We start from the raw sequence: 72,089 nt of genomic DNA, 5'->3' as shown, positions 1-72,089 counted from the left end.
TTATGCCAGTTGTGCTTTAGTTGACATGCTTAAAAAGTTAGACAACAACGTAGGAGTTCGTTTGTCTTCAAGAAACGTGATTTCGACGTGATATAATGTTGACTTTCTTTTTCATCACAGACGCGCTTCCTTTTCATCATACACTAAGAATAGTAGTTAATTTTACTGTAAAAATAAATCCACATATTATTAGATTTTAATCAAATAATACTGTCTCGGCACATAACATTAAAAAAAAAAAATCTTAGTAATATTTTTACAACTTTATAATGTTTTGTACTTTTTTTTTGCAGTGGGAGACTTTGGTGGCTAACATTGGTGGCAACTTAGGATTCTTCATGGGACTTACACTCATCACATTCTTTGAAATTTTTGAATTCTTTTGTGACATTATTTTAGCTTTCATTAAATATAGATAGTTTGTTTCATATTTATTTAAGGCCTTCTTTGGTACTTATTTGTTTATAATATATTTTATATTTATTGAAAAGTGAAGGGAACAAGGAAGAAAGACATTTCGATTTTGCCAGCGTTTGAGAAAATCGCATGAGGAAATTTAAAACCCTACTGTCCAACCACGGATTGCATGGAATTTTCAAACGTCCAGATAAGACGAATCTGTGTGAATGAAGGGGAAAAAGTAAAAATTTGATGCGCGTATTCCACTCATTTGAATGAGGCTCGGATTTTCAAAAATTGACATCGGTAAAAAATAGCAGATTCGTCCATTTCCGGCTGTAAAACGAATGTTTGTCTTTCCATACAATCCGTGGTCAGACAGTATCGTACTGTAAACAATGGGGTGGTATTTTGCCTTGATCTGTCTAATTTCATGCTGTGATTTTGAACTCAACACGAACAAAAAAAAAAGAAGATATTTTGCCTTTCTTCCATGTACTATTCAAATAGTATTTATGACAATGGCAATCTAAGCACAGAATAAAATTAATATTCTCAAACTGCAATTTTTGCTACTAGATTTGACTAGAACTGTATCTGGATTAAATATCAGAGTCAGAGTAATAGATTGAGGTAGAAGTAGGTGGTCAATAGATGCAGGTAACCAGTGGCGTAGCTCCAGTGTTTGCCGTCCGGGGCGGTTCCTCAATTTGCCGCCCTTTCGTTGTGAAATAGCTTTTACATAAAACTGTCAAAGTTTTAAACTAGAAAATTTAATTGAAGAAAAAATAAAACTTAATTATTTTCTATATACAGTGAAACCTGTGTAAGTTGACCACTCGCGGTGCAGCACTTTGGCGGTCAACTTAGACAGGTGGTCAACTTATAAAGGGAGGTGTTTTTTTTTTTTTTCTCATTTCTTGCACCATGTATTAATTTTTGACGAATTCACCCTTACTCTTTCTGTTCAACTCACTTTCAGTGTTTAACATTATTGAAAGTGAAACAATAATTAAAAATACTATTCAAATAATTTTGTTAGTTTTTCCTTGTTTTTAACTATATTAGACATTGTAGGTTTAGAAATTCCATATATGCCAGCTAATTTTCTCCAGCTTTTTCCATTTTCAATTAATTTTAATACTTCATACTTTTTATTAAGTTCAACTAACTTTTTTCTTGAAGCCTTTTTATGTATAGCACAAAGAGTAACAAGCTCGACTCTCCCAGTTCATAAAGACAAAATTAAAATATCCTATCTCTTAATCCCTTGCACCAGAAACATGTAACTTTACTCATTAGTAGGCCCAGATCTGTGTACCCGCAGTGCGAGGGGCCCGCGTCCTTACAGGGGCTAGCGGCCCTAGAAATTGAAGAAAAAATAGAAAAAAAAACTAGCACTAAGACTTATGAACTTTACAAATAGACACTGCTGGCCACTAGGGAGGAGCCCTACATATTTTGTTGCAGAAGGGCCCAAAATATATAGATCTGGGGCAGCTCTTTTTGCACAATTCCTGTGTTGCCACAACATATTGCAACTGAAAGAAAAGATTTTAAACTTTTCTACTGACACCTATTTCCATTGAACAGAGTACAAAAAGCTATCTCAAATAGAACAACAAATGAAAAACAAGTTTGGAGAATAAAGAGCAGCATAAGCTTTATGCTGCTGTTTAGTTAGTAAAATGCTAGTCTGTCATCAAAGCATTAAAAACATTCTTAGAAAGCTATCAAATAATAATAATAATAATAATAATGAATAATTAAGTAAATAAATAATAAAATAAAATAATTTGTTGAAGAAAGTTTAAAAAAATAAACCATGTGGTCAACTTACAAAGGGTTTTTTACAATACTTCAAACCAAATTTGGCATACATTAGTGGTCAAGATAGACAGGTGGTCAAGATAGAGAAATGGTCAAGTTACAGAGGTTTTCCTCCATTATATGAGATAGGACAAATTCCGTTCCTGACAAAAGTGGTCAACATAGACAGGTGGTCAACTTACAAGGGTGGTCAACTTTACAGGTTTTACTGTAATTTCAAATGAAAAAAAGGGGGGGGGAGAGATTAGGGCTCACACTTGGAGAAAATTGCTAAATTTAAGTCAAAAACCGTTATTTGAGTGAAGTTGTTAGAAAGGACGCGTCGGGCTTGCTCCCGATTTTTTACAAAATTAGTATCTTTTAATGTTTTTTTTTTTTTTTTTTTTTTTTTTTTTTTTTTTTTTTTTGACGTTAGGGGATCGGTGGGTAATGAAAGAAAATTTTACGATTTTAAAACGCAGCTTAGTCTACTTAAGAGAAGTCATGGAAATCGGGATTGGTCATTCTCAATGCGAAAATTTTAAGCTCGGGGAGACAGGGGCGCTGAGGTTTCTTACTGAAATGTTTTAAAATTGAAATCAATTTTAAGGAAATCTTCGGTGGTTTGGTTGAAAGGGGAAGGTTCGGGTTCTTTCTTTAGAAATTTTTTGTCACTGAAGTCTCAAAAATGAAATTCTAGGCTGTCTTTGGTAACGTTGAGGGGTTCCCCCTAATGGCATAAAAAATGTTGTGAAGCCAGGCGTTTCTTTCCTGAAAATTTCCGTAATTGACATCCGACTTTGGGTTTTAGTTTATAATGTTAGGAGGAAGAGGGGACAGAGGGAGATTTCCCTCTAAAAATCATTTATAAAGCTGGAGTTCATTTTAGACTATCCGTCAGAAGGAAGGGTTGGCGAGCTCTCCTACTCACGCAAATTTCTCAGAGAAAATTTTGGGCTATTTTTGCGGACGTTAGAAAAAGGGGTAAAGAGTTCTACCCTCGGAAACTTTTCAAAATTGAAGTTTTCAAAACGCAATTTTAAACTTTGGAGACGTTAGGTAAAAGAGGGAGGGCGGTTAAGGTGTCTCTCTCGGAAAATTTCCAAAACTGAAGTCCTAAAAACGTATTTTAGGTTATATTTGATCACGTCAGAAGATCAAGGACAGTCAGGGTTCAAATGCTGTTTTCACAAATTGATATTGAAGTATCGTAGCTTTGAAAACGTAATTTTAAGCTAGACTAATTTTAAGCTGAGACTTTAGAAGAGAGGGTGGGAGTTTTCGTCAGGAAAGTTTTCAGAATTAAAGGCCTAAATATATATTTTTTGGCTGTGTTTGCAACGTTAGGGGAAACGGCAGGGTAAGGGGATCTGGCCAGAAATTTTTCAACATTGAGGTCTAAAAACGTTTTTCTGAACTATCTTCATTGATGTCAGAAACAGGGATGAGATATTAAAGCGCTCTCCCGCTTAAAAACATTTTCGCACTATTAGAATACAGAGTGGGGGTGGGACAGGCTTCCAATAGGACTCGACCGATGCATCGGCGCCAAACCATTCAGGTACCAAACAAGTTAATTTTTGCGTTGTTTCTTGCAGCTGGATGTACGTATGTCTCTTATAAGTCATAACTCAAAAAATGGTAAGCTGTAGAAGGATAAATTTTTGCATGTGGGGTGTGCGTACGTTCCAGTTGTGCACTTCGCTTTTTGTTTTCGATCGGGTGTTCTGAAAAGCCTGTTTACTCATTTTTTGTGGCTATTAATTACTTATTTCAATGCAAAACTAATATAGCGTTTCAGACTGACGATCATGGGGTATATATTGCCGAATTGGAGATCATAGAAACAAATATGAGATGGCAAAACCGGTTTTTGTGTCATTTTATTTAGATTCTCGTTGAACCGACGGTAATTTTTAATTTTTCGATATTTGTAATATAAATCACAGTAATGCAATCTTTTCTGTATCGCCTCGGCGGAGTTTGAGGCCCGTCGAAATACATATAGGGTCCTTTGTACATTTAGGGTAACTTGTAAAACATTTATCATAAGCATTTTTGTAACTCCTACGGTGACCCTATGGTTATGGGACCTCTCGCGCAATTGTAACATTTGATAAATTTTAAATCTGACACTGCACGTCAAAACAAACTCGGGTGCAAGTTTTGAAAGGGTTTTTCTGTTCAATGTTGATGATTATTTTAAATTTTATTTTTTACGACTATTTTTTGAATTTCCGAGAACACTTGCGTGCCCCTCCTCCCACTCCCTCAATTTCTGAAATTAAACTCTAGTTGTACTTCTGAGTTATATAAAACTAACACCATTCATAAAATTAGACATTATTTTTTTTTTCAAACTTTATCTATTGTTTAGAAAGAATTTAGAGCATTACTGTAAGAAATTGATTAAAGATGTTTTGAATGGTGACGTAATTCGGAAATCAAAGCGACTTTTGAATTTTTTCTTCGGAAGTGCTGAAGTAGATTTAGAAACTCTTCCGAGGCGTTGGTGGTAGCGGTTCTGTACTAAAAAAGTGAGGCCGAGGTTGGGGCCGAAGTGTGAGTTACTCCAAAATCAGAGGTGACCTCCCTAACCCTACCTCGTCGTTTCAAGCATTTCTTAAATATTTAGCGATTATTAATTTTGATCAAGAAATGTCATTTTGCGTATTTCTCATACTTGTTTCACCTATATTTCGTAATGCGCCATCTTTTTTGCATCATTAATAGCGATCGATTTTTTCTGTTGTAAGTAACTATTTTTATGTATTATATAAAATCAATGAATAATTTATTTTCGTTTTTTTTTTTTTTTTTTTTTTTTTTTTTGTTGTTGAAAATTGTTGTTAAATTGAAAAATTTAATTTGAACTTGTTTGTAAAGCTTCATAAAAGATTAAACAATCATATTGTTCAATATTATGTTTGCAAACATCAGATCAAGTAGTATGTTTTGTCATTAACTTGGTGTAAATATTGAGTTTGTTTATTGTAGCTGCATTTTAAGAACCTCGCTCTTTTCATGGCTATTTCTTTTTTCAGCAAAATTTATGTCACTCTTATAGCTTTTATGAAAAATGCAAACTTTTCTATTCATAAATTTTAAATAAGTATAAAAGTATTCCTATTTTGATTTAATATTGTAATTTATCTCTTACCTTTTTTGTTCGATTTGATGACTAAAAAATGTCTACGTTCAATCTTTCCACTTTAATTGCGTAATTTATTGACGGTTTCATAGTTTTTTTTTTTTTTTTTTTGAATGATTAAACAACAGAATTTAATGTTTTTGAACTATATTTACTGTACTTATAAATCCATACATTATTATAATATTACTTAAATCTTAGTTATATGTCCAATTTGAAAAAACAAACCAATTGGTTATTAAACAGTCTCATTGTTTTTCTTCTTCTTTTTTTTGAGCAATCACGATTGCTTATTGCTTTCATTTGACTGTTTTGATGTCCTATCATTTTATTTTCCCGCCAGCACCCTCTGCCCAGCACCACCGCCCGTCGGCCGGCCTCACGATGCTGCTCCTATAGCGAAAACCGTCTCCAGGTTGAGTAAATATTCTACATTTACACGCACGTACACACACACACATACACACACATACACACACACGCACACACACATACACAAACACACTCAAACACATACAGACACCTACACCTACACACAACTACCCACACAATCATGCTTGCACACAGACACAAACACATATGCCTACACACACATACACATACCCCCCTTCAAAATTCAAATTAATTTTTTTTGGCAGTGTTCTTTCTTTTTCATCATACAGCAGTCAAAAAAGAAGAAGCATAACTATACCCTATACAGATTGTACGTAGTACGATCCAAAAATTCGGGAACAAGCTGTATAAAACCTTACCCAGAATAGTTCACATTACCGAAGCACATCCACCTTCAAAAGGTCACCTTGAGGGCCTATGTACTTCTGCCAGTGTTCATACAACTTTTGGAAACTTTTCTGGAAGCCATTTTTCGCTATCTTCTATGATGCAGCTTTATCTTCTCCTGACGGAAAAAAGCGGCGTCCATTCAAATGTTTTTTTGCTGGGAACAGGTAAAAGTCACACGGAGCTAAGTCCGACGAAATGTTATGCTATTTGTTTGTCATATCAGAGTATTGATCAATCGAACCGTGCATCCTCAACATGAAAGTCGCCTTCTTCCCCACGATGAAGTTAAAGCAGCAGCGCAAGAGGCCTTACAGGAGGTTGCAAAAAATGTCTTCCAGGAGTGCTTCTAAAAGCTATACGAACGTTGTCAGAAGTGCATAGTCGTTCAAAGAGACTATTTTGTAGATAAATGTGCTTCGGTAATGTGAACTATTCAGGGTGAGGTTTTATACAACTTGTCCTCGAACTTTTACATCATACTACGTACGTATGAGTTTTCAACTTACTATTTCATAGCGTTTTTGAATGACGCAAGTTTACACACATGAAGACATCACAAGAAAATTTGCGATTATTAACTGAGGAGGCGTTCAAAATGGATATTTCGGTCATCTATATGTTCTTAGGTACATATGTACAGATGTGCCGAAAAAACTTGTGAAGTGTAAATGGGTGATCGTAAAATAGAAATTTAGGTCGAAATCGGATTTTTTTTTGTGATTACAATTCCTTATTCGTCCACTGGAAGTAGAGTGAAATGAATCAATGATCTTTTAATCCCTGACAATCTTATCAATTTATTTCTGTTTGATTTTCTTTTTTTTTTTTTTTTTTTTTTTTTTTGCCATCGGCCAATGGCATCGGCCATCGGCAATCGGCGATTTGGAGGAAAACAATCGGTTATCAGCCATCTTTGAACAATCGGCCAACAATCGCCATCGCTCAAAAAATGCCATCGGTCGAGCCCTAGTTTCTAATCGAAATTATTTGAAACTGAATACTTTAAAACGCATTTTATGCTATGTTTGGATAAGTTGAGGGTCTAAACCAGTGGTGGAAAAATGAAATTTGCTTACCTTTTATAAGGAATAGACTAACAAGTGATCCAAAATTGTCGGATAGATTATCTGCTCTCAAAGTGAGAAAACGGGAATCCTTTATACTTCGTTTAAAGAAGAAAACTCTTGTAAAGAGTGGGAAATCAAAGCAAACTCTCTGACACACATAAAGTGTGATGAGCAATAAAATGTTTCGTATAACATTTTATACCTCCCCCTCTTTTTCTTACTCTTGTCACCATTTTCCTGATGTAAAAAAGGGGGGAAGTTTCTGTTTCACTAGCAGGCTTTCAAGAAACTCTTTTAAAATCCTGTGTTAGCTTTTTCTTATAACAAAAATTGGAAAAGGTCATTATTTTCGTCTTTCTGAAGTTAACCTCTACAGTTTAATAACAAATTAAAAAAAAAAAAATACTATGCACTTTTCATAATGCACTCAAAATGACAAAATAACTTTTCTGGGTCAGAATGGAATATTTAAGTATTCCTTTAGTTTTTAATTATTCCAACAAAATGACACCACAAACAAAGAAAAGTGCGGCTCAAATCAGGTAGAGAATTTTTTTATTATTATCGAGCTTTCAATCATAAATTTCAGTGTTGAAACACGCATATTTTTCCTGGAAAGTTTGGCTTGAAATGACTTGAGCCACACAAATCTTCGTTTGTGGAGTCACTTTCTTGGAACAGTTGAAAATTACAGAAATGCTTAATTTGGCCATTATGTCCCAGAAAAGTTATTTTGAACTTTGCATTGAAATGCATTTTTTTCCACATCAAAAGGGACAATTTGCCGCCCCTAGAAAAGTGCCGCCCGGGGCGGACCGCCCTCTTCGCCCCCCCCCCTTATCTACGCCACTGCAGGTAACACATGACTTCCTTTTACTCCAATTTAATGTCATTTTCCCGTTACTGGCAATTTTAATGTGATTCAATAGTTTACTCTCTAAATATCTCCAACAGTGGCCAAATTAAAACCAGATTTAAAAAATTAAAAAATATAAAAAAAAAAATCTCCAAATTTGTCGCCAAGTTGGCGACCAAAAGACTTGAGATATATCGTCAAGTGCCCGCAAAATTATAACACTTGAATTTGCATCGAAATTAACAATGATTTTCCCCCAAAAAGGAGCAAAAGACCCCCTTAGAAACATCCGAATGCAACTAAAGGGGGAAGTGCACAACTAGACTCCACTAGGAGTCTACGTACCAAATTTCATCTTTCTAGGACGAACCGTTCTTGAGTTATGCTGTAATTAACTCGGGGATTGTCAAAATGGATATTTCGGGTGTCTATATGTTCTTAGGCACTTGTCCACGTGCGGTCGAGTTGAAAAAAAAAAACTCAACATTCATTCGGGGTGAGCGAAATGGAAACAAGGGCCGATTTTTGAGTGAAAATTTTTTCGCGGATACAATTCTTCCTTTTTACTTCCTTTTACAAAAAGGGAAGTATTGTATTCGCGAAAAAATTTTCACTCAAAAATCGGCCTTAATTTCCAATTTGCTCACCCCCGAATGAATGAGTTTATTTTTCAACCCGACCACACATGGATATATGCCTAGGAACGTACAGACACCCGAAATATCCATTTTGACGATCTCCGAGTTAATTAGAACGAGTTTTCTCGTGACGTCCGTATGTACGTATCATAGGCGGATTTACGGGGGTGCCAGGGGGTGCGCCGCACCCCCAAAATTTTTGGTTCGGTTTTGAAAAAAATTAGTTTAGTATATTTCACTCAGAAACGCAGTTGAGGGAAAAAATCATAGCTGCTATACTAGTATATTTACTTGAATCCAGTATATCACCACACGTCGCTAGTACAAGAAAAACATAACTGTACTCATATTAAGAATTAAAGTAATTTTATCCATTTGGAAAAAAAACTTAAATAATTTTATGCAAATAAAGACACTTCTCAAACAATTTATTCTTCAATGCTGTGTTATTGTATAGAATAATTGCATGTTCTGTAATTGGGTATTTATTCGTATATCAATACCGATTCTTCTATTTTGAAACAACAATGGCTAATAAAGTCCAAAAAAAAACATGGCTATTGCGAGAAACTTCAAAAATTTTTGAAGGAGGACTCCCGGACATTTTGCATCAGTGGTGCATCCAGGGGGGAGGAGGCACAAGACTGGTGATCCTCCCCATTGGCGTCGTCAGCTGAAATTTATTGGGGGGGGGGGACCATTCTGACTCTCATTTTCAAGTTGCATTAAGAAAAATTCGTGTATATATATATATATATATATATATATATATATATATATATATATATATATATATATATATAGATAGATAGATAGATAGATAGATAGATAGATATAATGGGTTTACATTTAATACGATACTTTTAAACGGGTACATCTTTATTTACATTATTACATACTAAGAAAAATAATTAAATACTAACAAATACATTTTTTCTAGACTGCACATGGGATACGAATATCCGTGCTATTTTTTTGTGATCAATTTCGTCCAAGATGTTTTTGTGAACTTAGCATAAAGCAACATGATTCAACCGCTTTTGTGTCATAGTCGACCTTAGATACAATTTCAGCTTTCTCAGCGCACTGAAGCTTCTTTCAACTTTACACGACGAAGGGCGGCACACCAAGAGTAGCCGCACCGAATTTCTAACATTTTGAAACAGTGGACAATTGAATTAACCGTTCTTAATGAATGAAATCATCAAAAACGAAATCCAGCTTTATTGAATCAGTTGCTTTATGGAATCAAAGCTGTTTAGAACAAAATGTGACTCATATAAGCCGCGACAACTGTATAATTAAATTTTTATATTACATAGTGATAAACCCTACAGCTCTAAGCTCTTGGCACAAGTTGGATTCGAAGGAGTTTAATTTGATGTTTTTTAATTAAAATATTAAAATATATAATTCACCGTTATGACATTCACGAACCTACGAAAAACACAACTACAAAAATAAAATAAGACACAAATAATTAAGCTTTCATAATATCATATTTTAATAATGATACCTTTTAAAGTTTTTTCTTAATTTTTTTCAGATTTTTTTGCAACAAATGCACCAAAATTTTGCTTTTTTGTTGAATCATCCATACACTCAATGCATATGAAACCAAAAACAGCAAAAACCATGCCCATGTAAATACATTAATTTCTGATTTCTCAAAGTCAGCAGGGAAAGTGCCCCTCCTGATCCTCTTTAAGTGACAGGCCTACCTTAAGAGGCACGCCTCACAGATTAAGCACTGGCCTACACAGAGAACAAACAGCATTTGGTGTATAGGGGAGACCGGGGCAGATTTTCGCGCTTTTTTAAAAATTATTATTTTTATTTTTCATTTATTTACCTAAGTTTGAAACACTGTACTACACCATTCAGAGAAACCTTAGCTACAACGTGGAATTACTTACATCAATTAATTAAGCTTTGTTTTACGGAAAAATAGTTTTAAGTGTCGTTATGTCACGTGCGAAAATGTGCCCCGTGACCGGGGCAAGTTTTCGCATACCTTATTAATAGACGGGCAAGTTTTCGCATGCACTTATATCAATATAATTTAGGAAATCAAACAAAATATTTTCAAGGTAGGTTATTTATTGATTTTCAGTAAATATACATTGAAAAAAACTCATCACCAACTTGGCTACTTAATAATTTTAATACATGTAGAACTGTTAAAAACACTAATCGTCATTGTCACTGTCACAATTAATGCAACATAGGGTTAAGAACATAGGGTTTTCTTTGATGCAAGACTCGTGGGCCCATCTTTTGCAACGAGTGCACTTTACCCATATCTATTTACTGTACAATTATATGCATAAATGCAAGCACAGTCTTCATCATCTTCATCACTTGATTCTTCATTTTCTTCGGCCTTGTTAGGTTTTCCAATTTGTCTCTTAAATAAACTCTTTTTTACATTTTTCTTATCTTTCTTTTCATTCTCATTTTTCATTTGTTTTCTCTGCTTAGCTTGTTGCTGCTCTAGTCCAAGCTGCTCTTTGACCGGAGTGTCGGTCAAAATGGCTGACCTTTCTCTTTTTTCTTCCTTTGCCAGTCTGTTTTTTCGGACCCCGCTTTTTCCAGAGGTCTCACTTCTTCTGGGGTACTACACTTTTAGTACACTGCTACACTTTTCATACTTCTTCCTTCTTTTACTTTGTTGACAGCTTCTACCATAGTCTCTATGGTGTACTTGCCTCTTTCAGATTTCTTTTTGTAGTGTCGTACCACGACAAATCTGAAAACCCAACACACAGATCAATATCAAGTCATAAAATAATCAAATCATTCTGTGAACATATCAGTTTAATGCTATTTTTGTAAACATTTAGGCCTATTTTGTTTTAACATGAATCTTTCATGAATGATTAAGATTGTGATTTATTTTTTGTCTGTATTTTGTTTAAAAATATAAATTGTCAAATAAGAAGCTTACCTTTTCATGTGCATTTAACTATTTATGCTTCATTTAAGAGTAAATAATATAATAAATATCGATAAATAGTAGCGATCGAAGGGGGCGGGGCATATTTTCGATGCGATGGGGCACGTTTTCGATGCGAAAATGTGCTCCGCTTGGTGTTCGAAAACGTGCCCCGTCCCCATGTTTTTCCTTAAACTTCACGCAGACGGTCAAAAAAAGAATTTTATGGACAAACTATCACATCACAGGTAGCTCCTAAAAATGCTCTTTCGAAATATTACAACAGACAAAAACTTAACTTAAGACGTATATGTTTGTTTTTAGTTTAAATGAGGTCATCAAAATTTACTAACCTGTATAAAAACAAGTGAAACTGACGTTACGCAGCGATGTGAACAGCCATCCAACTGAAACTCTCGTAGTTGTCGTCTAGTGGCGCAGCCTTTCAAATAGTCTGGTCGGTGCTTCGCTCTACTGGCTCGTTAACGAGTTTAAAGTCGAATTGAAAACGTGCCCCGCGCAAAAACCTGCCCCGGTCTCCCCTAATTGAATTCTGATCAGCGGACGATGGGAAAGAGATAGAGAAATGAACTGCTTTTTTCTGACACGTAACTATAAGTTTTAAAATGGGTTATTTCAATAAAATTTGTTCAGTAAAGCAGGATTATTAATGAATAATTTTCTGTTAAGCTTTAATAACTAAAAGGAGTATTATTTATTCCATTAAAATTTATAAAAGTCGAAACATTTCAAAAAAAAAATAAAAGAGAAAATTGAACGCAATAGCTCCGATAGGACTCATAATGTCAAAATATTGACTGTAAAGCATACCTGATTAGCAGGCATTCAGGGGCTACTCGATAAGAGGTCACTGTGAACTTTCATAAACTTTCCTTTCCCAGAAAATTTTGTCTGACGAGTCTTCAAATTTCGAGTAGTTTTTTGCGAAATATTGCATTAAAAAGATATTCTCATAGATGTAGTGATGTGGGCAATTAGGAATTTTATTCGGAAAATCGAGAAGTAACCCCATCTGAATAGTATAAAATCTTGGAGCCTCTGTATGTATTACACTAAACAGAATGATACTTACCTGTCACGGTCTTTTGATATTTTGAAGATGGTTCCGTGGATGTTGATGATGATTCAGTTGTTAAAAATTGCTCAGGTTCATTTGATGTAGAAGGTTTGCTACATTTTCCCGTTTCAAGCCACCTCTCCATAGCCGCAATCGAATATGTAAAAAAAAGTTTTTTTACCAAAATAGGAGCGCTCTTCAGGTCACCTCCTCTCAAGAAGACCAAAAGAACACATGAAATTATCTTTATTTTTGTCGGAACGTCCTTTTATTTTTGTCTTTTTTTTTCTGGTCATCTTGCGCTTCTTTTTTTGTTGGTCTAACGGAAGTGACATCACAGGATCCAACGTTATGCTGGCTTACGATTTGCTTTTGAAATTGTACGTTAATTTTTAGATTCCTCCTCTTTTTTTTTCTGTAACGTAACGCTTTTTTGGACAAATTTGAGATGCCGCAAACACATTTGAGAAACCGCGCTTCGGTAAGTTACTTTGAAGCCACGTGTTGAATAATGTCAAACACATGACACGTCTCCTTTCCCTTTCTACCCCAAACTTAACCTTTGACCAGCTAAGTGGTCTTCTAAATTTTTGTGCATCCTTTGGCCAGGGTGTTATTGCCAGCTGCGAAAAACCGCCAAAGAGATCTGGTGTCTCATTTTGTTTGGGTAACATCGGGGTCGCTATAAATTGAATCGAAGCGGCGAAACAAACACTGCAAAATTCGAAACAGAAACCTGGAAGCGCCGAGAAAAGAGATAAGAAAGAAAGAGGGAGGGGGGGGGACTCAGATCCCCGTATGACTTCTGTTGACTTATTAGCACGGGAGTCGTAAAAAAAGAGGGGGGGCGTGTCCATATACGCTGGAGACTCGACTATGGATGGTTGACATTGCACTCGGGAGAAAGTGTCCCCTTTCTAGCATCCTCCACTGAAGCTAGTGTGCGCAGAGAGCAGAGCAATGGTTTGTCAATGGAGTTCACTTTCCGACTTTCCGTTCACTATACACATCACCTATTTTGTTTTTTTTTTTTTAGTTTATTTTTTTTTTTCGATGTTCATTTCGTTTTATTTGATATGAATTAAACATGGTAAATTATGTATTATGCAACTGTTTAAAGTCTTCAAAGCAAAAATAATTTCCCCAAAATAATAAATTTCATCTTGACAATTATCGAGGGGGTCCGATTTTCAAATATTGAGGGGGTCCGGTCCTCAAATATTGGGGGGGGTCCGGACCCCTTGGACCCCCCCGGCCACGACGCCCATGATCCTCCCCACAAAATGCTGAGTGGATGTTTTTAAAAATATATTCTTTGTTATTGAAGAGAAGAAAAGATCTCATTTTGAGAAAACGCAGTTATTTTACAAAAAAAAAAAAAGAATGTTGAGAACAAATCTTAATTTCTTTCAAAAAGAAATATTGACATTTAAATTTTTCAACAGCTTCAGATTATAGGCAGCGAATTGTGTGCTTCCTCCCCCCTCCTTGCATAATCCTCTTTCTTTCATATCTCCCCCTCCCATTTTTTTTTTCATTTTTTCTTTTTCGTTTTCATTTTTTCTATTAGTCCTCAAAATTTTTCTTCTCCAAAACCCTTTCTCCAGCCAAAGTTATTACAGAGTACCTCAAATTTCGTTTCTTGGGCTTCACTTTCGCAAAAATTCCAAGGAAGATCTTCTAATCACCTAAATACATAGAAAATTGTTTAAAATTGCGTTTTTGGAGCTTCAGTTTTGAAAAACTGCAGAGTCCCTAACGTTACCAAATATGGTCTTACACTCATGTGTTTAAGACTTTAATTTTGAAAAATATTCGAACAAGGGCCTCCGACCCCTTTACTCTAATATCATCAAAAAGTGTTAATATTTTGGTTTTCAAAACTATTTCGAAATATTTAAGTGGGAGAATCCTTTTTTTTTTAATACCATGGAGTATTGCAGAAGAACTTCATTTTTAGGACTTCAATTTCGAAAATTTTCCAGGGGAGAGCTCCAGAACACCCGGTCTAGCATCAAAAATTGTCCTCCGTAACATTTTTGGAACTTCAATTATGAAAAGTAAAAGAGGTGGCGTGGGGGGAGGGGAGGGGATATGTATTTCTATCTGCTTTTCAAAAAATCGATTGGAGACAGTCGAGTCTCATTCCTTTCTCAAACTATAAATATGGACTAAAATCACATTTATAAGACTAAAATTTCTAAAAATAGCCTTGGAGCCACACATACCTTTCTTGCCCCTAAAATATCATCAAGAACTGTAAAACTGTGTTTTCAAAACTACTATTTCAAATTTTTTCTGGGGCGTGAATCCTATTCCAAAACAGTAGCTGGATTCACCCATTGCTTCTAATATCGACTTTCGTTTAAGACTTTTTCTGCAGTTTGAAATGTTAAGAATTGCTCATCCCCTAATCTTACTAAATACCGTTTACATCGCGTTTTTTAGACTTAAAAGTGTGTCCCGCCCTAAAATTATTTTCTGATTTCGCCACTGCCTTGTTATTCCGGGAATCCCCCCCCCCCCAGTTTCCTGTTATTCTTGCACCCCCAAATATTTTGGCCTAAATCCGCCTATGGTACGTATGTACATGCGTATGTGTGTATGTATGTCGCATAACTCAAGAACGGAATGTCCTAGAAAGTTGAAATTTGGTACGTAGACTCCTAGTGGGGTCTAGTTGTGCACCTCCCTTTTTGGTTGCATTCGGATGCTCCAAAGGGGGTCTTGTGCCCTTTTTTGGGGAAAATCATTGTTAATTTCGATGTAAACTCAAGTGGTGTTATATTTTCGCGGACACTTGGCGATATACCGACAATTTTTGGTCGCCAAGTTTTGTCGCCAACTTGTCGACATATTTGGCGATTTTAATTTTTTTTTTTATTTTTATTTTTATTTTTTTTTTTTTAAATCTGGTTTCGATTTGGCCACTGTTGGTGATATATAGAGAGTAAACTATTGAATCACATTAAAATTGCCAGTAATGGGGAAATGACATTAAATTGGAGTAAAAGGAAGTCATGTGCTGCACACATCAGCTCGTTTGTAAAATGAAGTAATACAAGACGTATATGGGGCTTTGTATAAATAATCAAAGAAGTAATTTACTGCGATAGTTCAGACATTATTAATTACAAATAACCAAGAATAAATTCTCACAAATAAATTTCCTCATATTCATAGCTATCTACTACTATAAATCTACTATAAATAACTATACTATAAATATACTCATCTACTATAAATAAAAAAAATTAAAGTAAAATTAAAATCACGCATTCTCAAACATGAAAAGTATTTCAACAAATGAAATGTCTGATGTACATTATACAACTTTAAAAATCAGAGGATCAATGCATATTTTGTTCAAAGATTTTTTTTTTTTTTTTTTTTTTTCAAAGTTACAAATTTGTAATTTATTTGCCTAATGTATCACGGAAAATAATTATAGAAACAGGACAAGTAGGTTTTAAGAAAGTCATTATGTTATCCATTGTAGACATTTCTTCTGATTTAATGCATTTAGGAATACAATTTTGTTTTGCAAAGAAAAAAAAATCATTTTAATTAAAAGCCTCAGTAAAAACTCAAATGAAAATACCCTTTTAACTTATTTTGAAAATGAAAACTGTCATAAAAACTAATGTTTATTGATTGTTCCACCATTCATACATGAGACTTTTTTTTAATTATATTGGGATCAAAACAGTTCTTTGAAAGGTAAAAAAATTGGCATTAAATTTTTTTTATAAGAGCACAGAGTTACACATGAATATTTTCTGTTTTCATAATTTTATATATTTTCTTTTCTTGCTCCGACTGCATCGTCTATCTGGGATGCAAAAACCCTATTGTTACTGGCAACGAAATTTAGATCATCTTTTACCAAACTACATTCCTGCCGAGTTGGTTGGTCGCAGCTCAATTTATTCACGATGCATACATATTTTTGTGAGTGTATTTCAACCTCTGAAAACAGCTCAGTTTTCGCCACTTAATCATTCCCAACAATTCAGATTTTGAGCTCAGAAGTTAAGTTTACGTCCAAGCATTAGAAAACATATAGTGAGAGTCAAAAATATCGGTAAAAAATAGTTGTTCGTTCCCAGGTAGCATTAACTCATCGGATTTTGCTCGGCCGATCATCGACTTCTCCTAAACTCATCGCGTAATGCACGCTGATATCGTTGCGATCAGAATCCGAGAACGGTTTTCGATGAGCTGTTTTTTATCGGAAAACTATATCGTTACGATCAAATTTTCCGATGAAAATTTGCCGAGCTGCATTTCATCGGAAAAAGAGATCGTAACGATCAAATTTTCCGATGAAAATTTGCCGAGCTACATTTCATCGGAAAAAGAGATCGTAACGATCAAATTTTCCGATGAAAATTGGTCGAGCTGCATTTCATCGGAAAAAGAGATCGTAACGATCAAATTTTCCGATGAAAATTTGCCGAGCTGCATTTCATCGGAAAAAGAGATCGTAACGATCAAATTTTCCGATGAAAATTTTCCGAGCGAAATTTCATCGAAAAACGAAATCGTAACGATCAAGTTTTCCGATGAAAATTTGCTGAGCTACATTTCACCGGAAAAAGAGATCTTAACGATCAAATTTTCCGATGAAAATTTGCCGAGTTACATTTCATCTTAAAAAAAGTAGGTCGTTTAAATTTTCCGATAAAAATTTTCCCAATCTAAAATTTTTGGAAATCTCCCAACTGTTAAAATAGGATAAATTTTATTATTCGAATATCCGACTATTGATCAAACATAAGGCTATACGGATCAACATTCAAGTTTGAGAATCGGAGGAAAAATGACTGAGACTTTGACTCCGAATCCGACTCCTGGATTTTGGAAGGGTTTACTCCAATTTGCTGCAAAATCAATCCAACTTTAACTCCACGATTCCAACGCCGATTACCTCACTGGAATTGCGAACAAAATGAGACTCCGGCTCTTGAATGATTTCTCTCTATCTCCAAAACAATTCCACTCCGTTCAATTTGACTCCCAAAATTACCGACTCCGACTCTTCACTAGCTGGCGCCATAAGTATATTCACTGAATAAAATTCTCACTTTCCGTTCAGAAATCTGTCATGGCCTTGCCACCCGATAGATGGCGCCACAAATGATTTTCCATTTAATACATTATTTTCCGCCATGGAGCGAGCATAACTTGTCCAGTGGTTAGCATATGAATCTCGTATTCCAGAGGACTAGGGTTCGATTCCCGGCTAGAGCGACTATGATTGAACTCATGAATCACGCTCATCAAAAGTTGTTAAATTAGAAGTTAATTAAACAAGTTATTAAAAAAAAATAATATATATTAAGTAATTCCCAAATGACGTCATCCGAAAATACCCCTCCTGCAAGTTTTCTTCCCACTGTTATTTTTTTTTCCTCCTTGCTTGTCCTATATCGTAGTTGTTACTACTTCTCATCGTATTTTCATCCTAAATTCATCGCCTCGGAACGACAGCACTGCTCATATATTGCTCCAAATTTCATCGTATTTTCATCCAAAATTCATCGCCTCGGAACAGCACTGCTCGTATATTGCTCCAAATCTCATCGTATTTTTATCCAAAATTCATTGCCACGGAACAGCACTGCTCGTTTATTGCTCCAAATCTCATCGGTATAGGGAGCAAAATTCATCGGATTCCGATGATCGGATTCTACTATTGCCGATGAGACATATTGGAGCAATTTCCGATGAAAACTCATCGGAATCCGATCATCGGCCGATCATCGACCGATCAAAGTTTGATCGGATTTCGATGAACGGCCGATCATCTCTATCGGCATTTTTTAAACCACATCTTCATAATTTATTTTCAAGAAAATACTGGTAAAAAGAATAATTTTAGCGAAAACCGCAAACGAATCGACCAATTTTCCATTTTTTATGATCATTTGAAATTTTGGGCTCTAAACTTTAATGGCGCCTATCTGCTTCGGAAGACGTTTGGGACCCTTTTTTATTAAGCACTTTTCTTATACTTGGCCTGATTGTCACGAATAAATCTGAGGCGTGCTTTTGCTTATATCTCTGTAATTAGACCACTTACTGTCCGACATTTTAACGCGAAACCCTACCTCTTCTGATTTTATCAAAACAGGGGTGATAGCAAGAAGGAAGTAACGAGCAAGCAAAAACTGAATGCATCGAGAAAGTACGCTTCCTTAAACCATCACCCCTTTTTCAATTGGAACCATTCGCAGACCGGTTTGTAAGCTCCGCAGAGAAAATAAATTACTAACGAAAACATGTTTTGGGACAAAAGCCGACATTTAGGAACAAATTCGTCGCCAACGGTGAACTGAATTGGCGGAGGGTTGCCATTTCCTCGCGAGAGTCGGGGAGACACACCCCCCATGGAGATTCTAAAGCCTTTTGTATCTGAAGATTTGAAGAGTTCCAGATGTTCAATCGTTCTTCTCTTTTAACTAATGTACTCATTTGCTACTGTTGAAAAACCGCAACTGATACCGCGATTTTTCTCTTTGAGTGGGCCTGGAAGAAGTGTCATCGCGTCGTTCGACCCCTGAGCGTTGTGCGAACTAATGCATCTACTAATCAGAATGAATTCGCCCTAAATTTCCCCTAAATTAAAAGGAAGTCATGTGATTCACACATCAGCACGTTTTTTCTTTATTATTGTGCTTATTACTTTAAAATGGCTGGTATTCGTAAAAAATCACAAACACCATTCGAAATGTGTCTCTAAATTATTTAATTTATTCCATTCTACAGTCAAGTGCTTGATAAAATGCTTTAAAGAAAAGAATCTGACCGAAAAGAAGGCAAGAAAAAGTCAACCGGCAAAATTGACAAAGCATGATCCGAGATCTACAGTTAAAAAATTTATGAAAAATACACATTTGAATGCTGTAACACTTTCTGCAGAATTTTATGAAAAAAACTTACATTTAATTTTCACCTAAAATTGTTCGCCAAGTTCTCTGATTACATGGATTAAGTGGGAACTCTTCCCGCAGAAATTTCTTGTTTGTGCGAACATCGGAAAGCTTGCGCTTTTTGTCGCAAAATAAATGAAAAATAATCTCCAAAGCGTTTTGAAATAACGTCTTACAGATGAAATCAAATTCAACATTTTTGGTTAAACTTGATCTTCAAATTAGTTGGATCAGTTTAGCAGGACGGTGAAGGGGTTCTTGTGTGAGAGTGTATATCAGTATCAGGACTTGGTAGTTTGGAATTTTTTGATGAAATAATAAATAATACAGTTCATTTAAATATTTTAAAAACCAATTTTAAACTCTTAGACAAAAATTTGGTTATCGGAAACAACTTTGTTTTTTATCAAGAAAACGATTAAGAAGCACGCGGCTTTAAACGTTTGCGTCTAGCGTGCCTCAAAAATTGCCCTAAAGTTTAGAAAATACCCCTTCAATCTCCAGATTTGAACTTAATGTAACATATTTAGACATATCTGGAGGGTAGATTACAAAAATACGGCTTTGAAAGGAAAATAGAGTTAGAAACAGTAAGACTTAAAGTGTGGTTCAACACTTACTCAGAAATTACGCAAAAAAAAAGAGAAAAGAATGAAATCTATTCCCAGACGTTTAAAAGGTGTTGTTGATACTGCATGATATTCTACTAAATAATTACTTAATAACAAGAAGTTCCGTCTAAAACTAAAAAACTCTAAAACTTCTCAAAAATAGCTATTATCACATTGTTTCAAACATATTTTTTAAATATTTTAAGCTATTTCTAGGAATAAAATATTTTTTACTCATCTAAAAAAAAAAAAAATAAAATAAAATAGCAGCACCTTTTAAACAAAGCTGCTAATACACTTTTTTCAATTAAAAAAAAAAAATCTTTAACAGTTTTCAAAACGAAAAAAAATAATTGAAATTAATAAGATCATTAAAATAAATAGGGTCTGGTGGGGTAAAGTGGTCATAAAATCGTAGGTTTTCAGCTTATGTGAATAATAGATACAATAAATTCTTTAAACATTTAAACTTTTTATGTTTTATTTTACATTGCATTATTAAAGAACACAGTACATTGAGTTTTAGGAAAATAAATATTGATTTAAGTAGTTTTATAACACTTTCTTTTCCCTTTGTATTTATGACCACTTTACCCCATGGGGTGGGGGAAAGTGGTCATAGCAAGGGGTAAAGTGGTCATAGTTCAAAATAGATGCAAAACCATTATAAAAACCCTAATATTTGTATATTTCGGTTATTTTTATAGTTACAAGTATATGCAGAAGCATATATGTATACACGAGTATATACGTGTCGTGTAAACATTAGTAAACACGTTCATATATGAGTACATACATGTGTGCATCAGATACATGCATGCACGTGCCTACTCAAGTATATACGTGTATACACGAGTATATAAGCATGTATGCGTGATTACCTACAGGAGTGTATACGTGTCTACACGGGTATATACGTATCACGCGTATATACGTGTCACGTGTACGTACGGGTATATACGCGTGTAAACAAATATCATATGCATGTATGCACTTGTATATCAAGTACATACGTGCATACTTGAGTATATACGTGTACAGTAGACGTATACACGCATATATAAGTGTATATACACACATATACGGGTATAAACGAGTTAATTCGTGGATACATCTAGTGCGTGTTTGGGGGGGGGGGGGTACGTGTCTAGTCACATATAAATATTGTGAAGCACGAGTACATACGTATGTACGTGCAAACACGATTATGTCCTGCATAGACGTATATAAGTACATTTACGTGTATACACCAGTAAATGTATGTATACACGAGTATATAAGCTTATATACATGTGTGTCTGCAGAATGAGCAAAAGCTCTTGGACAAAAATGTAATGAGTGTGAAAGGGGAGGATAAGATGCAAAGAATTATAAGGAACTTACGTTCGCTGACGCGCTACGTGCACACAAAGCCAGAAACTGATGGATGCAAACAAATCGCAATTTTGTAACACAAAGATGACTTTAACCAGCATTTTAATTTTTAAGGAATATTTAGAGCAGTTGGTAAAAGTTACGGCCTGTAGTAGCTCTAATACAAGCATCGCAACGAAGGCGCAGCGACAGATGAAACTTTTTCAAAAGTCTCGTTATTGCAAGAGAGTGCTTTGTGATTGCGACGCATATGTATTACAGCAGCAGGCCGCAAATTTCATCAATCGCTTTAAAACTTTCTTGAGACCTACAATGTTGTGTTAAATTTTCTTTGTGTAATGTATAAATTTGTGACTTGTTTTGCATCAATTAGTTTCTGGCTTTGCGTGCATGTAGTGCGTCAGCATTGTGTTTGTGATCATATGTTCCTTATGATTCTTGATTCTTATCCTCCCCTCTAACACATTTTAATAATTTGCCTAAATGTTTAAACTCACCCTGTTTACTTGTATATCATATGCTTGTATGTAAGTGTATACTCGAGTACGTATGCGTATATTCGTGTCTACCTGAGTATATAAGTGTTTATACATATACGAGTATAAGCGAGTATGTACGTGTATAGTCGAATGTATATCTGTATAGATTAAAAATACTTGCAGATACTCATATACGTATTTATTGGTGCATTTATGTGAATACGTCTATATACGTCCCTACACGAGTATATGCGTATGCATATGCATATACTCGTAAATTTAACCTCGTTTACTGTAAAAACAATACATATTAAGTAAAATTACTATTTTAATTTATATCTACCTTATACTTAACGATTAAGTGGCATTAGAAGAACAATATTTGTTAAGCCTAGTATTATGACCACTTTACCCCATCTTACTTAAATTGTTCTAAAAAATTATCTAAAAGAGATTCAGCTAACTGCTGATGAGTAAGAGTTCTTGAGACAAGTAGGAAGCTTCCTGTGCAGTCAATCTGTTCATAATTCTAACAAACAAAATTTCCCAAGGAAGCTAAAAGAGGTGTTTAGATTTTAAAACTTTTCATATTCACACAAAATATTTTTTTTCACCAAATAAAATTTTACCAGTTGTAAAATTTTGTATTCAAAATGTAGTTTCTAACTTCCCTCCTCTATAATAAAATTTTCACATTCATTCAAACATTTATTTCCAAGCTATAGTCATTTATTTCACGAATGACCACTTTACCCCATTGACCACTTTCCCCCACCAGACCCAACATCATATCAAAAAAAAATCGTTTCTTTTCCCCCTGTTGCCAAAAATAATTTTTTGAATGAATTAATGCACTTACCAAAATAAATAAAAACACTAAAATGTCAACTTAAAGAAATAATTTTCATTGTCAAAAAAAAAAAAAAAAAAATCGTCTGCGCATATCTTTATGTAGAAACATAAATGACTTCGAGTTCATACGCCGAAAACTGAATACCTAAAATACAACTTTACCGTGAAAATAAAAAAAAAAGTCATATCAACAATAATTATTTCACAGTTAAAACCATAGCTGCGGAATCGGAGTCGGAGTCAATCTCATTTTGGGATAAAGTAGTCGGAGTCAAATATCCAATGATCGGAGTCAGTCATTTGTCCTCCGTGTAAAAATTTTTGCCAAAGCTACGAAGTCAGAGTCGAGTCGTTGAGTCGGATTCCGATTAACTGTCGGGAACAGGAGTAGGAGTCGGAGTCATGTACCCCTAAATTCTCGGAGTCGGAGTCTGGAGTTTGGCGTCAAGAGCTATTTCCAACAAAATTTGTTTGAAGTAAATCCACCTACAAGTACGGAATCTACATTGACTTTCAGTTTCCCCAAAGGCGCTAATGTTAAGGGATTTGCACTGTTCAAAATTGAACGGAAAATTGTTCAAATCAAAAAGATATTTTATACACAAGTTTTCCATCAAAAGCTTTTCCCTACGAAGTTTGAAGCAAATTCGCCTCACAGTTCGGAATTTCCTTAAATTTCCCCGTAGGCGCTAATGTTAATTTTTTTTGAATTCTTCAAAATTGAACAAAAAATAGTTCAAATCGAAAAGTGAAGTATGGGAATGAGGTGTCCTTGCCGAGATCTTTCGAACAAAAAAAAAGTTTGTTCGAATCGAACTATTCTTTCAAAAGTTATTAGCGGGGGGGGGGGGGGGGGGACAGACCGATAGACATTTTTCCCATCTCAATACCCTACTTTCCAATTTTTAATTTTTCGATGTTTATTTAATTATTTTATTTATTTTTTACTTTTTTTTTTTTTTTGTTTTTCGGGATATTTTTAAGTTGCATTAAGCCTTCTTTCATGCTTTTTTCGTCTTTTTCTGATTTTTACTGAGGAAGCAGGCTGAAACGTTAGATTATTCAATAATATATAGACATTTTTTAAAGTGTACGAAGACTTTTGTCAGATAAAATTTCCGGCACTTTTTGGTTTTTGATTTTTATAAATTAAGTTTAAATGATTAAAAAAAAAAAAATTTCATGTAGTTTTGTTGAAAATTGATCATAGATCTTATAATTAAATACCTATTCCGAAATATTAATTCTAACCAGTGGATAGGGTCATATTTCATTGAAAGTCGTAGGTGTATGAACACTTTTGGGAGCCACTGTAATTATGCATCTCAGAATACCATAGATTGCAATGTTCTGTGTCAGAGCTGCTTGTTCTGCGATCTTACTAGTTAGTCGGCTCATTCTGACCTGTAGCTCATTCTGCTATTTGCCCCAATGCAATGTTTTAAAATGAAATCTTTATTAGGAAATACTGTAGCAATGCGTATTTTCACAAATTATGACGTTTCTTTTTCATTAAATTCCGCATACATAGTAAAAAAGCTTTGACCAAGCTTCCAAGCAGCAACGCTTTAACTTAAGAATTATTCCACGTAAACATTATCAGCCGGTTCGATGGATGTCAACAGCTATGAAACGATTGTTAAAAACGTATTTTCATTACGTTAAAAATATGAAAATAAAAAATTTAGAAAGAAAACCATGACTTTCTTTTCTACTCAACTTCGAATCAAGATATTTTAGTATTTTAACCATGGAATATTTTCTTGTTGATTCCATTGTCGTAGAATGAAACAATATGGTTGACTGTCCCACGGACTATCTGTTTTAGGAATTGCTCAGAATGTGTTAGATATCGTAAAAGTATCCTAAACCATAAATTGAACAAACAATATGAATCAAATTTTATTTTGGCGTCTAGGTCCTTAGTATCTGCAAATATACCTTATACAGCGCAACCTCTCTGAGCAGCCACCCCTTCGTTCCGCAAAATTTCGGCCGTTCAAAATGGGTGGCCGCTTTAAAGGGTTTTCGTTACAGTTGCAATGTTATTCTATATTACGCAATATAAGTTAGTGTAATACATAGAATGAAATTTGAGACTGTTCTAAAATGGAAATAGTATATTATTTAATTATTGTTTACATTTTTTCGAAGAAAGGATACAATTTGGGAATTGAGTTTTCAATTTTCTCCTACAATTGTTCACAAAATCGAATTCAAAATGTTGCTTGTTGCAATTCAAATGTTTTTCAGTTCAAAATGACAAAAAAATTGCTCTAACTAATTTATTTGTCATTGCATCTGAGCAGATTTCTAGTGAAATGTAGTGTTGTAATTAATTTGTTAACCTAACAACAATAAGAAATGTAGTGATATGGAAGCAAACTAATGAACTAATCATGTAAATATTCTTATTTTATGTAATAAAGTGTTTCAGTGTATTATGAATTTTATTGACTCAAATTTTTAATGCAATCTTTATTTTTGATGCAAACAATACAATTGGGAAAATGAGAATACATACCAAACTGATTGAAGTCAAGGTAAATTTAATATAAAAGGAAATAACTAATGAAATTGCCTATTGATCATTAGAATATTAGCTCTATACAGGCTGTAGTACACATTACGTAGCATAAAAAACATTGTTTTACGAAAAACATTGAATCATTTCACCAGAAATGAATTGAATTTGTGGGATCAAAGCTATTTTTTAAATTAGACATCTTTCATTACTTTTCATCATTGAAAGATTATCACTCATTATCATGTTACCGACCTTTGTAAAAATTATTATTATTATTATTATTATTATTAATTTTTTTTTTTTTTTTTTTTTTTTTTTTTTTTTTTTTTTTTTTGCACAATCTAAAACATTTTCACTTTTATTAGAACCTGTTGAATTTGTCAAAGTGAAGTTTCAGTACGAGTTCTCTCGAGTACATTTCTGGACGAAAATAGTTTTAAACATGAGTTTTTAATTGTTTCCATCCATGTATAACTATTTCGAATAGTTTCGTACGGCGAAATGGATCAAGCTTATTCTCTTCCTACTTAATCATGGAAAATTATCGAACTTTATCGAATATCGGAGCAACTTGCACGCTTAATAAGGGGACCCACTAATGATTTTTGGAAAACTGCTGAATGATCCTAGTCGTTGATACTTTTTAGGAAACTCTGTAAAGATACATTTACCGGGCTTTCCCCCTTCCCCATCTCTCTTATTAGTTCTGTCTTCTCTTCCTTTCCTCCGAAAACACCAATCACTACCCTAGAGGCACGGAAGAAAAAGCTATGTCCGTAAGGTTAGTTCCCCCCCTCCCCCCCGGAGATCATCAGTGAAATTGTTAATGAGGTCTAAGGATATCAATGGTGCAATACTGTACTGCCGTGTGCAGGGGAAAAGCAGTAACTGCAAATTTTTCATTTTTGATTTTTTTTTGCATTTTTGTCATCTATTGTGCGTTATCTTTACTGTACAAGCTTGCTTATTTGGTTTCCGCTGAAAATAACGCGCGAAAAAGACGTCTAATTCCAACACTTTCCTATTGTTAGCATTAAATCCAAAACGCGTTTCTTCAAATATCTTGAAAAATCATTTCTGCAGTTACTGCTGTTTACCTGCACAGGGCAGTATAATAAGGTTTAAGGCGAGCTGAACGATGGTTTTTCTTGATCGTAGGAGGTCAGTGATGAATTTCCCTACTGAATGGAAAACTGGTAGTCGGCCCCGCTTAAACGAATACCGTGAGTTCCAAGAAATATTATTCGATTCAGCGGGGAAATTTTATTTATTTTTCCTGATTGACAACGTTTGTCTTAAAACGTTATAATAAATCAATATCTAAGTAATAGAAGAAACATGTTTTTTATTAAAAAGCGTTTTAAATAAGCTAAGTAAATAAAAGTACGTATGAAAATTATATGTCACTTACAACTATGGGTAGTGAATCTTTGTTCCGACACCTTTTTTCAGTTAATATTTTTTGGAGACAGTCCATAATAGTGAATTCCTTGCTCAAGGTATTTTGGGAGCACCTTTCAAACTTCAATTACCGTGTTTTACGCAATTAATATCTATCAATTTCTTATCTTCTGCAATGTTTATATTTCGTTGTGTTTTTTAATTTAATTATCAACTGTCTGTTGGTAATGGCAACGATAAAAGAAAATTAAAATACTTTTGGTCTCTTTGACGCTTTTATTTATAAATGACAACTTACAACAAGGACTGACGTGAGGTCATGTCAGCTTAGTTGGAGAATAGGGGCCTGGCTCGGAATTGAACTTGTTCAGAGGGTAAAATATCTTAATGGTGAAAGGTGTAGAAGGGGGCCTGTGAAAAAATTGACCTATGTCATTTTTTTTCCCTGATCCGCTTTTGCTCTCAGCGACCCTGTTTGTAACAATTGGAATAAAAGTGATTAAATATTTTTTTCCGTAAAATTATTTAAAAAATGCAATCTTAAAATACTATTGAGGAGTATGAAAGACTAGATTATTAAGATTATCAAATCAAAAGCCAAAGGCCGCCGAAATGTGAATTTCAAACATTTTGTGACGAAACATAAAAGTATTTTGTATGCTGTACAAACTCACGGTTTCGGACCCCTCAGTTTAAAAAGAAAATAAGTTGATAAAAATCAATGTCGAAAGAATTCCGTAGTCCCCAGAACCCCCCCCCCTCCCCCGCCCTCCTAATATCATCGAAGATCGTGTAAAATTAAAATTTTCGGGCTTCAATTTCGAAAATTTTCCGGGGTGAATCTCCTGAAAACTCCTTCTCCTAACATCACTGAAGATCAGCAAAAATTTCGTTTTTGGAACTTAACTTTCGAGTAACTGCCAGTGCATTAGTCTTTACCAAAAAAGGCTTTTAAAACTTCAATTTAAAAATTTTCTGATGGATGGCCTCGGAATCTATCTGGACTTAAAATCACCAAAGATCTTCTAAAACTGCGTTTTCAGAGCTAATACTTTTTTAAAAATTTCAGAGGAGAGCCCCCGGAACCGCTCTTCATACCATATACTCGAATATAATTTAAAATTCTGTTTTTGGATTTCCACTTCCGAAAAATTGCAGCAGGAGAAACCCTGAACCTACGCTCCCCAAACATCACCAAATATTGTCTAAAGATGAGTTATTAAGACTACAATTTTGAACATTTTCCGGGGGAGAGGCCCCCGGACCCCCTATTTCAAACTCAATGTTAATCTTTCCATTAAGTTTATATTGCTAGTACTTTAATGACTCCCAGAAGTCAGAAAGCAAAGTCCTCATATTTAAGGGATATCCCAATCGTTAAGTAAAATTTAATATCTATAAGACCTTTGGGGCCGCTACATCTCGTAATGCCAGGGCCGATTTTTTCAACCAATCCGCCACTGTGTACTTGAATAATTGCAATTGCTTATCTCTACTATATCAGTGATATAATTGATTCACGTGCTTTAAGAAGTACTGCGGAACTTAGAATTGGATATGGAGAATGTCCATCCGTCTCAATTTTTCAGGCTGGCCAAATTGATTGAGAAGGTAATTCAATAAATGATGAATTATTTTTTTTCGAAGATCTTCTAACAATTGTTTTACAACAACATGAGGGGTATTTAGCACGTTTGGGAACAAATAACAGACGTGTTTAGCGTTTATCAAAAGTCTAGAACATTTTGACTGCAAAAATCCACAGTGAAAAACACACGAACACAATGAAAAAGTATGTTTTAGTTTTTCCAGTAACTAAAATAAAATATTTAGATTTCGGATGTTTAGTTCTGATGTAAATTAGTATGCTAATTAATTAATATGTTGAAGTTTGCTGATCGTTTATTTAGTACTTTTGATATAAAGTTATCTTACCAACCCACTAGTACTCTCATTTTAGAATTAAGAGAGGGGGGGGGGATATGTAAGAGGTAAAAATGTCGCGTAAAAATGAATAAGTGAAAGGGAGGGGGGGGTTCACAAGCGGTTTCTTTATAATATCTGATACCAGGGTCCACCGACTGATGACAGGCCCTGGTGTTAAGCAAATTGTGATTTAAAAAAAGGACAAAAAGAAAAAAAAAATTCGAAGTGAAAAACAACGCATGTTTTCTTTTTTCCGGCAAAATTAATTTATTTTAAGGATTCAAAATTTTTACTCGTTTCATACTTTTGCGCCATTCTAATTTCGCCCCAATTCTTTTAAATCACGTGTCGCTAACGTAATAACTTACGCTTGACGATTCAACAATGACTTTTTTACTACCCTTTAGCAATGAACCATCGTACAAATGAGGCTTAATTACCTCCCTTTCAGCAAGACCCTGCCTTTCAGCGCTTCCGCAGAGGGGAGAGAAGAGAGAAAACATCTTCACCTCCGGATTCGGATTGCAAATGCAGCGACATCAGCATTGGCGATTTAGTGCCTTTTCGATCATTCAAGCACGCTTTTTCCCAAACTTGTCTCGCCAACCTGTTCCTTAATGTCGGCTTTTTGGTCGAACCACTTTTTCGTCAGGGGTCGAAAGGAAGGTTACATACGTTTCTACCGGAGTGGAACATCTTTGCGTGTGAACTATCTTTGCCACTAGTTCCAAAATAAAATTATTTCAGTTAGGATGGAAAACAGCAAATTTCATGAAATTTCCCTATTAAATGTTTAAATCTAACACCCATTGTTAAATTTTGTTGCCTTGGAGTAGTAATGTTAAAAGCAATCATAATGAAAATTTTGAATCAAGGCTTCTCTGAAGCAAGCATGAAATTAACAAGCATAAATCCTAGAGAGGGATAAAGATTAAATTTTAGTGCCAACTGCTTAAAGTTTTAGACATGTAAATAGGTTTTTTTCCCTTTTAGTACCGAGCATTTATATGAAAAAATAAGGTGAAGTTTCCTGATCAGAAATACCCTTACAAAAATATAACTACTTCTGAAATACATTTACACTAAAAAGAATAAAATAACAGAATTTTTTTTAAAATACCAAGCACTTTTCATAAAGCACTCAAAAGGACAAAATAACTTTTCTGGGTCAGAAAGGACAATTTAAGAATTCCTGTAGTTTTCGAAAATTCTAAGAAAATGACATTACACACGTAGAAGAGTGCGGTTCCAAACTTTCCAATATTTGAAACCAAACTTTCCCAATAAGAAAAATATGTATGTTTCAACACTCAAAGTTTAATATTGAAAGCTAGATAATGGTAAAGAGAGAGAAATTCTCTTCATGACTTCACTCAAGTGCATTATGAAAATGCTTGGTTTTTTAAAAAAATTCTGTTATCTGCCATTATATTAATTGTCTAGATGTGTACTATCCTCCCTTAAAGGTTTGCCCAAGAGTTCAAAAACACCCTGTATGTGTATGTATGTATATGTGTGTGTGTGGAGTAAATAAAAAAAAATATGAAAGTATGCTAAATTTTCTCTGAAATTAACCAGCTATAGAAATTAAACAAAATCCATTAAGGGAAGTAATACTAAGGTCATTTCAACGCCAAGGTGTTAAGGTATTCCCCCTCCCACCTTCTTTAAAAAAAAATTTAAAAAAAAGCACTTAATAGATACAGCATCACCTCACCGTTATATTTTAATCTTTTTTTTTTTTATTCGAAACATTAATATTAAGCCAAGGATTATTAGAGAATTTCAAGATAAAAGACCTAAGATAAAACTTGACAGAAAAAAGAAGAGATAACAGAGAAATAAAAGTAAGGCAATTAACACTTTGATCAGAGGGGTATTAAGAATAACTTTGTTGAAGTTTTCACCATATTGAATGAGAGGAAACATATGGGTTTAAATAAACAGGGCTCATAGCAAGTGGAAAAAAATATATAGGAATTTAGAAGGAAAAATATAGGAGTTTGATAGCAAAATATATAGGAGTTCGATAGCCAGAATATATAGGAGTTTAAAAGGGAAAATATATAGCAATTTCCGAAAAGTATAGGATCTAGTAGGTATGTTTGATCACTGTACAAAAAAGAAAAAAAGAACAAAATTAGCAATACAATTCTGTATCATATCTAAAAATTGCAAAATGAAAGAAATTACATGATATCTAGTTTCTTGGCAAAGCCATAATATTAATGAAAACCGCATGCCGTATCAAAATTAGGGTTGCCAATCCCGAATCCAGCATTATATTTATCAGGACTAAGAGCATAATCTCGCAAGATTTCCAATCCTGCAAATATTTTCCATGCAAACATTTTAAAAACTTTGGCAGCTTATAAAATGAATATTTTCAAAAGCATCATCGAAAGTTTGAATCACCTTCCTCATCAGTGGCGCCGACTCCATGGGGCCTGAGGGGGCCCGAGCCCCCTCAAAAATATTTTTGAGGGGGCAGAGCCCCCCCAATAATCAAGAAAATTATTATTCATATTATGCTTTCTAAACTCATAAATTTATCTTTTATTTTTCTTGTTTGAAGATAGTTTACCTTGTAAAATACATTCAGTAATGAGTTAAAACAAGTAATTATTATGGTAGTAAGCAGGTTAACTGAAAACGAGTGGTGTGAATAATGATGGTGTTACGGTGCTGCAAGCACACTAAGAATTTGTCCCAGTGTGCGAACTTACGGGTCAAGTCTGTTGCTAGTGGGCAGCGCTGCGGCGCACTCTTCTAAGTGTTGCTGATCTGGAAAAAATATATGAGGGTTTGATTTGTATATGAAATGGGAGGCGTGATAGTTTTGAATGCTTTTGGGAATTGTGTTTAAAAGGAAAACCTTCACTAAATGATGATCCTTTCACTTCCTCGGAATCGACGTATACCAAAGAAGTATGAAAACAACAAAGCCAGCTCACTGCACACTTTCAAAATCCCAAAGTACTACAAGGCAATGCATTGAAGTTTGTGAAATGGTACAATCTTGCATTATTGGGCGGTTTACATCAACTGAACTCACATAGGTCATTGCAGTGGAACAAGAGTGTTTGAGTGTTTGCTTTTATTAACCGACGAAAAAACGGAGGAGGTTCTCAATTCGACACGTATATTTTTTTTTTTAATGTATGACCACGCATAACTTTTTACAGAACAGTCTGATTTTGATAATTCTTTTTTTATTGGAAAGGGTATACCCCGAAGGTGGTCCCATAAAAATTTTGAAAAAAAAAAATCCTACCCTAAGGGTGGGAAAAGGGGGTTGATTTGTTGTTCACTCACAGATTTTTAATGTATGACCACACATAACTTTTTACAAAATAGTCCGATTTTGATAATTCTTTTTTTATTGGAAAGGTTATACCCTGAAGTTGGTCTCATATAAATTTGAAGAAAAAATTCCTACCCTAAGGGTGGGAAAAGGGGGAGATTTGTTGTTCACTCACAAATTTTTTTATATATGACCACACATAACTTTTTACAGAATAGTCCGATTTAGAATATTCTTTTTTTTATTGGAAAGGGTATAGCCTGAAGTTGTTCCTATATAAATTTGAGGGAAAAAATCCTACCCTAAGGGTGGGGAAAGGCGGGTGATTAGTAGTTCACTCTAAGATTTTTTGATGCTGAATTGGGTATAACAAAAAAAAAAAAAAAAAAAAACTCACGATGAATGAGATGCAGACTTGTATGTCTCTAGTGTGTATTGTCTTGAGCAGGTAAACGACAGTATCTGCAAAAATGAGTTTTCGAGATATTTGAAGAATTGTGCGCTGGATTCAGTACTATCAACTGGGAAATGTTGGAATTATATTTCTTTTAGCGGAAACCAAGTAAGTTAGTTTATACAACAAAGCTAACGTACAAACAATGATGACAAAATGCAAAAAAAAAAAAAAAAAAAAAAAGATAAAATTGCAGTTATAGCCCTTTACCTGCACACGGCAGTGTAGACCTCTCAATCTCTGGTACTTGTGATTAGGGTTAGTTTTTAGTGCCAGTCGTCAAACATTTTTTATATTCAGGATTTGTATGAAAAAATAGGGCGAAGTTTAGTGATGGTGACATACTATTTTTAACCGACGAAAAAACGGAGGAGGTTCTCAAGTCGACACGTATATATATATTTTTTTTAATGTATGACCACACATAACTTTTTACAGAATAGTCCGATTTTGGATATTCTTTTTTTATTAGAAAGGGGGCCTGAAGTAATTCCCCTATAAGTTTGAGGGAAAAATTCCTACCCTAAGGGGGGGGGAGAGGGGGTGATTAGTTGTTCACTCCAAGATTTTTTGATTCTGAGTTGGGTATTACAAAAAAAAAAAAAAAGCTCACAATGAATGAGCTTCAGACCTGTATGTCTCTCGTGTGTATTGCCGTGGGCAGGTAAGCGGCAGTATCTGCAGAAATGAGTTTTCGAGATATTTGAAGAAATGTGTGTTGGATTCAGTAGTATTAACAATAAGAAAATGTTGGAGTTATATATTTTTTTCAGCGGAAACCAAATAAGTTAGTTTGTACAACAAAGCTAATGTACAATAGATGACAAAATGCAAAAAAAAAAAAAGAAATGAAAAAAAAGTTCTTTTTTTTCATGTATGACCAGGCATTACTTTTCACAGGTTCGTCCGATTTTGATAGTTCTTTTTTCATTGGAAAGAATTTTCCCAGAAGTTGTTCCCATATAAATTTGGAAAAAAATTTCCTATCCTAAAGGATGGAAAACAGGGGTGAGTTATTGTTCACTCAAAGGTTTTTTACTTTTTTTCGTGTAAGACGACGTATAACTTTTACAGAACAGTCTGATTTCGATAGTTGTTTTTTTTATTGGAAAGAGTATACCTAGAATTTGGTCCCATGTAAATTTGGAAAAATTCCTTATCTAAAGGTGAGATATTAGGAGTGATTTATTGTTCGCTCACAGATTTTTTATTACTGAGTTGTGTATTACAAAAAAAAAAAAAAAAAACAACTCACGATGAATGAGCTTTAGATTTGTCAGTCTCTTGATTTAGAGCTCTCAGTCTCTGCATTTCTGCTAAAGCTCGTTCATCGTGAGGTTTGTGTAGTAACTTATTTGGCTGTAGATCAGATAAAGCAATACCCTCAAGTGTTTTTACTCTACTCAGTGCCACATATGCCTGTCCTTTAGCAAACACTTTCTTTCCGAGGTCTATTACAGCTTTATCAAGGGTCGTACCTTACAATTTGTGTACCGTGACGGCCCAGCATAGAATTATTGGCAACATCCTGCGCTCAATGTCACCATAACCTTTCGTTCCTTGAAAAGTTGCAACCACTGGAGGTATGGCGACACAACCATCGCTATCTTTTAGTCTGCTTCCTATGCTTTCATCGTCAAACTTAACTAATATGCAGTCCGGTAATTCTCCTTCCTCTAGTTGATCCCTACGTATTGATGGCCATTTAATTTTTTTTTAAATACCCATTGCACCATTGACGAGGCCGTCAGATACTGATATGTTACTTCTCAACATCACACGAGATTCGGCAGCAAGTTTTACTTCTGATAAAAGTCCAACACAATTGTTCACATCTTTCGGGACAACATTATCTGGAGGTTTCTTTCCATAGGTAGCAATTTCACGAGACTCATCTATGGAACGGATTGTATAGACACGACGTTCTCAATTTCATTTGAAACTCGCTCTCTTATCAGATCTAAACGATGAGCGCGTTGCTCTTCACTCTCATTTGAAAGTCGCTCTCTTATCAGATCTAAACGATGAGCGTGTTGCTCTTCACTCTCATTTGAAAGTCGCTCTCTTATATCTAAACGACGAGCGCGCTGCTTATCACCTTCTTGCAATAAACTATCGTTATTGTAGCTTCTCATTCTCGACAGTCTTTCCTCGCGCTGACCTAAACTCTCTTGTGAACGTGTTAATGTAATTCTCTTTCTGTTTGCTTCCAACCTTTTTTCTTTCTCATTAATAGATTCTTCTAATCATCTTTTCCTCATCCGAGCAGCATTTTTTGTAGGCCTACCCATGTTAGTATATAAAGCCTGCTTTTTTAAAATTATTTATGTTAATAGCTAAAGTAAGGTAGGTAGCTATTTTAAAAGTAATCAAAAATATAAGCATACAGATTATAGCCACATTAGTAGCTTATAGCCACAAAAAATTATAAAATAAAAACTTTTTAACAAAAAAATTGAACCGCCGAAAAAACTGAAAAGCAAAAAATAATAAACCATTTTAATTAAACCTTAATAACTAAGTTCTTAAACTGATGTAAGTATACCTAAGTATATATTTTTGTAATAATTTAGAGTTTTTAATTAACCTTAATAACTCAGTTCTTAAATTAATGTAAGTATACCTAAGTAGTTTTGAGTCGGTGCCAAACAATAAATAAACAAAGATCCCTAAATTGCCTAAATTTAAAGAAATAACCAAATAAAATTAGCAATGTAATGTGAAATGTCCGGCGATAAACATAAATGTTTCAAAAAATGCTCCCTCCACACGCCATCATTAAATCATGAATACTAGTAGATCGTATACAACGAAAAGTACCTCTCGTTGGAGCTTTGAAACCTTTGGGACCTCGCACGAGAGAGGCAAACAACCAGTGAGAAAAATCTTCAGGATCATGTATGCAATTAACGGCTACAGTTGTTATGCCATACTTACGCTGAATAATACTATGACCCACAAAAACATTTATTTGAGCTTTTAACAAGATGAGAAATCCTCAGAAAAGCTCAGTAGCAGCCAAATACTCGACACGTGCTTCTTCGAGACCACTCGACGACGTTCGGGTTTAACTTCGTGAACGCTCGGCATTTTCCGGCGAAGGGGCGTGTCGCCATACGCCACCGCTGCGCCTCACGCTTTACAAAAATAATTAATTTGCTTGTTTGGCACCGACTCAAAACTACTTAGGTATACTTACATTAATTTAAGAACTGAGTTATTAAGGTTAATTAAAAACTCTAAATTATTACAAAAATATATACTTAGGTATACTTACATCAGTTTAAGAACTTAGTTATTAAGGTTTAATTAAAATGGTTTATTATTTTTTGCTTTTCAGTTTTTTCGGCGGTTCAATTTTTTTTGTTAAAAAGTTTTTTTAAACAAAAGTGAAACAAATTTTGAAAAATCAAGTGAGTTTTTCAAAAATGACCTAGACATTGAGAAACTGCGTTTACGCTTGATTATGTCAGCCGATATCACTTATGAAAAGACATCTGGTCTTAAAAAACATGCGTTAATTAAATTACCTTTTTACAAAAATACTGTGCGTGTTTGTATTTATTATTTCCTTTTTTCAAAGCCAAAAAATATGTGTCAGGCTTGTCGAGTTTTTGGGGTTCTAATGTTGATTAAATGACTTTAAAATGCTTTAAAAAAACTTTGAAGCTCACTATTTTGAATCTCAAATTTAGAAAATTTCCCGCGGAAAGACACCCCCCTCCCCTTCACAATATATATATATTTTTTTAAGTGGACATCTCTAGGAGTGCCCTTCCATGCAAGTCAAGTGCCCTACCTTTTTCAATGCCTCGCTACGGCACTGCACGGCTCCCCGTAGAAAAGAACAGAAAACTGTCTCTTTCTGAGACAAGTGACATGATCTAGTTGAACTAGAAAATTTGTATACCATTTTTTAGATTGTTTTACGTTAAAAACGCCATGTCACATTTGTTTGTTTAAATTAAACACCAGAAAATATGTAAATTGGCATTTTCAAGGTACAAAAATCTGACCTTTATTTGGGAGGGAGGGGGGGTACCTCCATGGGATTGCATAACCACCTAAACCCACAGTGATGTCTAGCCCCCTCAATATTTTTTGCAAGTCGGCGCCTCTGTTCCTCATACATCTGCAAGAAGAGCTACTTTTTTGAAAAAATAAATTCATAAAAACTTTGTATAAGGGGAGGTGAGGGCGCTCAATTTCTGGGCCCCCTCTAAAAAATATTACTGTATCCATCCCTGCAAAATAGTATGAAAAAGCAATTACAAAATTCAGATTTCAACTTATGTGCTTTGAAAAATGCATCTCTTACTGATTGCTAAAACTAGGTAATAATTATTTTGGACATCCTTTTTTCAATGTCATAGATCTACCCATTGTCTTCGGTATTGGTACCTCATTGCTTCAATGCTAACACTAAAGATTAAAAGTCCCGTCTACTCCATGTCTCTCTCGTCTCACTGGTTTTGTTGGACATATCCTAAAAAAATCGTTACAAAAAGTGCGCAACACTTTACCTCCCCTTTGTTTCACTATTTACAGAAAAAAAGAAACTAATTTTACTAAATGAATGCAAAGAAAAAAAGACGGCGCTAATGCATCACGTTTGTGGGAAATAGTCTCATATGCTTGATTCATTTAAGTGGCACGTTCGATTCAAATATTCAGCAGTTTCTTAGTGTTAAAACTGGATTTCGTTTTGTTTTTGAGGAACTGATTTATTAAAGAGGCAGATTCAATTACCCAGCACTCACTGTAATGGCATTATCCATAATGTGTGCATTATTATGTTAGTTAATGTGTATATATGTACACACATGTAGAAAGAATGAATTTGATCTAATCTGCCAAACAAAGGGGGACGTTAGAAGAGCCCAAGTGGAGCATAGAATTATCCATCATCCGGTCCAATTTGTAAACAGAACCAAGTAGATGGAAAAAAATGAGTCAAAAAGAAAACAAATTTCTGAGATAAAGATCGATTTCTGAAATTCTTGGAAAATCTACACACAAAATAAATATTTAAAAAAAGCAGACAAAATCCTATAAAACGACATTTTTTCCATCAAGATAGTTACATTTTACACCAAGCTACAAGCTTTGAAACAATTGAAGTACTCAAAGTTGAATTAGTACCAAAATCCGTACTTGGCACTTTTTAAAATAATCATTTGAGATATAATCGATAATGAAAGGTTATATGTGACAAAATTAAAAGCTTTCAAAATCTTTACAGCAGTACACGTAAAATTAACATGTTATACTATTAAAATTACAAAGTATACTCATTAAAAAAAAGAAAAGGTAAAAGCTGCAAGTAAAATCATCTATATTTTGCATATTTCATAAAAGTAATCAAACAGAAGTTTAGCACATATGCCAACATTAAAGATGTAAGTGTGCTCAGTGCAGGGGAGAAAGAAGAAAAAAAATTGATCGAAGGTTTTTGCATTTTTGGGTAGCATTTAACATCCGATGGAAAAAATATAGGAGTTAGTGAGAAAATATAGGAAAAATAGGAGAGTATCTGACAAATTGTAAAAATATAGGAAATATAGGAGGACTATGAGCCCTGAATAAAGAACGCAATTCTTCAATATTCAAAATCTTTGCTCTGCTTTGCTTAGGAAGTAATAGAGTTTGTGTATGGGGAATCACAAAAATCTCAGCCCTACTCCAATTAAAAGGTTAAGACAAAAAAAAAAAAGAGAAAGAAAGAAAAAAAACACTTATCAAGATAGAACATTTTAATTTTAACATAGGGATAAAATATACATAACAATCAGTTATTTTATCATTTATAAATAAATAAATAAAAGAAATATGACCAGATAACACAAAATGGTTTCCATAATGTTTGAAATTGGAATAGGCGTCAGCAGATAAAATTGGATTTTCTACTTAAATTACTTCTTAAATGCAATATCGCTACATTCTACTTTCTTTAAATCTAACAGATCCATGATCTTTGCATAGAAAGTAATGAGTAATCAAAGTAGAAAGAAGTGGATAAGATTTGAAGTCACAGCAGGCAATATATTTTGATTAGAAATATTTTAAAACGACATTATATCATTCAGCAAAATTTGTAACATATATAAAACGTGCTTTATAGATATTTTCTAAGCCTTAGATCCGAATGAGTGATGATTTTTCAGTGAAAAGTCAGATAAATTATTTTATTTCATATTATCAGGCCAGAATTGTATATAATACCTCTGTGTTGAACCTTCAAATAATCTATCTAACCAATTTGACAAACCATCTAAAAGATGTTCTTCAAACACTACATTTCCATACAGATCATTGTCATGCATACTTGTTTTAGCTGCTTCAATATCACTATTCTCAGATTCACTATCTTCAAATCCTATAAATTCTCCAGCAGTGGAATTTTCGGCTTTTTTCATTCTTCCTTCACGCTTCTTCCAACTTTGCTCAGCATGCTTAGCATGATATACACAAAAATACTTCCTATGTCCATTTAATGAAAGAACAGTACCTATACAATTTTTGGGATTGATATTCAACTCCCGATTCTCCCCTAGAGTTTGAAGTAACAAACGGCGATACCATTCTAAATTTTTTTCCACCATAAGGAAAGCAAACATCAAGGTTTTATTTCTGCGATATGGGTACACAGATCGGTAGAAAATAGGCAACAACTTCATTTTAGATTCACTATCAAGTAACAACACTATAGTTCGACATCCAGGTTTAAGAAGCCTAACAAGACCATTGTAAGTTTCCCCTCGAAGCTCATGAATGTGTAAGTGATATTCAGGTTTACTTCTGTTTGGCATCCCTGGTACTTGTTTGCCCTCTCTTTGATATTTTTCTTGAATGTTTTGTTCTTCTAATTGAACCAAATATGTCATTATATAGCCAACCAATATTATGAAACCTATTGACAATATCACTGATACTGCAGGCAAGACTTCTTGGCGAGTTATGTTATCCCACAAAACGTCGCCAATCAAAACCATTCTATTCAATACCCTAGTGAATAAACTCAGGGCATGCTCATCGGCCAGTATAGAAACTTTAGCATCATATGGCAAAGTCTCGGAGCTCTGCATTAACCGATTAATGGCTGCATTTAACTCATCTTTGGTAGTATTAATGGAGTTGTCAGTTATGTCCCATCTATGATCCAACCATTGATATTTAACAAGATCATGCTCTTTCCTCCATATCAAAACAACATGGAGAATTGGATCCTCGGGTGCCCCCAAACCTGATGAAAGCGCTTTAACAAAATCTTTCTGTTTTTCTTCATATATGAACATGAATTTCACTCTATCATTGGGCAGATCAATCTCTTGAATGAAGTTTCGCATTACAGAACGGTAAGGGTCATGATCTTTGATATTTTTAGTAATCAAGATCACACACAAGTATTTACGAGCTCTTACAGCTTCAGCTGGACAAAGCTGGTCAAATAAAACTTGTGATGACAGTCTTGGCAGAAGTAAGAACTTATTTGCCTCAATTACATCACTCATAGTTTGAACAGATAATTCCGTCATACTTAAAGTTGCAATTGGTTTTGATATATCTTCGTTAAAAATCAGTAAAGATTCCATTTTTGACTGTATGTTATACTTTTTAGTAACCATCTTTGTATCAGCCATACCTAGTGCAATATGACCCATTGCTGCACGATTACGAAATCTAAATGCCAATATAAAGTATCGTAAACGGACTGATTCTGCTCTACTAAATATTAAAACTCTGATTCTATTATCATGCCAGCCATTAAGAAAATCTACAATATTTGAATCAGTCAAACTTGTCACAATTCTAGGTGGCAATATTCGACGACAGAAATCAACTACTTTAATAAAACTCAACTGATGATCTTTGTAATGGACAGGCCTTCCATCAATTACACCAATCAAATATGGCAGAGAGCTTACACCAATTTTATGGGTTAAAGAACTTTCTTGCTGTGCATGAATAGCAGCAAATCCAATTCCTAAAGGTTCCAATTCTTGCACAAGTTTCCTCCAAATTGGCTCTGCATTGATGCAACCAAAGCATATTTCCCCATAAAACAAAATCAAATATGGTTGAAAATTACTGTTAGGAATGATGTGATTTTCATAAGCTTTAGCTGTAATGGTATGTTTGTGGTAAAACGATCCCTGATTGAATTTAAATTGAAAATTAAAACCACTTTGGCTAAATAAGTGTTCAAAGGGATCGCTATCGAAACGCTTAAATCGTGAGTAATCAGCATGTTGTCGAAAATTAGGAGTATCTTCGGTAACACCTGTACGATCAAAAAGACGTCGTCTTTCAGGATCAGAAAGCAGTTCATAAGCTTTATTAATTTCTATAAATTTTGACTCCGCTTCCGGACCTTTATTTTTATCTGGATGCCATTCTCTGGCCAAACGTTTGTATGCCTGTTTGATTTCGGGCAAAGACGAAGTTTTTGGTACATTTAAAGTGATGTATGGATCTCTAAGAGAAAAACCAATGTGCACCACAGCACATATGATTAATAAAAAGTAAGTCATGATGAAACCTGTAAAGTTACACATCAGAAGAGTTGATTAGCATAGGAAGAGTTATAGAAAGTGCAGAATGCAAGAAAGTTTTAGGAGTTCAATAATGAATGAGAGTTTAAAATATATTTATTCAGAATCATGCTGGTTTTTGCACAGTTTGTGAAGTTGAAACAGGAGCTACTTCAGGCTGCGATTGAAGAAACCTTGTACGTTTCCTTGTATAATGTTGCCAGTGTAAAATTAGTTGATCATCGATGAACTTGGCACATTGGGCATTACTTATTTCTCTTCTAAAATGCTCGTACTGCAGCAATTCCAAAAAATATAAGCAAATAGGATACCTAGAAGAAAAAAAAAAGAGCATAAAATTTCAAACAGAAATTAAAATGCATTATTTTTTACAAACAATGAATTAAATAAATCAAATTTTGTCAAAAATGTTTTCAAATAATACAGTGGAATCTTAAAACCTCAATACTCCAAGGGAACACCAAAACCTGCTGACTTAAGTGGATGTCAACTGACTGAGGTTCCATACTTTTAATTCCTAAAGAGTTACTGAATTACTTACTAATGCTTAACATTCACATTATAAAAAGTCCAGTAAATTAATTTTCTTTTCTTTTTTGAAAAACATATGAAATCACAAATATTATTTGAATACCTCATGAGGAATGAAGTCATAATTTTTGAAAAAAGATAAAAGCTTCTCATTAGTCAGGTCAGTTAAAGGTAGAAAGGCCTGCCCACACTTGTTTTAAAAACATGTTATGGTGCCTTCTTTCTCTAGAGAACTCTCCTGATTACATTTATCCTACCCCTTCCTAGCCTTAAAACTGCACTAACAGCACAGAGTGTGGTGGTTGACTACCCTGGATAAAAGATGAAATTATTTCAATCTTCTTGTGCATCCCCAATTTAGATACAAAAAAAGAGTATAAGGGTACACAACACATAGTAAGTAAAATAACTTTTTAATGAATAAAACAACTTTAGAATATTTTAATCCAGTCATTGTTTGACAATATTAATAATTACAGATATCGTTGTTGAAACTTATGAGTAAAATATTAAATAATGGAAAGAAACCTTTGATTTGGGACAATTTTTTCAAATATCAATACTTTTTGTTGTGTTTAATAACGTAATGGTTAGCAGCAGTTTTTTTTAAAAGTAATTTTAGATAATGTTTTCCAAAATAGGAAGAAAATCATACTCAAGCAGGATATTGGAATACAACATATAAAATAGGAATCTAAAGCAAAAAAACAGAAGATTCAGCAGGTATGTGGATCACGCTACAAAAACCTACACAACACGCAGCTCTGGATAAAGGAAAAAAAATGGTTCTTTTTCAGGTGCCATTGATGGAAATTATAAGATATTTAGCTCTCATTAGTCATGAGCAGACCCCGAAGTGGTTTTTTTGGGGGGCAAAATTAGGAAATAAGGAATCAAAAATTGGAAAAGTAGGAAAAAAATCACTTCCAAAAGTAGGAAAAAAATAGGAAGAGATGGGACTACACACACATCAAGAGGAAACAAATTTAGAGTAAATTTAATTTCTAATGTAAAATAAACTAACAGTATTTTTGATTTAAAACTGTCCCAAAAATGATCTAACAGTACTTTTGAAGTATTAAAGGGATTTAATGAAAGGTCGAGTCGTAAAAAAAAAATGAAAGAAACAAGCTGACAATCATCAGTATGAAAAATAAACTGGTGGAAACAAAGATATATGAAAATAAAATCCAAACAAAGAAACACTTTTCAACAATACAGCAATAAAATTTTTAAGCGTGAAAGAATAAAATGCAATATAGCGATAGCAAAAAAAAAAAACAATAATAATAATAAAACTCATATTTTGGTGCAATAAAACCATTTTTGTCAGATATTTGTTTTGTTAAAAACAAAAACATTCCTTCGAGAGCATCCATTTATCATTTGAAAATACTAACACTTTCAGCTTATGTTGTCATAAACTATGATACAAAATGCAAAGCAAATATTAAAATAGTTTTAGTTAAAAATAATCAGCAGCTGACATACATTCTTGCATAAACAGGGGCGGATGATTGAATTTGAAAAAGGGAAAAGACTGAAAATACAGAACTAAAATAAATTTGTTCTTAAATATGGGACATAAAATTTATAATAAAATAATTAAACTAAATAAATAACGAAATAAGTAAAATATAGGGTTTGTATAATGTTGTGTACTTTTAGCATTCAACATAAATTTTTGTTTCAGGCACATCATTTATGGGGGGTCAGTGGGGTCAATTTCTCCCCTCACAGGTTTTGGCCAATTAATGCTTAACTATACAAGTTTGTGCGGTTTTTATGGTTTTCAGATAAAATTTGCATTAAGTATACATCCTTTGCTAGCCACCCCCGGGGGAAAATCAGAATGACGGACCAGTTTTAATTCGAATCAAGCAATAAAAACGAATAATGTTTTATTGGTTTGATGATTTTTTACCTCTTTCTCATTCCGAAATTTGTCACTGAAATAAAAAAGAAAAATACATGCATGGTAAACATAACATTTTTATCAAAGCCAAAGATCAGTTACTAATGCTTCTCTGAGCATAAAAGTGAAGACATATGATTTCATTCGATCCTCATCATACGACAAAAATATTCATTCGGAAATTGTTCACGAAATCGAAAGTGAGGGGGGAGCACCTGGTATTAAATGCCAGCATATATCTCTTCACCCCCCCCCCCCTTTGATCAGGCGCCCTGAGTACAATAACTTACAGCAGATATGCCGCATCGGTAAAATTGCCGCAACCCGAAAAGTGTAACAGTCTAGCAAAAAAATTTTATATGTCGCGAAATGCCGCATTGCCATAAATGCAGCACATAAAAATTATGAGCAACTCCTCGATATTGATGATATATCCAAATAGAAAATACCCATTAAAAATTAAAAAAATACCGTACATATTTGCTTGTAGCTCTATCCCCCAACTTTTAAAAATGTAAAGAAATAAAAACGGAATCTCGCGTCTAAATTGATTTCCTGTTTTTCTCCAAAAATTGGGAACGTTTTGCCCATCTAGATTTTTTTTTCTTGCAAATACACTCTTTGCAAGGAAAGAAAATGAAATTTTATAATTTTTATATTTACGATTTAGAATGAACAATAATCATATTTACGTATGAAAAAAGTTTGTTTCCGCAATTATTTTTGAGGTGATCCGTTTTTGCGAATTTCTGTTTTCTGTGCTTTTTATTTTGTACTAACATCAATAAAATATGTGCAGTGCACAGGTTTTTCATTTTTTGTTTCCTTATGTTCCTTTTATGGTTTTTCATTGCGTTTCTGTTTAAATAGAGCTCCATTTCACTTGTAATCAACTATATACAAAAAATTGGCAAATAGGCAATTCGGCTTTTCCCGCATTTTTTGGACAGTCGGCCGTTTACTTTAATTAAAGCTTCTAATTAAGGGGTAAATAATATATAATTGCATCAGAATGGGCCAGTATCTGTTTCTTTATTGTTTCGTTTAAAACAGTAGGACTGAAGTTGGGGCGATAAAAAGAAAGGTCGATCGTAAACGCCGCAACGGCATAAAAGTCACTTACGAATATTTAACTTTTAAACAAGCAGACGCCGCAATGTTCCTTCAAGAAATTACTGTAGTCAGTGAATTAAAAGCTTAGGATTCGCTTGTTTCTTTTGCTTTTTAAAATTGAAACATGCAGAAAATTATAGGTGCGGCATTGTAAAAATAGAAAAAATGCACAATTAGAAGCGCTATACTAAAGAAAGAAAAATTAGGAAAAAAAAAGAAAAATGTAGGAAAAAAAGGAACTCTTCGGGGTCTGCATGAGTAGGACTGGGCGATATCAGAATTTTAATACAGTACAACCTTGATATCTCGAATCTCTCGGGACGGGGCGAAAATTTGAGCTATCAAGTTATCAAGGTTTTAAAAAATTACACAAGTAACTCTCACATTTACAAACACGTACGCTATATACATTTATATCTGCCCTATGGGATCACTTTGATTAACGATCAATAAAGTAGTCTTCAATACTTCACTAGATTTGAAATTTTATAAAAGTGCACAGGATGAGATTTTGAAATGAACAATACTTTCAACTTAGTTTTCTTACCTAAAAATTTAAAAATTCTAATTTTATCTTCAACCAAAAGTTCCCCACAGTTAAAAAGTTTTCAGCAGCCATTTTGTAGCAGTTAAAAAAGCAGAACGATTAAAATCAGGAACGCATTTTCTGTTTTCGGTTGGAAACTGACGGACGAAAAATCAAACCCCTTTCCTCAAAGTGGACAACATAATAGAGAGAAATGCACTAAAATTCTTAACTCTGGGGAAAACACAGCACCCCCTCATACCAACACTCCTCTATTATCTTGCCCCAATCCCCTATTCAGAAAATTTCCAAGAAAAGGGATGAAAAACGTCACGCAATGTCCCTGGAACTAGTTTTACTACAAAAATTGCCAAAGAAAAACAACAATTGAAACTTGCTTCTGTGCAAAAATTTCTACATATCAAGGGTTTTGAAAAATAAATTTTGAGATAACTATGGAAAATACATAGGGGTTTTTATATAAAATGCAGGGAATTTTTTTTTGAGACATCAAGGGTTGAGATATCAAGGTTTGACTGTACTGCGATATATACACTCCAGATATCGATATTTTCGATATATTCACAGAAAAATTCAAAATTTTCCACGGGAGGGGGGTCGGTGCAAAAGTTATAGTTATGTGCATATTATATTAAAAACAAAAAATACTACCAAATATAATAAAAACAATTGTTTCTCTAATTCAAAACTTTACTGTGGGGGGGGGGGGCATGCAAATAGTACAGCTCAACGCATGACAAAAATGCTTCGCAACGAAAGAGTTTTAAAGATTCCATTAAATATTTTGTTTAAATCTTTTAATTTGAGCAGTCTCAATAATTTGAATATACTTAGAATTATATTTGGTATTGATTTCTTAGTTTATTTTTAATCATTTAATAGCTCTTGCATTAAGACTTTTTACTTCTTAGTTGAGTAACATTAAAGTAAAATACTAATACTAAATCTTTAAAGAATGCAGCTATAAATTTTGGAAACAATCACACCATACACCCGTTTATGCACATAAAACTATGAAATATACCTTTACTAATTTATATGTCACAAGCTGCATTATCCAGCGTTGTACGATCTACCTTGAAAATAAAAGTTTTGTGTAATGAAGCATGTTTAACAATCAGGTTTTTAAAAAAAGAAAAAAAATAGCATAAAACATTTCCCGTAAAGTGTAGAAAAAACAATTTCTTGACTCAAAATTCAATTGGATTTTTTCGCAATCATTCCGCTTCACAGATTTTCTGGTGAAACCCCCATAGGTGGTCCATCCCCACACACTCCATTGGGATGAAAAAAAACTTGTGAATTCCTGAGCATCAAAGGACCGCTGTGCCATGTTTGGATAAAATCCGACATAAACTATATTTGCTTATCCCCTCCCCCCCCCCATGGGGTGTATTTGCACCCTCCCCTTCCCTCATAGACAGAAAAACCATATGACAATTTCTGACCATCAAAGAACTGCTGTGCCAAATTTGGCAAAGATCTATCAAAACTGGATTTGTGAAAGGAAACCTTCGGTGAAAGGGGGGGGTCCCCCTATGGTGAACGAAAACTACCCCATGTGAATTCTTGAGCAGTAAAGGTGGCAAAAATTTGACGCAAACTGCATTTGCATTAATAAAATCCTCATTTGGTTCACTATAATTATTTTAGATAAAATTGCTGCTTTTCTAATTGTTTTCTAACAATACACACATTTTTTTTAATATTGATTTCAAAAACACAATCAATTTTTCATCAACAGATCCATTCCAAAATGCAAATTATTAGGTAAATCAATTATCTCATTAATGTCATCATTTTACAAGCAATTTAACAGAAAAACGAATACGAAAATTTCTTAACTTTTTCAATTCTGGTATTTGATGACGACACTTAAACTTAAGTAGAAAAATACCAAATAAAAGAGTTGCAATGAACTACTGAAGTAAGGTAAAACCGAAAGTATGTTCCTATTTGCATTGCTATAACCATTACGGCTCCAAATTTGTTAATGCATAGAACTTACACAAGAACCCTTTTTTCACGCATGCATCCAAAATATGCTTCAATTTCGAAAATGCGTAAAACTGACATAAAATAAAATCCCTATTTTCGCGCATGCATCCAAAATATGCCGTTTGTCTGGCGACAACAGAAATTAGGAAATTTCAGTTTCGTGGGAGCTGCCAGTGCATAGGCCAATTTAGGATTAAGCTTCTGGGAGGGCAGGGTTTTTTTTTTTTTTTTTTTTTTGAGCAACATCAGTTCTAATGTTCTAATTAAGGCCAGATTTAGACTTAATGGCTAAGTTATTCAGGTATGGGGGTCCCTTTTGAAGTCTGGACAAATTTTCTGTCAGTGGCAAAAAAGGCCTTTCTTTAACTATGTTTTTGTCCTGCAATACATGAATACAAAAAAAAAGTAAAGGCGCTTTTTTTGTGCTGTTTTCATTAATGTGTTGCTTGCTGTCCTTTTTGGATTGACTTTAAGAGGAGGAATGGTATCAGGAGAGGAACACAGGACTAAGTATGTTATAGAATTTAGGGGGTCCGGAGGTTTCTTCCCCGGAGGAAACTTTGTAAAATAGATATAAAATTCTGCACTTGGACGCCTTATAAGCGGTAGTTGGATTGACAAAAAATATCGGGAAAAAGTAGGCAAACAAAACTTTTTTAAAGTTATATACTCTTTTGCAAATTAAGATAATGCACAGTAAAAACTGCTTTGGGATTGACAAATCCATGACAGCAGTTCTTAAAGAGAAAGAGCGAGGGAGAAGAAAATATAATACATTGTTGCTTACTTTTACATCGACTGTCGGTACAATTAGTTTTTGATCAGGCCTCCCATCCACACACAAATACAAAAATGAATTAAGTGTAAAATGATCAACAGTAAAAAAATGCCTTAAACGAAATTGTGTACAGCTTTAGAAGATAAAGGTAAAATGAGAGCAACACACTGCCCACATGGACAATTCATTATTTATATGCTTGATAAGAAATAAAATTGAAGCACAACTTGCTAAGGAGTTTCAAAGACTTGTCTAATTCTTTTCAAGGACTCTAGAATAATTAAAACTATTTAAGGCACTTTATTTGCACTTTCCAGACTCTGAAATTTAGTACTAGATTGTACAGTTTTACAGTATTATTCAATGTTTGTAAGAAACAGCTCTTTTAAGTTTAAAAGAAAAAATAAACTATAGATTTCTCATTACAACAATTTTTTGTCAACTACAGGTAGTGCAGAAAATAAAAAGGAATTGGGTGTGTTTTTTTTTCTTTTTTTTGGGGGGGGGGGGGGGGGGGTTGGGTTAAACAAACTAATAATATGCAGTAAACTTACGATAAAAGAAAGCATTACAAAAGAATTTCCAAAATACTGCATTTGTGATTAATAGCAAGATATGAAACATGCGAGACACAAACATTTATCTCAAGTGATACGTTACAGAAACGTGAGAACCATGATTTTTACATTTTTGATGCAGGGTGTAGCAGGAGTTGAATTTGACATTCCTTCCCCTACTCCCTTCCACTTGCTGAAAATTTTGAAATTTATGGTTTGTTGCCATTTTCCCAAATTTTCAAGGTTTTCAATCACTTGAAAGTGAAATTTATTTTTCTAAGCACTTATCTTTTTTTTTTTAGGTACGAATCATGCAATTTTTCAGAAGTTGCGGGTCCCCAACAAAGCGGAGGTCCTAAGCTATAGCTTATTTAACTCATAGGTAAATCTGGTCATGGTTGTAATTCACTACTACCTGCTCATTTTTCTTCAATTTTTCGTAATTTTTACGAAAATTCATCAGCTTTTCTACTTTTATAAAAGATTTTTATGACTCTACCTATCTAACTTTATTTTTCATAGATTTTTTTAAAATCAAATATGCACTTTTATTATACATTTATCAAATTCACATTGCACTTCTTTTGCAATAACATTCCTTTCAAATTAGCCAATTTCGTTTGAACATATCTATTCGGAAAATTCTTCAAAATCTTTCGACTATGCAAAACAAAAGTATCTCGCTTTTGACACTACTGATTGAAAATAAACATTCTTTAAAAAAAGAAAACAAATTACAGTGAGTAGATTATTCTGTTAGTGAAAAAAGGGTGGAGGGCGGCGGAGGAGAATTTTTTTCCTCTTTGTTTTAGCTTCTAAGTTTTAAAAATAATCGGCTATTATTTCAAGTATTGCAACTGAATGCACTGCTCGTTCAACCTATATTTTCATCTATATATTTGCGATAATGGTTTTCAGTAAAAAATAGTCATTTTACATACTTTTCGGCACCTCAGTGACAGTGACAGCTTTATTACTTGTATTTAATGTACGAAGTTTTTTTTCTGCCATCAGAAAAGGACTTCGTTATTCTCTTCATTTTCACTTTTGAACTATTCAAAAAAAGAAAACATGTTTTGTTTTTGTTTTAAAATTTTAAAAGGTGTGTTGTTCCTATAAAAAATCCTCCAAAAACTGGGGTCAAGCCCCCCCCCCCCCCCCCCCCCATCCGTCCATGCTTCTGATCTATTCAAAAAAGTGAAAAAAGTCATGATTTTTTGTTTAAAGATTTTGGATGGTGTGTTGTTAATATATGTCTTCCCAAAACTGGGGGGGGGCATTGCCCCCCTCCCCATAAATCTGCCCATGAGCCAGCAATAACAACTTATCGTTTCAAGAGGTGCCATGTGTTATGAACGGAATTTATATTTTTTATTTAATTTCGGAGTTAAAGTTTTATTCGTTCAGAACATGCAGTCTGAGAGAGATGAGTTGTGATCCCTCTACTGCAGCGTTTCCCAAAGTTTGTTCCGCAGAACACTTGGATTCCGTAGAGGTATAAAAAAGGTTCCGCTGCGTATTAGCAGAGTTGCATAAATTTATTATCCGCTAGTTTAAAAAAAAAATGAAATAATCAGTATCAAGAATTTAAACTATTGTTGCAGATTGAAGTGGTAGTCATCACAGTATTTTGCATCACTATACCAGCATAATCAAGTAAATACCATATGATTTGAGGAAAGTTCTCAATGTAGCTTCAGAAAAATATTTTGTGAAATCTCATTTTCTCCAGTCAAAACTATTTAGCAAGATTTCTGAAGACATATGTAGGGGCAGCACAAATCCGTACTTTCCAATACGAAATATGCTGGCTATACGAAACAAAACCTGCTGGATCATCTACCAGAAACTAATTTTCTGATTTAGTTTCACTCAATAAATTTTGGTTTAATGTAGAAAATGAATGCCATTATTGGATAACAAAACTCTGTCTCAAAACTTCTTCCGCTCCAGATTTATCGGTTTGGCTGCCGGTAAATGCATATTTGTGGCCCCTAATGTGTCCATCACAGAACTGTATAAAACAATTATCATGAGCAGTTTTGTATTCCCTTCAGGCCGTTATGGTCATGGAGAATCTTTGCATTTTGCGGCATGATAAATCCGCCATTGCAGAGGACCTTGGATCATGCAGTGAAGTATGAAGGGGACATAGCGAAACTTTCCTCTCTGTATTTCATATAAGCAATCGATGCTTCCTGATTATACCCCCATTTATCAAAATTTGGTTTTATTGTGAGATTTAAATTTTACGATTTATATCAGCAAGGTTGGCGCAATTTGATGTCTTGGAGGAATTTCAAATTTTATGGATCATCGCAACTAAGTTGGACAGATTAAGTATCTTGGCTACAGTTATAATAATACACATTGCACAGGCATTGAATCATGAAAGAGAATATCAGTCATGCTGGACAACAAAAGCATTTTAAGTCCTTCTCTTGAGCAGTAGGCGACAAAACCGAAAGCGAATCCACAAATGTTTCAGTTAAGGTCCCCTCTTGTATTTCAGTTTTTGTTTAAATTCATATATCATTTTCTAAGATAGAAGTAATAATGCTTGACGAGAAAATCTTTCTGTTGTGTCATCCCTTTGAAATTATTGGTGGCAAAAATTTATCTGCACCCATCGATCATATTATAAAATCGACCTAGGACATTTCTGTGGTGGTCATAACTCTTCTTTTTTTTTTTTTTGACGTACTTTTTTTTTTGTTTTTTTAGCAACGAATTAATGAAAGCCATTAAAATACTAGTGAGACGGTTGTAATTTCCAGCTAAGTAAGTGTTGGAGAAAAACATTTTCAAAAAGACCAAAATAAAATGCAATAAATGAATACAAATCAGAGTTCTATAATTTTTGTACTCTGAGATAAGAAGTCTATTTTTTACATATCATTTTTATGCATGGGTTTGTCTTCGCGATCATAATTGTTGTCAATCATGGCATTTATTCTGGAACAGTTACATTTAAAAAAAATTTCCTTTCACTTTTACTTTATTTTACATAGTAAAGGAAGTACTGTGCAGTTGTGAAAAAATATTCCTTCAAATTTCCATTTGCTCACCCCCCAATCAATGTTGAGTGTTTTTTCGGCCTGTCCACACATGCATATGTATCTTTCTAAGAAGGTATTTAAGAATATATGGAAACCCCAAATATCCATTTTAACTACCCTTGATTTTTTAACAACCCTTGAGTTAACTACTGTGAGTTTTCTTGTGACGTCTGTTTGTGGGTATTTTGCCAAATTTCAGTTCGCCGAATTGGCGACCGAAACTTTCAAGATTTTGATTTTATCATTTTTACTTACAGCCTCAGGACAGTAGTTCTTTACAAAATAAAATGCAGATGTGCAATTTAAAAATTACGTAAAACTATTTTGAAGTGCAAAAAAAGTCAAGTGCAAGAGGTTCCTTAACCATCACTCTGCTACTTGCAAAAGTACCACTTCCCACTGTCGTGGGAAAGTAAAGCACAATAACTGCAAACTTTTTGCTTTTTTCTTTTTTGCATTTTTGTTATCTATATTGCAATTTACCTTTATTGTACGAACTTGCTTATTTGGTTTACGCTGAAAATAAAGCATGAATAAAACATTGAATTCCAACATTTCTCTATGGTTAGTATGGAATCCAAAAGGCGTTTCCTCAAATATCTCAAAAATTTAAAATTTGATACATACTTTATATACTTTGCATATTCAGATCTCTTCCAATACTGCAGATACTTCAAGTAGGCTATAAAAGCTTTGTCTTTTAAATAGCTTCTTTGGGCCAAAACTGAAAACAATAAAAATATGCAAACATAAGATATATTTTTTTTACTATGCTTTTAATATATTTTATTTTTCTGCGAAAGTAGAGAATAAATAATGAAACTTTTAGGAAGTTTTGGAAAAAACTCAAAATTTCAGAAATTTTAGGACAAATTTTGAAATTTTAGGACAACTCCTACCTTTGTCATTTTAATTAAAAGTCTCAGTACAAACTTAAATGAAAAAAAATTTAACATATTTCAATGATGAAGACCGTCACAAAATTAACCTAGATTGATTTTTCCACCATTCATACATGAACTTCTTTTATTATATTGGAATAAAAAAAGTTCTTTAAAAGGTGAAAATTTCGCATAAAATTTTAAGAGCACATGAATGTTTTCTATTTTCATAATTTTATATATTTTATTTTCTTGGTCTGACTGAATCGTCAATTGGGGTTTTTTTACACTATGAATCGCTTCAATATGGTACATAATCTATCTCAATAAATCTTAACTAATCACGCAAATTAGGTAGTATATGAAGTTTTAGTTGAAATATGCTTTTTGGACTATTTTACAAATACAAATGTGACGACCAACAACAGGCTCTGGGTTCAGCTAGGCTGGTCCTAGTTAATTAGTCCCCAATGAAGATCAATGGCCCTCTTAAAGCTATCCACCCCCTTGCTCATTACCGACTCTTCCAGTTCAAGCTATTCCAAGTGCCCATGACCCTACTAAAGTAGTAGTTTCTCCTAATTTCCAAGTTTGCCTGAGATTTAAATTGCTTAAAACAATGACCCCTCGTCATGCTTTCCCCGCAAAAATTTAATCCATTTACATCTTTCATTTTGATAAATTTAAATAATTAAATCATGTCCCCTCTGACTCTCCTTTGCTCCAGGCTATACATGTTAAGCCTATTAAATCTGGTATCATAATCCAAATCTGAAAGTCCCCTTACTAATCTAGTTACCCTTCTTGGAACCCTTTCCGAACAAAAATATCTTTCTTCAGATAAGGCGACCAAAACTGAACAGCGTACTCCAAATGAGGTCTACTAAACTCCTATATAAAGGCAGAAGAACCTTCTTCGATTTGTTTGAAATAGATCTATTGATAAACCCAAGCATTTTGTTGGCTTTGTTACTAGCAATGCTGCATTGTTGACTAAACTTGAAGTCCTGATTTATTAAGATACCCAGATCCATAACATTTTCTTCCTGATTAATGACTGAACCTTGTAAACGATATCTCATACGCTTATTTCCATGACCTAAGTGTAGCACTTGACATTTTCCTACATTAACCGCCATCAGGGGCGTAGCTAAGGGGGGGGTTTTGGGGACAAAACCCCCCCCGAAAAGTTAGTCTCAAAAAAAAAAGAGAAAAAGAAGAGAGAAAAGAAAGAAAAGAAAAGGAAAAAATTCCAAGCGATTATACATATATATATATATATATATATATATATATATATATATATATACAAGAAGTAACCCCCCCCCGAAAGTCGGGTCTAGCTACGCCACTGACCGCCATACCCCATTTATCTGCCCACTTAGTAATATGATCTAAATCCTCTTGAAGCTGTTTTACTTGTTCTTCATTTTCGACAATCCCCATAACTTTTACATCATCAGTAGAGACGTACCGAGTACTCGGTAACTACTCGGTACTCGGCCTACTCGGTCAATTTGCCGAGTACTCAGTACTCGGCCAAATTCTGATCAGATACTCAGCCAATACCGAGTAGTTGCAAAAAATTGAATATTGTCCAAGACAGATACTAAAATTTATAAAAAAAAGAGCAAGCATTATATTCTGCAATCATTTGCAATTAAAATTTATAAGTCAAATTTAAATTTTAAGAATAATGAAATTTGTAATGCTTTAATGGAATAAATCTTTATTTTAATGTCCCCAAAGTTAATAAAACTTATTTATTAAAAATTATGCAAAAAAGGTAAGTATAGAAAAAATGAAATGTTTATATTAAAAATGGATTTTTGCTACAAACAAAAATTAGTTATAAAAAATATAAAAATACCTTTGCTTAAAAAATAAAAGGAAATAAAACAACGTTAAAAGCACAGTGCAGGAACACTGCAGACACGTGTTTTGGCGTTACAAAGAATTCCTTTTTCAATGCACAAAATGGGAGCTCGTGGATTTAAAGGCTTCTGACAAAAGTCGGATATTTTTGTCGAATCTCTTTACATTATTTAGCTCACATGTCACTACTATTCCAATAAGTTCAAAATTTTCATCACATGTGTGTCGGTGGTTCTTCTTAAAATATAATTGGTACTTGGTAATTTGGCCGAGTAGTGAAAGGCCGATTACTCGGTAACTCGGTACTTGGCCGAGTAGTGAAAGGCCCAGTACTCGGCCAAAGTGCTACTCGGTACGTCTCTAATCATCAGCAAAACAATTCATGCTTCAAGAAATATTTTCATTGATGTCATTCATAAAGACAATAAACAAAAGAGGCCCTAAAACTGATCCCTGGGGAACCCCACTTAAAACATCACTCTATTTAGAATGATTTCATCTCACAATTACTCTTTACTTCCTATCAAGGAGCCAATTTCTAACCCAAAGTAAAGTTTTTCCTCCAATTCCTATGTCAGCTAAATTGCTCAGAAGAGCAACATGCAGTACCTTGTCAAAAGCTTTTTGAAAATCAATAAAAACAACATCCACACATTTTTTGTTATCTAAAGCTGAGGTAACCTTGTCGTAGAAATGCAATAAATTAGTAGCACACGATTTACCTTTCCTGAAACCATACTGCAAACTAGTCAACAGACTATTAGTCTTTAAGAACTTCATGATCTTAATTTTGATCGAAGTTTCGAAAATCTTACAAATCACTGAAGTCAAACTTACAGGTCTATAATTCCCAGCATTACCTTTAGACAAATTCTAAAGACTGAATTCTATTTTGAAATGCAAAAGACTTATAATTTTTAATTATCATTATTTTTCAAAGAGCTATTTAGATTTTTTTTCCACACAATTTTAGAAAACCTTCGTTGGTCTGCCCTGTATAGATATTTACCTAATAAAAAAGCTGCATAGATTTAAAAAAAAAAAAGAAAGAAAATAAAAACTATTCAGCAAACTTGCATTACCTTAAAAAATATAAGTTTCTAAATTTATTAAATCTGTAATTTATCTATAAAGCTTTGCTAGTTACTTTGCATTTGATTAGATTTTAGTCTTTGCAATAATATGTAAATTTTATGAAAACATTTGGGGGAAAAACAATGAAAATTTTGAAGAAAACCATTTTTAAAAAAACACATGGTTTAAAAAAAAAAAAAAACAATTGGTTTAAACCAATGTGGTTAAAACCAAACAACCCTGGTCCATCCTCCAAGAGCGATGGCACACATCCTCCCAAAGCTACAGCCCCCCCAACCCCTACTCTTTTCCATTTCAAGCAGAAGTATTATTTCATGAAAATTTAAAACGCATCAAATCAGGACTGTCCATCCAACAAGAATAGTGGCTCACCTCCCAAAACGAAATAATATACTTAAATATTGATTCTCAAATTTAATGCAAAGAGATTGCTTTAATGAAAATGAAAGCATCAACAGTCTAAAAATGCTAAGTAAAAGAATTTATTAAAACAAAAATATCTTCAGACTGGTACTTTAACAAGTCTACAGGATGTTATATTATTATTAATTATCAAAATAATCGTCAGAAATTTGGAAAAAAATTTGGATGTGGGAAAGAAAATAGTCTAACGCAAAAATCAGATATCCGGTATTAACAGACAAAAAAATAGCGGAATTCCGGTAAAAATCTCTCAGATTGGAGATAAAAGAAAATGTTTAAGGTTAAGTAGAATAAAAAATAAGGAGTTTGTACGAAGATAATAGCAGAATTCAGGAATTTTAAGGGCCCTTATTTTTTTTTCTTAAAAAGCAGGATTTTATAAGTAGTTTGTAAGGAGCATACAAACCCTATTATAGAGTAGAAGGCTTGCCTGTTGTAATAAGATGTGGATGATATTTCTGTGGTGCTTTTTCCCTTTTTTGTACCCATAAAAAATGACACTAGCTCTCCCATATTTACAAGTGACATGTACACTAGATTGTTGTCATATTTCCTTGAAACTTGCAGATCATTCCCCCCCCCCCAAAAAAAAAAAAAAACATGATGGAGAAGGTATCTTTCATCTATAACATAATGACACCAGCTGTTTGTTTTGTGATGGTGGATGAATCTTTTGCTTCGCTTCAGGTAACAACACTTTAACAATACAGGATTTTCCCATTCCTTATGAAACTAGATTCATCGAATACTGATGGAAGATCAGCGCATAACTCGTGCTGAATATTTTAGCAATTTGTTATTCCATCCTTACTGTAACACCATTTGGTGTAAAAGACGGTTTGGGTTTACACATCTTTACAGATAGTGACTCATCGTAACAGAAACTATAGACTGCACAGCATACTTCTTTTACAAAAAAATTGCCACTAAATTTTTTGCCTTCCATATCATTTTACATCACTACACCAAAGTTAAAGTTCTCATCACAACTCTCCTTATTATCAGCGACCGACCAGTATCAGCGAGCAATACCACTACCAACTTGAGTCAATACCCATATAGAGCGAAGAAACTTCTGATGGTTTTAGAAATGGATTGTGATCTCCAAACTGGGAGACAAAAAGGTGTAAATATTTTGCATTCTACTGTTGTGTTGCTCATTGCTCTCACAAAGACTTGTTCTATCGTTGAATGACTACAGGTTCTGACTACCAAAACTACATAAACTACAGATCACCAAAATTTGTTGCTGCGTGGGATCGTTGGGTAACCTGATTTAATATCTTTATCAAATTTTTTTATCGCATAATGTACTCAAAAGTTTCAGTGTTGCAAGTATATGTACCTATATTTTGCATAATTCACATAACCAGCTGCGCAAAAGGCAGCTTGATGTTTGCAAACGAGAACCCCCCCCCCCCCACCCACCGAGGTGCAAAATTGCAGCATTGCCGTCTCACTATTGGCGATTTCGGTTTATCCCCCCTTAAGGTGATGGTAAAAGATTGTAGAAATGTTGAAGTAAATTAAGGAGGAGGGAAACTTCAGTCAATTTGGACTTTTTTTTTTTGGACTGAACAGAGATTTAAAATTCCAATGACACAATCTGCACCATGGCAGCCCCTTTCCCCCACCTGTGCACCCGGATTAATTAGCATTTTTATCTATTAGAGTGTATTATACTACTATTAAAGAGTGATTTCTGCAATTTTTGTGTAATTTTTTTAAGTAATAGAAATTATTTTTTTTTAAAGAGAATTATATCATCTCCCCAAACTTGACGCGTAATATGCTAGGACTTTTTACCCCTTCTTGCTGGCAGGGTAAGAAATAATTTACAACAGGTTTAAACTTTTTTTTTTGGATGTATGGGTTTGGCCATTTTTTGGCCTAATTTTACTGTACTACAACATAAAAGATGGAAAACATCAAGTTCATGTTCTACAATATCAATTGCAATTGTTCTAAAAATTAAAATGGAGCAAAAAATTATATAAAATAACAATATCTATACAACTTTAAAAACACATGCAAAATTTGAAAACACTCACAATTCAAATAGTTAGGATTAGCCAAACATTGTATAAATTCCAATTCAATCTGGAATCTCAAGCGCTGTTGCTCCTCAGTTTCTAGAACAAAAATATGTACTATTATTTCAAAAATAAATGTAAAAACTAACAGGATTCTGAATTTATACCTTTCAGAATCGTTAGTTATCGAATGGTATTACAAAACAGTTTATTACTTTAACACAGCGGTTCCCAATCTTTTCCCCTTGAGAAAACCCCTTGCAAAATCCGAAAGAGAATGGCGAACCCCCTATGCAGTAAGCAGAAAAAATAAATAAATAATTGCACACACAGTAAAATTTGAGAGAATTTTTTAGTGTTAGTACTCATAAGTTCGAAAACACAATAACAAGACCGAAAACATATTTTCAAAATATAAAAGCACAAATCTTTCTAGGAAATAAAATAATAGCCTGAATATGAATCCGAAAGAAATTTAACAAAGAATGAACCGAACACCCAGTGATTATTAATTGTTGAGATTCGGTTAACTTTTCCAAAACTCTTAACAGGATAATTATGGAATAAAGAAACACAAAGTTTGGCTCAACTATCTACCAGTTTTATTCTCAGCAATTAAGTTCAGCATTTAATTTGCTTCTGTATTCATCATTTTTCACATGGAAATGTTGTCTGAAAGGATAATAAAAGTTAAAAGTCTTATTCTGACACAAGAGATGTCTAGGACAAATCTTGATGAGTAAATCAGTTATGACCGATACGAAGGCAGGCTATTGCAACTTGTTGATCTTGGGTAACTTGAGTCAACTCAGGGTTAGGTTTTTTGCCGGCAAAAAGGTATTTTTGCCCGGACAGTGGAAAAAACTAGAGACGTACCGAGTACTCGATAACTACTAGGTACTCGGCCAAATTCTGATCAGGTACTCGGCCAATACCGAGTAGTTGCAAAAAATTGAATATTGTCCAAGACAGATACTAAAATTTATAAAAAAAAAGAGCAAGCATTATATTCTGCAATCATTTACAATTAAAATTTATAAGTCAAATTTAAATTTTGAGAATAATGAAGTTTGTAATGCTTCAATGGAATAAATCTTTATTTTAATGTCCCCAAAGTTAATAAAACTTATTTATTAAAAATTATGCAAAAAAGAGTAAGTATAGAAAATATGAAATATTTACATTAAAAATGGATTTTTGCTACAAAGAAAAATTAGTTATAAAAAATGTAAAAATACCTTTGCTTAAAAAAATAAAGAAAATAAAACAACGTTAAAAGCACAGTGCAGGAACACTGCAGACACGTGTTTTGGCGTTACAAGGAATTCCTTTTTCAATGCACAAAATGGGAGCTCGTGGATTTAAAGGCATCCGACAACAGTCGGATTTTTTTGTCAAATGTCTTTACATTCTTTAGCTTACATGTTATGCACTGAAAAAGACGTTCCTTGTAACGGGGGGGGGGGGGGGGGGGGGGGGGGGGGGCAGAAACACGTGTCTGCAGTGTTCCTGCACATTTGTTTTATCTGCTTTTAAAAATTATTTATGTTTGGCGGACTAGAACTATAGGTAATTGATTGGTATATTGTTTCAATTCCAACTTGATTAATCATACCTTTTATTTATTTATTTTTAATTTTAAAAATAATTTTTTGTAAAATTTTTGACACAAACAAAATTGTTTATATAATGCGTAATTAAATTTCAGCAGGAATTTAGTTTTAAAAAATATTATATGGACAAGGAGTACTACTATTCCAATAAGTTCAAAATTCATCACATGTGTCGGTGGTTCTTCTTAAAACATAATTGGTACTTGGTAACTTGGCCGAGTACTGGGTAACTCGGTACTCGGCAGAGTAGTGAAAGGTCGAGTACTCGGTACTCGGCCAAAGTGCTACTCGGTACGTCTCTAGAAAAAACCATGGCAAAAATGGAAAAAACTGCAAAAACCTAATTTCGAATAAAGTAGCATTATAGTATTAATCAAGAAACAGTGACAATATAATATAAATAATGCACTTTAATATTTTAGTTATGTCTCTCCATGTTACTTCTAATTTATAAGGTGAAAAATAAATAAAAAACAAATGTTGAGATTGCAAAACTTAAGATTTTAAATGTTCGCTAAAACAATTTTTTCAGAATGAGCAAATTCCTTCAATGTTAAAACAAAGAATGTTTACTTAAGTTTAGTAAATTAATAAAAAGATTGAATTCTAATTATATACATATATATATACATATAGTATTTAATTAATCACTTTTTTTTTTGATCCCACTAAGATTTTTAAGCTATTTAATTAATAACAGAATATTTACGTGAATATAGAAAAATATTAACTTTTCCTCACTATAAAAATAATGCATTTTTTCTCACTTACTGGGCAAATGGATAGCCAAGAGAAGAATTTAAAAAGAAGAAAAAAAAGCTGATCAATATGTGCTTTCTATATTCACTCTACTTTTTAGTAATACTAGCTCACTCTACAGAAAATGGCAAAACCTTTTATCAAAATCTTTTCATGCTTTTATTTTTATATAAGAGGAAAAAAAACTGTCCGTAAGTTGTTAACACAAAATCTATTTTTGCCACTTTGGCAAAAACCTTTTTTGCTGGGCGGTAAAAACCGTGGTCTTTTAAATGGTTTTTCCGCCCCCGGCAAAAACTTGCCAACCCTGAGTCAAACTTTCGTCAAAGATTGAGTGGAGTAAGAAATACGTAAATAAAAGATGAATGAAAAACGCTTGAACCTAAGGCTTCATCCCAAACAGCAAGCATGTTAAAATTCCACCATTATAATGGATCATTCTTTAATAAGTGTAACATTTCTGTCACATGACTTTTACAGTAAAAACTCTAAGGAACAATTCATTCAACAATGATTTTTAATTTCCTCAAAAAATATCAATTTAAACCTGCCAATAATTTTTTAATAATAATCTTTATTTTAATGTATTTTTGGTTCACAACATGTGAATTCTCACCTCCATGCAGTGGTGGCGCTAGGAAATCTCCGACAGGGTGGCAAGCTTGCCCGACAGGGGGGCATAGCCAAATTTTAGTTTGCAAGATTACCCCCCCCCCCCATTCAGGTGATAAAGAAGCTAATCATTCTTTGCGTCTAAGAACACGAGTTCCCCATAAAAATTAAAATCAAAAAATAAAAATTTTAAAATAGATAAAATGAAATATGTAGGGGGGAAAATCAAATTTAAAATGAAAAACATGAAACTAGGTTTTTGTGAACAGGGTCATCGCGAGATGAATAGACTAGAACTGTCTGAAAATCAAAATTTGACGAAAAATCTGAATATGATGTAAAATCATTATAAATGTGTGCTCAGAGTTTTTTGCAGAGAAAGAAACTTAACAGGAACTTAGTTGTGGGTGTAGAAATCAGGGGGGTCCGGGGGTTCTCCCCGGAAAATTTTCGAAATTGTAGCTCTGAAAACGCATTTTAGATGATCTTCGGTAATGTCAAGGAGAGAAGGGTAGGGTGCTCACCCCCAAAGAATTTTAAGAAATTGAAGTCCAATAAACGAAATTTTAGTCGATCTGTAATGGTATTTTATAGGGAGTGAGAGTCAAGGTGCATCCCCGAAAAAGTTTCAAAATTAAAGTATCGAAAACGCAATTGTAGGTCATGTTTGGTAACGTTAGGGTGATGGGGTTAGTGACCGATTAAGATACTGAAGGCTCCTCGCCCCCCCCCCCCCACTCCTTCCGTAATCAAACCTAATAAACACACAAATTTACGTGGTGGAAACTCCATGGCTCAAGGTCATAGCGGTGCTCATCCACTAGCTCAAAATATGGTATTGGGGAGCAGAGAAACCCACATCTTAAGTAAATAGAAGAAGAGTAACTAGTATTAAGTTAAAAAATTCAAAAGAAACTTGAGCCCGATGCCTAGCTTTATATTAAGATGCACCTCGCGAGTCAGAACACGTATAAAATAAAATTTATTTATATTTTCTTTCATTATATTAGCTTTCCGGGATAACTTGGGAAAGAATGGAGAAGGGAAAACGATCAGAACTACTAATTTTTGCTAGCGCAAAAGCAGAATCAAGAGAAAAAATTGAAAATCTTTTGAAGAGCGTAGCTTGCTAAAACCAATTACAAGTATTTTAGTTGATAACAAATAGAAACTGGAAACGGATAAAAATTTTGCGCTAAAATAATTAGAAAAGGTGCAAATTTTTACGGTTTTTAATTAATTTCTATGGGAATAAAAGGTCTACATCGATTAGGCCTAGCTGGTGGTGGATGGAGCCGGCGGGCAGCTGGGCTAATCAAATAAATAATCATGATCATGTTTCATAGGGGCCGCGAACATATTTCATTCCTAGATTTTTAAAAATATCATCGTACAAATCACAGCTATTTGGAGGAAAATGTGTGGGCCGCCGAAGCATGTTTGAAACAGAAAATAAAAGTTAAAATGTAGTGAGCGAGATTTAAATTATTGAAATGAATAGTCACACCAGTAGTTCTAAGCAGGACTGCGGAGTCGGAAGAAAAATGACCGACTCCGACTTGGGGGAATTTTAGAGCCTTCGACTCTGATTCCACAAGAACTGGCAGAGTTGCAAAAAAAGGGAAAAAGATCGACTTCGACTGTTAAATTTTAAAGCCTTCGACTCCTGACTCCGACTTCGTTACCTCAAAATCAGTCCGACTTCAACTCCTCACCGTTGGTTCTAAGTTTTTGAATGTACAAAACGAAAGTAATGTGTGTGTGTGCCAAAAGAAAAACAAAAAACGAAACTTGATAATATGGTCGGCACCATGCTAAACTCGGTAACAAACGAAGGTGAAAAATCACGAATCTCGTTTTTCAAATTCAATGGTTTGCCATAGTACTCAAAAAGGGCTATTACTACAGTACACTCCCTATTATCCACGGAATTGAGTGGCTCAGGTACCGCGGATAATGCGAAGGTGGTTTAAAACCAGAGGTAAAGAAGACAGAAATTATCTTTTGCTTGAGAATGATTGTATTGTAAATAAAACGTGAAACGTTTAAAAGAGATGCGACATTAAAAAATATTTGTATTTCAAGCTCTACAGAACAATAAACTAAAATTTAAATCATGAGGTTGACTTTCCATCAACCTAAAACATTGAACAGCCCAGAAGTGAAAACAGTGACCACAACAAAAAAGACCACCCCATCCACACCCCATCAGAGAATTTCCAGAAGACCTGTAGGCTTTTTCCTAACCTTTCTCAATCGGAACAGATGATAAGGATAATGTCGTACGCTCCTTAGGGGATAAACTAGGGATCTTCAGTAAACACATGTGTTTTACCGAAATCAGCTGAACGCTTTCCCTTGAGGCACGTGTCAAAGAGAAGTCGATGACAATGCTTCGACTTCCACGTTTTTTGAGAAGGAGCACTTGTCGTGGGAAAGGGGGAAAAAAATCTGGGACGAATTGATTTCAGATCCGTGTTTTTGAAGAACAAAATTTTTCTCCACAAGGATTGAGTTAACTATTTTTTTTTTCTTTTTCCGAGACTTTCGTGGATAATCCGCTCGTGGATATTCGAGAGTTTACTGTACTTCAGACAATAAGATTTACACTTAATGTTATTTATAAAAATCAAAACATTGAAAATAACTAAAGCGTCTGGTGGACAAAAATATTGTTTCGGCTCTCTTGAAAAGAGCCAATTTTCACATTCGGTAGTTCAGCATAGTGCCGACGATATTACGCCGTAAACAAACCTATTAAGTATCAAAGTAATTAACATTAATTGCACAAGTTTCTCTTATGTAAGGTTTTTCTTTTTTTTTAAATTAACTATATACCTAACTTTTTTATTTTTCAAATTTTTTGAAGCATTCATAATTTGAAAATGCATAACCATTAGTTTCAAACTTTTTATTGAACATGCCAGTTGAAATCTGTCATACTTTCAAATTTTAAGTTTTAATTCACTTTCCAGACTAAGGGAGGAAAATGTCAATTCAAAGTCTTACCTCAAAATTTATCTACATGGACCATTTTTGCAGATCTGCGGAGTCGGAGGGAAAATGGCCGACTCCAACTCAGGGCCGGATTTAGACTTAACGGGGCCCTAAGCTATTTTAGGTATGGGGCCCCTTTTGTAGTTTTAACAATGTTTCTCTCGGTGGTGTAAGAGAGAGAGAGAGGCATTTTTTAAATTTTTTTTCTCCTTTACTATGTCTGTCTCTTTCATCTGATACATACAACAATACTTTAATTTTTGTTGATTGTGTTTTAATGTGTTTTTCCTGATGTCCTGTGTTGGATTGACCTTAAGAGGGGAAATGTTATCAAGAAAGTGACACATGACTCCCTTTTAAGTGGAGTACAAAATATTCCCAATTGTAGGGAGCCCGGGGATTTCTTCCCCGGAGGAAATTTTGAAAAATAGATATAACATTCTGCATTTTGAAGCCTTATAAGATGTAGTTGGAACTATAAAAATATCAGGACAGAAATAGGCAAACAAAACTTTTTTTAAGTTATAAATTATATCAAAAATTAAGATAATACACAGTAAAAATTGTTTTTGATTCGAAAAACCAATGACAGCAGTCGACAGAGAGAAACAGCGCGGGAAACGAAAGGACAACTCATTGCTTCTTGCTCACATTGGCTTTCGATACAATTAATTTTTATCACCCCTCCAACTCACCGACAAACAATTCAACTCCGACTCCTTTACCTTAAAATCAGTTCGACTCCAACTCTCACTCCGACCCCGCAATCACTGGCAGTGTTACAGGCATTGAGGGAAAATGACTCTGACTCTTGGAATTTTTAACCTACAAATGCCGACTCAGACTCTTTGTCTCCAAAATCTGTCCGACTCTGACTGCGCAGCACTGCTTTTTTACACTATTTTAGCACTTGAAAAAAAAAGCGTATTGAAATAAAAAATAGAATATAGCTCGCAAAAAAAAAAAAAAAAAAAAAAAAAAAAAAAAAAACAAGATTGAGTCTGGTAGCAGTCTGTAAGTTGGTTTGATCGATCTCGAAGGAGCAATGTTGACTTTTGAATTGGACTTGGTCCGATCAAATGATTACAGCGGTCTGGGCTAAGCGCAGCTTTTACTTTAAGTTAGAAACATGAGTTTCGACTACATGATAACATCTGAAAAAAATAAATTTGGAAGCAAAATGTATGTTTTCAATTGCTTTTAACACATGATTTATTTATTTAATTTTGCCTTTTCCAAAAGGTTCGCCTCTCCCCCTCCCCCAGACATTTTTCTCAAAAAGAACCCAAACCCGATGCATTACCAACCCAACGTTTAATAATCCAATGATTGTTTGGTTGTGCCAAGCCCGATGTTTAGTAAATCATTCTCATTTCTTCTTCATTCCCAACAAAACTATTATGCAGCCTACAAACAAGATCAATATAAGTTTTTGAGAAAAATGTATTTAAAATGTTAAACATCTATTTGCTTTTATTATATTAGTCTAAAGAATTTTTTTCCTGCATTTAGCATTTGCCGACAAGACATCATTTCACTGAAAAATTAAATCTACTTTAGTACACTTCCTTGTATGAGGTAAAAGGATAGTTTACTCATCGATATGTTTTGTTGCAGAATAATCCAACAATAATCAGAAAAGTTGTAAATAACTATAGTAATAACTTACTTGTAACTTCTGAGTGAAAATAAAGTACTTTAAAACAAATCAATGAGTGCGTCTGCGTCTGCACACTTGACATGCTGATGAAGAGCTGTTTAGCGAATGTAATAGGAAAGCAAAAATCTCCGAAGCATGTTTTTTCTCGGATGACAACCCCCTCCCCTCTCGTCTCGTCCTGGCTATTGTCATTCGGTACGTATTTATCTCGTAACCCGATGACGACGTCTTAGGTCTGACCGATAATCACCACTACATTCTGCAGGGACGGGGAGGGGATGGTACTCTTTTAGTCTAAGTGGACACCCTGAGGTCAAAACCAGCTCATCGACACCCTGCATCGACAAACAGAAATTTCAAGGATCAAAACACCATTTCCCCCGAAGCAATAGCTATATTTTGTCACCATCTGGACGACGTTATACGGACTCGGGCTAAAGTTGCCTCAAAGGGGATTGATTTTTTGTTTCCTTTATATATATATATATATATTCATATATAAGATACTTCTACTTTTTTCTACTAATTTTTTTTCGAGTTCATATATGAGAAAATTTTTATCATTTACGATAAACGCCAAAGCAAACAGATTCCCCGACGAAATACTAAATTTTCCCCGACGGGGGGGCAAGACGTTTCCGACAGAGGGGCAATTGCCCCCCCTGCCCCTCCCTTGGAGCCACGTCTGCCTCCATGGCACGTCACAGACCTTGTGTGACTGTTTTTGTTGCTTAATAACTTGTTTAATTAAAAGTATAAACTTATTTATTTATTATTCCTTTCACAAGTGTCTCAAATACTAATTGTTTAAGTATATTTAATTTTATAATGTTGTGTTTTAGTTTGTTTTAGTAGGATAAGAAGTCATGTCACACAATAAATTCTCAAGTTCGTTACCTAAACACAAAATGCCATTACTCATTAACACGAGGCAGCAATGACATCAAATTTTATTTTCCATGATAGATGAGAGCCCCCCTTGTTTATTTTCAGTCATAGTTGAAGTTGTGAGATTTTTGTCGAAAAACAAAAAGATAGATTTTGCTTTAAAACTTGGTGTGGTTATTATAACTTCTCACCTTCGTGAACTTGAATTTCAGGGATGTACATTAATTAGAGACGTACCGAATAGCACTTTGGCCGAGTAGCAGAGTACCGAGTACTCGGCCTTTCGCTACTCGGCCAAGTACCGAGTACCAATTATGTTTTAAGAAATACCACCGACACACGTGACGAATTATGAACTCATTGGAATAGTAGTATAGACCTCCATGTACAAATAATAGTTTTTAAAACAAAATTCCAGCTGAAATTTAATTATGCATTATTTAAAAGATTTTGTTTAAGTCAATAATTGTACAAAAAAAAATATTTTTTAAAGTAAAAATAAACAAATACATAAAAGGTAGGATTAATCAAGTTGGAATTAAAACAAATCATATCAATCTACACTCCTAGTCCGGCAAATTAAAGTAATTTTTAAAAGCAAATGAAAAAACGTTAAAACCAGAAATGTGCAAGAGCACTGCAGACACGTGTTTCTGTATTACAAGGAACATCTTTTTCAATGCATAAAATGTGAGCTAATGAGTGTAAAAAAAATCAGATATTTGTCCGATGTCTTTAAATCTATAAGCTCACATTTTGTGCATTGAAAAAAGCATTCCTTGTAATGCCAAAACACGTGTTTGCAGTGTTCCTGCACATTTGTGCTTTTAATATTGTTTTATTTTTTAAGAGAAGGTATTTTTATGCTCTTCTTATAAATAATTTTGAAAGTGGCAAAAATCCATTTAATAATATAAACATTTCATATTTTTTGTACTTACCTTTTTTGCCCTATTTTTAATAAATAAGTTTCATCAACTTTGGGGCATTAAAATATAAGATTTACTCCACTGAAGCATAACAAACTTCATTATTCTCAAAATTTGAATTTTACTTGTAAATTTGAATTGTAAATGATTGCAGTTATATGCTTGCACTTTTTTATTAACTGTAAAATCTGCTTTAAACAATATTCAGTTTTTCACAACTACTCGGTATTGGCTGAGTACCTGATCAAAATTTGGCCGAGTACCGAGTAGTTACCGAGTACTCGGTACGTCTCTAACATTAATATAAAAAAAAGTGAACATGTTTTCATATGCTTAACATGTGTAAATTGTAGCAACGAAGAAAAAAAATTCCATGAAAAATTTATCTATTAGGCCTATATTAATGGAAAGATCTTCCGCCTCCGTGACAGACCTTATCAATGTCATTATTTCTGAGGTGAAAATAACTGATTGGAGGGGAAATACATCAATAATAGGCATTCTACCACAATTATAAATTGCTAGTATATCCTCAAATTTACTAAATACTATTTTTTAACATACATTTGAAATTACTAATTAAGCTGTACATTAATTAAGAGAACTTAATATTATATTCCCACTAATTATTAAACTAGCTGATTGTTTGCACAACTAACAAAATTGCTACTTTGATAATAAATTGGCCTCGAGTCGTTCCTTTTTTGTATTTCCATGAGAAAGTTTTTTTTTTATTTATAAGTAAAATAATTGAACTTAGCTGGGCCATTGTTTATGGTTACTTCTAGTAGGTAACACTTTCATGGTAAGAATTAGAGACGTACCGAGTACTCGGTACTCAGCCAATTTGCCGAGTACTCGGTACTCAGCCAAATTCTGATCAGATACTCGGCTAATACAGAGTAGTTGCATAAAATTGAATATTGTCCAAGACAGATACTAAAATTTCTTAAAAAAAGAGCAAGCATTATATTCTGCAATCATTTACAATTAAAATTTATAAGTCAAATTTAAATTCTGAGAATAATGAAGTTTGTAATGCTTCAATGGAATAAATCTTTATTTTAATGTCTACAAAGTTAGTAAAACTTATTTATCAAAAATTACGCAAAAAAGGTAAGTATAGAAAATATGGAATTTTTATATTAAAAATGAATTTTTGCTACAAACAAAAATTAGTTATAAAAAATGTAAAAATACCTTTGCTTAAAAAATAAAAGGAAATAATACAACGTTAAAAGTACAGTGCAGAACTCTGCAGACACATGTTTTGGCGTTACAAGGAATTCCTTTTTCAATGCACAAAATGGGAGCTCGTAGATTTAAAGGCATCCGACAAAAGTCGGATTTTTTTGTCGAATGTCTTGACATTCTTTAGCTCATATGTTATGCATTGAAAAAGACGTTCCTTGTAACGGGGGAGGGGGGGGGGGCAGAAACATGTGTCTGCAGTGTTCCTGCACATTTGTTTTATCTGCTTTTAAAAATTATTTATGTTTGGCGAACTAGAACTATAATTGATTGGTATACAGTGAAACCCCTCAAAGGCGGACACCCCTCTTATGCGGACAATTTTTAATTCCCCAGTTCTAATGCAAATAACATTATTAAACCCCTGTCCTGTGGACACCTCTATATTGCGGACAAAAAAATTTGTCCCATTAGTGTCCGCATTAGAGGGATTTTTTTGTAATTCTGTTTTAATTCCAACTTGATTAATCATACCTTTTATTTATTTTTAATTTTAAAAATAATTTTTTTGTAAAATTTTTGACACAAACAAAATTGTATATATAATGCGTAATTAAATTTCAGTAGGAATTTAGTTTTAAAAACTATTATATGGACAAGGAGGTCTATACTACTATTCCAAAAAGTTCAAAATTCATTACATGTGTGTCGGTGGTTCTTTTTAAAATATAATTGGTACTTGGTAACTCGGCCGAGTGGTGAAAGGCCGAGTACTTGTTACTCGGCCAAAGTGCTACTTGGTACGTCTCTAGTAAGAATGGGAAAAAAAAGAAAACAAAAGGTTTTGAAATTGAAAAATATTTGCATTCAAAAGTTACGTTTTCTAGAGAATGACCCTAATAATATTTTTGCAAACCCCCTTTATAACTCCGGTTGGGAACCGATGCTTTAAATAATGGTTGGCAGGTTTTTAGCACATGACAGTTGATTGTTAAACCATGTTTTAAACTGCCACATCAAAAACCACCTCGTCACTAATGTCCAATATTGTCAAAAACCAATTTTATATGCAAAATTTAAAGTAACAAGAAAAAGACATTCCTTATTATTATTATTATTAAATTTTAAATCTCCTGAAAAGAAAATTTATTAATTTTATCACAATATGGCCTGTTACTAATTATTTATCATAGGCTTCTTTAGCAAGCTCACCAAGTTCCGAGCTTTCCATCATTCTTATGAATGAAAGTTATCAGTGAAATAAACTTCACTTGAATTGATTAGTTAAAAAATTAAATGATTGAATTATGCCAGATTTAATGAATAAAAATAAATAAACGTATGTTTTCTCTCATCTTCAAACACAAGAAATGAGCTATGATTTATTCCATGCTATTTTTGTCTGAACAAAATTTTTAAATGGGAAAACCACGCATAAAATCATTCCTATTGGTAAAAAAGGAATTTTTTTTGGAAAAATTAAGTGCAAAAGATAAGAAAAGGGGGACAATGACCTATCAGGGGGGGAGGATAGATCGAGAACCTTATTAGTAAAGGCCTTGGCTACGTCCCTGCGAATGAGCGTTTCTCCATATTATCTGGGTCTGTTTACATGTGGACTAGGTTCTTCGATACATCTTTAATATGAATTAATAAAGGAGGTATGAAGTTAGTAGTCCAAGTTACAGATCTTAAGCTAAAATTTGAAACCAAGAATTTCTGTTTGGCAAATTATCCCGGGCTTATTTTTATGAGTTACCTTATTACTACAGATTATGTTCAGGCTGAACAAATTTGGAGAATATTAAAGAATTCTACATTGTTGAATATGGCTCACAAAAAATTTAAACTTGTGTTGTTTTAATTGAAGCGAAGAGTAATATAATGAATAGATTAATTATGCTGATAAATACGACATTTTTCTTGGGAATTATTATGAATTTAAGTAGCTCTGCCAGTGGGAATTCAGAAAATAAACATAAAAAAGTGAAGTTGGTTTTAATTTCAGAGATATTCTCGCTCAAATATGCCAAAAAAGATACTTTAAGGGTTTTAAAAAAATTCCTCGGTTTTTGCACAACTTTTTTTAAGAAAGCGAGTAGTCGTTACTATTTAGATGAATTTCGTCTGACACTATGAAGCAAAACGAATTTTATCGCGGACTCAAAATAAACCGATTTGTATAGCATTTCATAACTTAAAAAGAAAGACCTTTTAAAATGAAAATATGAGACGAATTCAACAGCACTCACTGAAAAAATATGACGCCGTTGATTAAAATTGCCAATAGACATTGATTTAGATATGAAATTGGGAAACAAAAATTCCCAAAATTTAGTATTTACTTGCTTTTCCCCAGCTTTAGTATTTACCTACTTGCTTTCAAACTCAAAAAAAAAAAAAAAACATTATGCAACAATTGTGATCTGGGGCCTGTTATTTCATTTTACAAAATCTAAGCTCTCAGAAACTTACCTTTTCCCGACATCCTTCATCACATTTCGCATTAATTTAAAAAAATTGATATTGCCAAGAAATGCAGCTCAACATTCACGCATCGGCCATGTTTGTTCTCCAGAAAAAAAAATCGGGGTAAATTTATCTTTCTGTTTTTTTCCCTACTGCGTAAAATTCACAGTAATATTTTTCTCCCCTATAGTTTTATGTGTAATTTAAGAAAGAACATAAGTAAAAATTTATATTGTAATTTAATTTCACACGTGCTTTGAGAAGGACAGCAGAGAGAAGGGAAAAGGAAGGCAAAATAAAAAAAATATTTAAAAAAAAATAAGAAAATGTCTCGCAGTTGTTAATAAAATATTTCATACTTAACTGATATTTAATTTATCTTTTCAACTTTAAAGAAAAATTACCCACGAAAAAAAAGAAAAAAAAAACTTTTTTTTTCCGTTAGGTGGTAGAGTAGTCAACAAAACAAAAACAAAGTTGAAGCCGCCATCAAGGACATTTTTTTCTCACTCTTTTTTTTCTACGTATTTTAAGAAATTTAAATAATAGTTATTGTTATTTTATAAGTTAATTGTTTTGCGATAATAGAATTTTATTTCTGCTTCTCATTGCATTTTATTTTGTTTTGTAGCATGTCTTTAAAACTAAATGAAATATTATTAAATGATATCGTAACATCCAGACAGCGGTTTTTTATTGTATGTCTGCCTAGTCCTTTTTTTTTACCACAGCTGTTTGACTTATGCATTCCGAATGACTGTGACGGTTATTACTGTAGTAACGCTGTCAAAGTTTGACAGGTTTTTCTTTTTAGAATGGCGGCTTTAGCCTGTTTTAAGAAATATTCTGGCTTGCATGGAAGATTTTTAAATTATGCCTAGCAACTACTTATAATCAAGCCTACAAGATAGCTTTAGTGGCGCACATTTGGCAAGGATCATGTGCTAATTTGAAGAAAAGTAAGTTGCAATAATATAAAGTTCTTCGTTTCATTAATGTTAATGAAGAGTTTACTAAATTGCCATAAACATGATC

The 72,089-nt window shown here is 33.7% G+C and overlaps 3 protein-coding genes across 3 annotated transcripts in view; 1 reads left to right on the top strand and 2 right to left on the bottom strand.

The window, feature by feature from the left end:
- LOC129226749 (degenerin unc-8-like) overlaps positions 1-419 on the top strand; it is a 10,876-nt gene extending 10,457 nt beyond the window's left edge. The window contains exon 5 of the mRNA XM_054861380.1: positions 294-419. Within this exon, the coding sequence (XP_054717355.1) occupies positions 294-419 (126 nt within the window). The remainder of the gene's footprint in view (positions 1-293) is intronic.
- A 37,904-nt stretch (positions 420-38,323) lies between these two features.
- Positions 38,324-41,220, bottom strand: LOC129225621 (dnaJ homolog subfamily C member 16-like). Its single transcript, XM_054860087.1, has one exon. It carries the CDS (start codon positions 41,132-41,134, stop codon positions 38,765-38,767), a length of 2,370 nt encoding a protein of 789 aa, XP_054716062.1. The 5' UTR covers positions 41,135-41,220; the 3' UTR covers positions 38,324-38,764.
- On the bottom strand, positions 41,210-71,340 carry LOC129225622 (mediator of RNA polymerase II transcription subunit 31-like). The gene is made up of 4 exons (XM_054860088.1): positions 71,061-71,340; positions 57,955-58,035; positions 52,257-52,353; positions 41,210-41,442 (listed from the first exon to the last, which is right to left on the bottom strand). Exons 1-4 carry the CDS (start codon positions 71,071-71,073, stop codon positions 41,238-41,240), a joined length of 396 nt encoding a protein of 131 aa, XP_054716063.1. The 5' UTR covers positions 71,074-71,340; the 3' UTR covers positions 41,210-41,237.
- Between the last annotated feature and the right edge of the window lie 749 nt (positions 71,341-72,089).

Source organism: Uloborus diversus, chromosome 7 (genome assembly GCF_026930045.1).
Source record: "Uloborus diversus isolate 005 chromosome 7, Udiv.v.3.1, whole genome shotgun sequence".
Classification (NCBI taxonomy): domain Eukaryota; kingdom Metazoa; phylum Arthropoda; class Arachnida; order Araneae; family Uloboridae; genus Uloborus; species Uloborus diversus.
Note: the sequence above shows the minus strand (reverse complement) of the source record. Positions and strands in the feature narration are given on the sequence as shown.

Excerpts from the sequence above, each read along its gene's own strand:
- LOC129225621 (XM_054860087.1), bottom strand. The coding sequence starts at position 41,134 with ATGTGTAACTTTACAGGTTTCATCATGACTTACTTTTTATTAATCATA.
- LOC129225622 (XM_054860088.1), bottom strand. Across the intron at positions 52,354-57,954 it reads TAATCCTAACTATTTGAATT|TTTTGGCCCAAAGAAGCTAT; the intron begins GTGAGTGTTTTC and ends TATTGTTTTCAG. Across the intron at positions 41,443-52,256 it reads GAATATGCAAAGTATATAAA|GTATCCTATTTGCTTATATT; the intron begins GTATGTATCAAA and ends TTTTTCTTCTAG.